We start from the raw sequence: 72,089 nt of genomic DNA, 5'->3' as shown, positions 1-72,089 counted from the left end.
TGATGTTTACTGCAGGTTGTCAGGGGACCCCACAATACGGTTCCAGAAGGAGTTACAGCTTATAGTCAATGAGGCCTTGATCAATGGCCTGATTGACTCTAAGCTGTCGGAATATTTGATCACCAAGTGTCCGGTTAGGCCCTTGATATATGTTTTGCCTAAAATTCACAAAGATTATTTTAACCCCCCGGGCCGGCCGATTGTTTCAGGCCGTGACTCCATTTTCAATAAAGTTTCAATTTTTTTGGATAAGGTGTTGTCCAGGTTTGCCTCAGGTGCAAAATCGTATATTCGTGACACTGATGATTTTTTTAATAAACTTGAGAGTGTAAATGTTACAACTGATACACTGTTGGTGTCCTTTGATGTGGTGTCATTATACACCTCCATAGAGCATGACAGGGGTCTAGCAGCCGTTGATGTGGCGCTGTCAGGCTCGGACGTGGGGCCGGACCGTGCACGTCTGGTTCTTCAGCTGCTGGGGTTCATTCTCAGAAGGAATTATTTCCTTTTTGGGGATGATTACTACCAGCAGCTGAGGGGCACCGCCATGGGGTCCAATGTGGCCCCCACTTATGCTAACATCTACATGGCGGTGCTCGAGGACCAGTACGTGTACGTTTCACGGTTTTGGCCCCGGGTCCGGGCCTGGTGGCGCTACATTGACGATGTGTTTGTGGTATGGGAGGGGCACCTCAGTGAACTCCTGGATTTTCACCATGAGTTAAACAAAATTTTTCCTGAACTCAGTTTTACGATCACACACTCTCAAGAACAGGTGCAGTTCCTAGACACATTGGTGTATAAGGTCGGGTCTTCTCTAAAAAACGATCTATATGTAAAAAGCACTGATAGGAACAGCCTACTACGGTTCAATAGCCATCATCCAAGAAATATGCTTGAGTCATTACCATGGAGCCAGATGCTTAGAGTTAGGAGGATAGTGGCGGATGATTCACGTCTTGACTCTAGATTGGACGAAATGTGCCTTAAATTTCTGAGTAGGGGTTATCCTGTGAATGGAGTTAGACAGCATATGGAACGGGCCAAGGGGACATCTAGAGAGGCCATAAGGGAGAAAAAGTCTAGGGTTAGAGAGAAGCGGATCCCCTTTGTGTCCACTTTTAATACTGCAAGTGGGTTGATTAAAAATGTGATTTTGAAACATTGGCGCGTTTTGCATCAAGGTCTGCCTGACATTGAAGAATTTGCCCTACCACCGATTTTATCCTACAAAAGAGGACGCAATCTTAAGGACAAATTGGTCAAATCCGATGTTGGTCCTACAGTGACCAAGGTGCAGAGGACATTGGGTCCCCCTAAATTTGGTAATTTTCCCTGTCTGGGATGCGCATGTTGTGGGAATATAATCAAGGGGGATTTTTTTAATCATCCTCGCACAGGAGAGAGATATTCCATCAGGGAGAGGTACACGTGTACCTCAAGTTTTGCTATTTACCTTATTGTTTGCCCTTGTGGACTTGCGTATGTGGGTGAGACCACAATGGAAATCAAGGCACACATTAGTAAACATAAGAGTACTATTAGGACCAAAATGTTGGAATTACCAATACCTAAACATTTCATTGAGAGTGGACACTCGATCAGTCAGTTACGATTTAGGGTGATAGATGGCGTGCCTCCTTTACGTAGGGGTGGAGACAGGGTCAAACTATTAAAAAAGAAAGAACTTAGATGGATATCAAAGTTGGGTTCTTTACAACCTGGGGGGTTAAATGTTGACTACAATCTCTCAGTATGTGTTTCTTGATTTATCTATATATGGTCCGTGTGGCTCACATCCGATTGGATTGTTTTTAACATGGTGATGGTTATATTACTTATTGCATTTTTCTTGGAATGTGAATTTACATTTGGTTAATGGGCTGATTTTTCTACTGTCGATTGAACATGATGTTTTGCCTTCTTGATTGATATATAGCCATGGATATGGCGTTATATTAGTCAAAATGATTTAGGTTTATGTCTCCCCATATTATTGTCTGCCGGGCACTGGCGGGTCTGAGCTAGGTTTAGCTACTTATGGCCCCATTGAGGGGTGATTACGAGGACCACCTTCAATAATCTTGAGTTGGGGAGCTTAATATCTGTACATTTCCTTCCTTTGTATTTTCACATATCTAATGGCATTAGCCCTGTAGTGAGAGTTAGGGCACTGATAGATCATTAGCACACTAGCGTGGCTATGAGGTCCGGGGGGCGTGTTTGTCGGCTTTCTATAGCGGAGCTATGTTTACATGCGCCGCTGGCAAGCCGGCAGTCATGCGTACTCGTTCCTGGGCTTACATGGATATGGTGAGGTGACGCGCTGGTCGGTCATGTGACCTGATTGGGGGCGGAGGCTGATACAGAGCCTGCAGTGATTCTAGTACATGGGGCGTGCACCGGTCTGGATGGGCGTGCCTGTCGGCGGCTTTCGGCGATGCCACATGTGTTTACATGTCTGGCGCTGCCGGCCGGCAGGTTTGCGCAAGTCAATCAGATATACCCGGTGGTGAGTAATTTGAGTCTGTAACACTAATACCTATGTCACGATGTAAGATTATTTATGATTATGTAGCAATACAGTGGTCAGCCTGGTGGGTGTTTCTTTGTAAGCTTTTATGGAGCTTGGATTGGCTCCAACGCTTGGGCTCGATATATGTTAGTGCCCTGGATTGGATGTCCACCATAGGCATGGATTGGCTAATCAAATATTAATGTGATACGGATATAGTGATAGGCAGCTCACGCTCACAATAGCCCCCATGTGTCCTCTGATAGGCCGTCGAGTGACATGCGAGTTTTATTTATCTACTGTTTACCATTGACATGTGCATATTAATATGTGCTTGAACAATATTGCCAACAATGTGACCATGTGATATGAATGCAATGAGATTTTAATTATGTATGTTTCACTGTATGTATGTTTTTTATTGTTAATACGATCACCAGTTATTATGTATGTAAATTTTGTAGGCGGACCTTTCAGGTGGTGATGATTCACTTCCTTTATAAGGCCGTCATTTTGTATATTAAATTAATGTCACGCACCGAATCAAGGTGGATTTTTATACTGGACAGCCTGGCCCCTAAGGGTTTGAACCATGAATTGGAACTTTATGCTTTTAAATAGTTATTTATTTATTGATTTATGTATAACACTTTATAAGTGCTCTCTTCTTTTCTTTTTTTCCTTCTTTTCCCCCTCCCCCTTTCCAATAAATTATAAAAACTTCCCCTCATTTTGACTTTTACAACAATGTATTTTTTTTAATGTATTTATTAAAAACAATTTTTAAGATTATTATTATGCCCATACTGTTTTATAGTAGTACCGATAACTATTTTCCCAAGGCACTTCATTAGGTTTATGGTTTTATAAGTTTATAGCTCCTCTCTGTCGCTAAGCGACACTGTCATGCACACATACATATGTAGTTTCTTTTTTGAATAGTGGGTGGTGCTTTTTCTTTTCTTTCCTATATAGAGCAGCAGACAGCCAGGGACCTCTAGCCCTGACGAAGAAGGTCCGGTGACCTTCGAAACGCGTAGGCAATAGAGGCCCTGTTCGGCATCCGTCTCCTGGTCATTCCTTCGTAGCTCCGGGTGACGTCACCCAGACCACGCCCCCCTATTCCCTGCTGCAGTGTAGCGGCGCCCCTGGCCAGGACGCCGCTTGTTTACTTTTCCGGCGCGCGTGGCAGCTAGGCGCCAACAGGGAGGACGCTCCCCTCAGGCCTGCAGCTTCACGCCGCCGTCCGGACCCCTCATCTCGGACTCACGGAGGAGCGGCTGTTTTCACCTCTTCAGCGCTCCACTAAGTCTCCACAGATACAGTATCGGCACTTCAGTTACGAAGTAAGTGCTCATTCTATTCTTTCTGTGGGTACCTTTCAGCTCATTTTTATCCACTACTTAGGAGTAACGTAGCGCGGTGACCTAATTTCCATTTTTAATTTTTTTATTTTCCCAAAGGTAACAGGAGAAATTGGACTGCAAAAGTTGTCCAATTTGTCCTGAGTACTCTGATACCCCATATGTGGGGGGAATCCACTGTTTGGGCGCATGGCAGGGCTGAGAAGGGAAGGAGCGCCATTTGACTTTTTCAAGCTAAAATTAGCTGGAATTGAGATTCCATGTCGCGTTTGGTGAGCCCCTGATTTGCCTAAACAGTGGAAACCCCCCACAATTGACCCCATTTTGGAAACTAGACCCCCTAAGGAACTTATCTAGATGTGTGGTGAGCACTTTTATCCCCCAAGTGCTTCACAGAAGTTTATACCGCCTGTGCGTGAAAAAAAAATCCTATTTTTTCCACAAACATGATCGTTTAGTCCCCAATTTTTTATTTTCACAATGGTAACTGAAAAAGTTGGACCACAAAAGTTGTAGTCCAATTTGTCCTGAGTACACCAATACCCCATATGTGGGGGGGAACCACTGTTTAGGCGCATGACAGGGCTCAGAAGGGAAGGAGCATCATAAGACTTTTTCAAGCTAAAATTAGCTGGAATTGAGATCGGACACCATGTCGTGTTTGGTGAGCCCCTGATGTGCCTAAACAGTTGAAACCCCCCACAAGTGACCCCATTTTGGAAACTAGACCCCCTAAGGAACTTATCTAGATGTGTGGTGAGCACTTTTATCCCCCAAGTGCTTCACAAAAGTTTATACCGCCCGGGCGTGAAAATAAAAAAATCCTATTTTTGCCCACAAAAATGATCTTTTAGTCCCCAATTTTTTTAATTTCCCAAGGGTAACAGGAGAAATTGGACCACAAAAGTTGTTGTCCAATTTGTCCTGAGTAGGCTGGTACCCCATATGTGGGAGAAAACTACTGTTTGGGCACACGTCAGGGCTCGGAAGGGAAGTAGTGACGTCTTGGAATGCAGGCTTTGATGGAATCGTCTGTGGCCGCCACGTTCCGTTTGACGAGCCCCTGATGTGCCTAAACAGTGGAAACCCCCCACAAGTGACCCCAATTTGGAAGCTAGACCCACAAAGGAACTTGTCTATATGTGTGGTGAGAACTTTGAACCCCCAAGTGTTTCACTAAAATTTATAACACCCGGGCGTGAAAATAAAAAATCCTATTTTTTGCCCACAAAAATGATCTTTTAGTCCCCATTTTTTTAATTTCCCAAGGGTAACACGAGAAATTGGACCACAAATGTTGTTGTCCAATTTGCCCTGAGTAGGCTGGTACCCCATATGTGTGAGAAAACTACTGTTTGGGCACACGTCAGGGCTCGGAAGGGAAGTAGTGACGTTTTGGAATGCAGGCTTTGATGGAATCGTCTGCAGGCGTCATGTTCCGTTTGCAGAGCCCCTGATGTGCCTAAACAGAATAAAACCCACAAGTGACAACATTTTGGAAATTAGACCCCCAGAGAACTTACGTAGATGTGCCAACTTTGGAATTATTCTATTTCCTGGAAAGTAAATTAGTAGTGCATGGAGGTGTGGTACAATTTAAAGCAATCCTTCATACACAGGCCAGGTTTGTCGGGGCAGGTGTCGCATTGATAGATGGTGTCCCTTCAAATTCCTCTTTTGTAGCACACTCGGCACCTTTTTTGCGGCTTACCTTTTTTTCAGTTGGCGGGACCACTACAGGAAAATGCTGGTCTGGTACGATACGTGCACCTTCAGTTCCAGAAGTACTGGGGCCCGCTCCTTCCCTCGTGCCAAACATCAGGGTCTTAACCACTACCTCCTGGAAATGAAGGTACAACGTATCGGTGTTGCATGCACATCGTGACAGCAGGAAAGCGTTGAGCATTGCCATTTGTACGATGTGCACGGACAGCTTTTTGTACCACACCCTGGCCTTTCTCAAAGCACTGTACAGTTGGAGAAGAGATCAACGCCCCCCATGTTTTTGTTGTAACCAAGTACACAGTCCGATTTGAAGACCTGTGCAGAGGTACCCTGTACAGTGCTGAGGGCGCTGCCATCACCGTGTATGGTGGTCAACAGAAGGACATCCCTTTTGTCTTTGTACTTGACAACCAGCAGGTGGTCGCTACATTGGGCTTTGTTCTCACCTTTTCTGAGAATCTGCCCAAGTAGCGTCTTCGGGAGGCCTCTCTGATTTTTGCGGACAGTACCACAGGCTGCAGTACCTCGCGCAAAGAGAGATTTGTAGAGTGGGATGCTGGAATAAAAGTTATCGGTATAGAGGTGATAACCTTTATTTAGCAGTGGGTGCACCAAATCCCACACAATTTTCCCACTCACTCCCAGGATAGAAGGACACTCAGGTGGTTCAATCCTGTTGTCCTTCCCTTCGTAGACTCTAAAGCTGTGGGTGTACCCTGAGGTACTCTCACACAGCTTGTAGAGTTTGATACTCTTGCTGGGCAGGTATTGACGGAATCCGAGCCGCCCTTTAAAATGAATTTAGGAATCATCCATGCAGATGTCCCTTTGAGGCACTTACACTTCTGCAAACTTTTTGTTGAAGTGTTCGATGACGGGCCGAACTTTGAACAGACGGTCAAAGTTGGGGTTATCTCATGCGGGACACCGTGCATTATCGTTGTAATGCAGGAACTGGTGGATGGCCTCAAAACGCGTCCGGGTCATGACCATTCTGAATACTGGAGTGTTATATAAAATATCCACACTCCAATATTGCCGAAGTTCAGGCTTCTTCAGGATCCCCATGTGGAGGACCAGGCCCCAAAACTGCATCAATTCAACTGCGTCTACAGGAGACCAGTTAGAATATGATGAACCCGAGTTTTGGTCCAAAAATTGCCGAGGATACAGATTAGTTTGCTCCACCATGAGGTTGACGAAAGCCTCAGAGAAAAAGCCTTTGAAAAAAGTCTAGTTCTGTGAGGCCGGTGGTGTCAAACTTAATTCCTGATTCTGCCACAAAATCAGGAATCAGTGGCTCATAATTTTCGGGTGACGAGGTCCATATGGGGTCCGCAGTGGGGTGTGCTGGTTCGTCTTCAGCAATGGTGGGCACTTCATCTTCATCTTCATCAACGATGGGCCTAGCCTCATCTTCTGTCCTGCGGCGTCTGCGTGGCGGTTCCGCAGGGCAGGAGGAGGAAGATGAGGAGTGGGAAGAGGATGAGGAAGAATCAGAAAAATAAAGAAAAGTGGGATCCTCTCCCTCACTATCAGTGTCGGAGGCAAGGAAAGCATATGCCTCCTCCGCTGAATAGCGCTGTTGGGACGAACGGGACAAGCGGGACATTTTTTTTGTAAGTGTGGTGCTTGGGTATACTTTATTGGTAACTATGTGTAAGTGTGGGGGGATAGTGCTTGGTGCAAACTACTCTGAAAAGAAAAAGCTAAAGGAAAAAAAAATACCTGTGAAAGAAAAGTATAAAACAGCAGGCCCTAGCTCTGATAAGTGAACCACGTCACTTATCAAAGTTTGGCGGCTGCTGGGTGTGTGAACAGGGATGTGAAAAAAAAAACGCAGGCACGAGAGCTCTGATAAATGAACCGCGTCACTTACCAAAGTTCAGTTGCTGCTGGGTGTGTGAACTGGGATGTGAAAAAAAAAAAACGCAGGCACGAAAGCTCTGATAAATGAACTGCATCACTTACCAAAGTTCAGTTGCTGCTGGGTGTATGAACGGGGATGTGAAAAAAAAAATAAGACCGGGTAGGGGCTGTTAGCACTTACCTTTTGTAGTCTCTCTTCTTTCTTTGGTTTTCTTTCTTCTTTCTTTCGCTTTTTTTGTATCGCAGGGGATTGTGGTGTTACAGGCTTCTGTAGCACCACAAGGCCCAGCAAGACAGGATATGGCTGTGTGACTGCTCAGCAGGAGTCCCTCAGCTAGAGTGAGGACCCCTGCAGAGCGGTCACACAGGTCACCTGCAGGTGACAGACAGGTCACAGAGCGGTCACACCGCTGCTGTGAGCTGTCATTGGTGGGATTGAATGATCGATCCCACCAATCCCTGCAGGGCTTGGTGACCATGGCAACTGCCTAGGATCCCTCCAATCCTAGGCAGGTCACTGCCAGGTCACCAGCAGGGCACACAGCAGTCACAACGTGACCGCCGCTGTGCCCTGTGATTGGCGCGATCGTCGATCGCATCAATCGCGCCAATCAGCTCCTGCAGGCCCTGCTGGGCCTGCACTAGTCACTGGCCTGTGATCGGTGCCATTGCAGCACCGATTTAGGCCGCTACAGCAGGGGACAGCAGGGGGCAGGGAGTATGGTACAGCCGGGCACAGCGCGGTAATACCGCCGCTGTGCCCTGTGATTGGCGCGATCGTCGTTCGCATCGATCGTGCCAATCAGCTCCTGCAGGCCCTACTGGGCCTGCACTAGGCTCTGGCCTATGATCGGTGCTATTGCAGCACCGATCCAGGCCAGTACAGCAGGGCACAGCGGTGGTAATACCGCCGCTGTGCCCTGCGATTGGCGCAATAGATACGATCGGCGATCGCACCAATCCGGGGGGGTTTTGCCGGTGCCTGGCATTGCCAGGCACCGGCCCTAGGATTGAGTACAGCCGCAACATTGCAATAAAATGCAATAACAAATTACCAAAACATTTTATTTGCCCAAATTTGGTATCAATACAAATGTCAGCTCAGCATGCAAAAAGAAGCCCTCACTCAGTCCCAGATCTCAAAATGGAGATGCTATGGGACTCAGAAGTGCACCATTTTTTTTTTTTTTTCAAATTTTGGATTTTTTTTTCACCACTTAAATAAAAAAGAATCTCATAAAGTTCAACAGAGCAGAGGACCACCGCTGGCTGTCAGAAATAAATAAACAATGCTGAAAACAATACCGCTTGGGTTCAATTACCCAAATCTTCGGGTGCTCACCATAGAAGATACAATGATGCAGTATCCAAAAAAGTGAAAAAGGTGGCGCTCATCAGATAAAATCCATGCTTTATTAGGCAAACTTGTAAAATTACATCTTCAGCTGGAGGGAGGGCAATGGAGTGCGAGGACGATGGGCCGTTTTGCGCTGAATAGCACTTCTACGGGTCAGTCATCCTCGCACTCCACTGCTCTCCCTCCAGCTGAAGATGTAATTTTACAAGTTTGTCTAATAAAGCATGGATTTTATCTCGTGAGTGCCACTTTTTTCACTATTTTGGGTATTAAATAAAAAAGAACCTATACATGTTTGCTATCTGCAAACTCGTAATGACCAGGAGAATCATAATGGGAGTCATTTTTAGCATTTAGTGAATATAGTAAAAGAAACAAACCCAAAACTACAGTGTGGAATTGCACTTTTTTATTTTTTTTCCAGTTTCCCAGTACACCCAAGAAGAGGTGCGAAACCGGCTAGATAAGATTAAAATAGATAAATCTCCGGGTCCGGATGGCATACACCCACGAGTACTAAGAGAACTAAGTAATGTAATAGATAAACCAATATTTCTTATTTTTATGGACTCTATAGCGACGGGGTCTGTTCCGCAGGACTGGCGCATAGCAAATGTGGTGCCAATATTCAAAAAAGGCTCTAAAAGTGAACCTGGAAATTATAGGCCAGTAAGTCTAACCTCTATTGTTGGTAAAATATTTGAAGGGTTTCTGAGGGATGTTATTCTGGATTATCTCAATGAGAATAACTGTTTAACTCCATATCTGCATGGGTTTATGAGAAATCGCTCCTGTCAAACCAATCTAATCAGTTTTTATGAAGAGGTAAGCTATAGGCTGGACCACGGTGAGTCATTGGACGTGGTATATCTCGATTTTTCTAAAGCGTTTGATACCGTGCCGCACAAGAGGTTGGTGCACAAAATGAGAATGCTTGGTCTGAGGGAAAATGTGTGTAAATGGGTTAGTAACTGGCTTAGTGATAGAAAGCAGAGGGTGGTTATAAATAGTATAGTCTCTAACTGGGTCGCTGTGTCCAGTGGGGTACCGCAGGGGTCGGTATTGGGACCTGTTCTCTTCAACATATTCATTAATGGTCTGGTAGAAGGTTTACACAGTAAAATATCGATATTTGCAGATGATACAAAACTATGTAAAGCAGTTAATACAAGAGAAGATAGTATTCTGCTACAGATGGATCTGGATAAGTTGGAAACTTGGGCTGAAAGGTGGCAGATGAGGTTTAACAATGATAAATGTAAGGTTATACACATGGGAAGAAGGAATCAATATCACCATTACACACTGAACGGGAAACCACTGGGTAAATCTGACAGGGAGAAGGACTTGGGGATCCTAGTTAATGATAAACTTACCTGGAGCAGCCAGTGCCAGGCAACAGCTGTCAAGGCAAACAGGATCATGGGGTGCATCAAAAGAGGTCTGGATACACATGATGAGAGCATTATACTGCCTCTATACAAATCCCTAGTTAGACCGCACATGGAGTACTGTGTCCAGTTTTGGGCACCGGTGCTCAGGAAGGATATAATGGAACTAGAGAGAGTACAAAGGAGGGCAACAAAATTAATAATGGGGATGGGAGAACTACAATACCCAGATAGATTAGCGAAATTAGGATTATTTAGTCTAGAAAAAAGACGACTGAGGGGCGATCTAATAACCATGTATAAGTATATAAGGGGACAATACAAATATCTCGCTGAGGATCTGTTTATACCAAGGAAGGTGACGGGCACAAGGGGGCATTCTTTGCGTCTGGAGGAGAGAAGGTTTTTCCACCAACATAGAAAAGGATTCTTTACTGTTAGGGCAGTGAGAATCTGGAATTGCTTGCCTGAGGAGGTGGTGATGGCAAACTCAGTCGAGGGGTTCAAGAGAGGCCTGGATGTCTTCCTGGAGCAGAACAATATTGTATCATACAATTATTAGGTTCTGTAGAAGGACGTAGATCTGGGGATTTATTATGATGGAATATAGGCTGAACTGGATGGACAAATGTCTTTTTTCGGCCTTACTAACTATGTTACTATGTATAACCAATGGTATTGTTCAAAAGTACAACTCGTTCCTCAAAAAACAGACCTCAAATGGTCATATTAACAGAAAAATAAAAAAGTCATGGCCCTAGCAAAAAGGAAAATTCCAAGGTGGTGAAGGGGTTAATTTCAATTGGCTATTCATAAAATAGAAGGGGTTTAGAGAGTAACACAATTTCATAATTTAAATTAATAAAGAATCATAATCTACAAATTAGTTTTGACCCATTACTAAAGACAGGCAAATTTAATTGAGTGCTATTGAATTCTACTTGAATTTTGCAAGAATCTGTAATCTTCAAAATTTGGGTTTTTGTGTAATTCACTCTACACAAATTTCGCAATATGACAGCAAGCTGCAGCCAACATTTGGATGAACTACAGAGGGCCGGTAAAAGTGTAAAAAATTAATAAAAAATAACAATTCTCACTGCTCACCTGAGAAAGGGATCATTCATTCCACTGAGAAAAATGTTGTTGCAAAATCAAATTTCTAGTACAATACACACAATTCGGATACTTTGAATTTTGTCAGATCTGCTCAGTCTTACCAATGACGTATTCTAGTTTTTGCTCATTTAGTGAAATACTAAAATTATAAAAGTACATTCACTCTTTAGTTTCATACTTCAGGTCATCCTACAATGGATAACTGACAAATGAAAACAATGATATATACAAATTATCATATATTTCAGTGCATAGTAGTTCCATGTTTCTAATACTCAAACCGCCAAACGCCAATAGAAAACCAACTTATTTTGTAACCATGAAAAGAAACAGTAAAAAATGTAGTATGCATACAAAATAAACAAAAGAAAATAATTTTAGAATTGTCGATCATTCCTGTGAAATATCTCCTGAATTTACCTAAATTGTTAAAAAAAAAGTTGCCAGGAATGTACATGTGCAACGGGGAATTAAGAAAAATAAACCTCCTTCACAGCATAAGCACTCCCCTCTTGAAACATAATTCAGTATGTATGGATATTTCCAAGATAGTTTGTCAGGGCACAATTACCATAAGAGATGTCTTTGGAAGACCCATAGTATTCTCGCTTGTTTAATACAGAGCTCTGTTGTAGAGAATCAACTACTCATTCCAATGTATAGCCCAAATCCCCAGGAAACCAGACTTCATTAATTCTGCACGCAACTCCTTATAATATTTACTCAGCTGCAAATGGCTAGTCTGTTATATAAAGCTGTACATTGATCACTCCCAATATGCAATTTCCTGAAAACAAGACAGATAAAGTTGTGAATCTATAATATTTCTGGAAAGGTGCCAGTCTTGTAAGGGAATAAAAAGCAACTGATTCCTACCAATTATTTTTGTGGCATATGATACTGTCTTGCATTAAGTGTAATTACTGAATATTTGGGGTACTAGTTGCTTGGCTTTGGTCTTCAAATAGATTCTAGATATTAACTTGAAAACTGAGAGACACAGCATGCACACTAGATGACTGACAGCAAGTTAACAAAATATTCTAGCAGATAAGTAGACCTAGTATGTCAGAGGTGGTGTGTTCATGAGGCATATACGTTACTCTAGTATAGGAAAACTAAGATGTAAAGTGTGAGCTGATGCTGTAGATAAAAGAAAATCTGATATTGGTTGATTCAATTAATTCACTATATATATATATGTGTATGTATATATATATATATATATATATATATATATATATATATACATATATAGTGAAAAAGATGGAACAGCATCAAAATACTACCTTAGAAAAAGTGCAAAGCTTCCCAAGCTACTGTTCATGGCGGCTCAAAATATAAAAAGAAAAAAAGTTAAACAGCACTACAAAAATGAAAAAAACGTGGACTTTATTGACCGAATGGCGTGGCAACGTTTCGGATATAGTATCCTCTCTCAAGCAGTGGTTACATAAAAGTGTCAGGTTCTTATACAAAACACATGCATAGCTCATTAACAATATCATTAAATTACATATCAAATATTCTTCATAAATGTGAAAGTGACAGGTGGGAAAGAATTCCATGATGCTTCCATGATGGTTCCAGTATGCTTGAGTATTTATATGTGTATATGAAAAATCCAAAAGGATTTTCGAATAACGCACTGATGCACTTTTTTTTTCCCACCTGTCACTTTCACATTTATGAAGAATATTTAATATGTAATTTAATGATATTGTTAATGAGCTATGCATGTGTTTTGTATAAGAACCTGACACTTTTATGTAACCACTGCTTGAGAAAGGATACTATATCGTTGCCACGCCATTCGGGCAATAAAGTCCACGTTTTTTTCATTTTTGCAGTGCTGTTTTCCTTTTTTTCTTTTTCTTTTTATATATATATATATATATATATATATATATATATATATATATATACACACACCAAATATAAGCAAAAAGGTGAGAAGGAAGTAAAAGAGCAAATGTTTATGAACTTGTAGTAGAAAAGTCATCCCTTTATTGGGATCTGCAAAAAGTTTGTTATTCGCAAACTGTATAAAGAATTGCAATGACCTTTTATCAACCTGTCCAAAAATTATCTTTTTATTTTGGAAGCCTTAGCAGGTTAGCTGTTTCAAAGGGAAGAATAAATGACTTGTCAAACAAAACATGAAAAAATTACCTATTCTGTGAGTCGTTCTATTTATGTGTACCCTGAAGAGTCATCAGCAGCACCTACCGCACAGTGTAGAATATGGTAGGGCAGACTAGGTGGCAGGCAGTTTAAGGCTAGCTCTGGTAGTCTAGAAGCAGCAGTACTGAATAGCACTATGAGACATAGTGGATAGGATGGAGATGTGTGGCTGATATGGCTGTTTTGCAGCAATAGTGAGAAGCAGCTCAATATAGAAATATTAAGGAGCAGGCAAAGAGATGACTGGCAATATATGGCTGGCAATGGTCTATGCATCAGTAGAGTATCGATTACATGATGGATAGGGAGTAGATGCCTAACTAAGTTATCGAGGCGGCATGACAGTTTAGAGGACAAGAAACAGGCAGATGGCATCAGCCATAGGTGAATGGCAAATGGCACTGATCAATGTCTGATTCGTTTTGAAAATATAAGGTTTGCCACTTTTGCAAAGGAAAATTATCTCCACTATTTTGTGACAAAGTCACCAGCTGTGCTGAATCCCCTCCCTGACAGTACATTGGAGGCTGAATATAACAGTGCACCTATAGCAAACTATGAGCCAGATATTACCACTGGTCCAATCTAATAGTCCAGAGTTTCATGTGTTTAAGGGTCAGTCTATCTTGCTGAAATCTGTTAGGCTGATAAAATATCTGTACTATATTGCTGCTGCAATTGTTTTAATTGCCTACCCTCTAAAGAAAATATATATCTGGTGGAGTAGGCGAACATTAAGAGAGACATGTATTGCAGGGACATACACAGTAATTATGCCCCTTTTGAAGCCCCTCAGTGTTCTCACATACAAATGTCCATTATAGAGTTTGATGCTCTAAAAAAAAGCCCGTACCCACACACACAAAGTATAGTACCCTCACATCTTTAAGTATGATGACCCACCTCAGCAAGGTGCCCCAAAGCCCTCCACTCAGTATGATATCCCCCTGCACCCCACTCCCACTCACTATGATGTCACCCACAGCCCACCCCCTCTCACTATGTGTCCCCCACAGCCTAACTCCACTTAGTTTTATGTCCACCAAACCCCACTCAGTATGATGGCCCCAGAGACCCCACTAAGTAAGATGCCCCTACACTCTCTCAATCTGCACGATATCTCACACAGCCCACCTCCCTCTCAGCATACTGTTTTCCACAACCCATGCCCCATTTAGCATTATATTCTAATCAATGGTCTCTGCATCTTGAGAATGCTGATGCTGCTTAAATTATGATGATGGACATGGGGATAGGCCGGTGTAAAGCAGTGCCAGGCCCTCTGACTTATAAACCCATAACAACCGTGTGATCTGCCATTATGGGCAATACGTCACTGCCTGCCACTGCTATTTGTTGTAGCCTTAACTCTGGTATTGGCAGGGTAGAATTGGCTTTCCAAGGAGTGGAGAAGGGTCTCCTGGTGTTGTGAATTCTGTGGCAGAGTTCACTCCTGTGGTTACAAGTGGTACTGCAGCTTCTGAGTTTCCTCCCTCAGGTGATCTGGTGAGGTCGTTAGCTGCTTCTCTACTTAACTCCACCTGATGCTTTGATCCATGCTTTCTGTCAATGTTCCAGTGTTGGACTTGTGCTTCTCTGGATCATTCCTGTGGCCTGCTGCTCTGCATAGCTAAGTGCTTCTTGCTATTTGTTGCTATTTTTTCTGTCCAGCTTGTCTATTTGTTTTGCTGGAAGCTCTGGGACGCAAAGGGTGTACCTCCGTGCCGTTAGTTCGGTACGGAGGGTCTTTTTGCCCCCTTTGCGTGGTTTTCTTTAGGGTTTTGTGTAGACCGCAAAGTTATCTTTCCTATCCTCGTTCTGTCTAGAATATCGGGCCTCACTTTGCTGAATCTATTTCATCCCTACGTTTGTCTTTTCATCTTACTCACAGTCATTATATGTGGGGGGCTGCCTTTTCCTTTGGGGTATTTCTCTGAGGCAAGGTAGGCTTATTTTTCTATCTTCAGGCTAGTTAGTTTCTCAGGCTGTGCCGAGTTGCATAGGGAGCGTTAGGCGCAATCCACAGCTGCCTCTAGTTGTGTTTGGAGAGGATCAGGAATTGCGGTCTACAGAGTTTCCACGTCTCAGAGCTCGTTCTATTATTTTGGGTTTTGTCAGATCACTGTATGTGCTCTGATCGCTATGTACATTGTGTTACTGAATTGCCTATCATAACAGTACAGGAAGACAAAAGTACTAATGATTCTCAATAGAGGGAAAAAAGAAGTTCTGAGACCATGTTTTTTCCTTTGCACTGTGATTTGTCTTTTTTTTCCCCTAGACATTTGGGTGGTTCAGGACACAGGTGTTACAATGGACATTAAAGGTCTGTCTTCATGTGTAGATCAGCTCACGGCAAGAGTTCAAGATATTCAAAATTTTGTGGTTCAGAATTCTTTGTTAGAACCGAGAATTCCTATTCCAGATTTGTTTTTTGGAGATAGAACTAAATTTCTGAGTTTCAAGAATAATTGTAAACTGTATCTGGCTTTGAGACCTCGCTCCTCTGGTGACCCAGCGCAACAGGTTAGGATCGTCATTTCTTTTTTGCGTGGCGACCCTCAGGACTGGGCATTTTCTCTTGCGTCAGGAGATCCTGCATTGAGTGATATCGATGCGTTTTTCCTGGCGCTTGGATTGCTGTATGATGAGCCTAATTCAGTAGATCAGGCAGAAAAAAATTTGCTGGCTCTTTGTCAGGCTCAGGATGAGATAGAGCTATATTGCCAGAAATTTAGAAAATGGTCCGTGCTCACTCAATGGAATGAATCTGCGCTTGCAGCCATTTTCAGAAAGGGTCTCTCTGAAGCCATTAAGGATGTCATGGTGGGATTTCCTATGCCCGCTGGTTTGAATGAGTCTATGTCTTTGGCCATTCAGATCGGTCGACGCTTGCGTGAGCGTAAATCTGTGTACCATTTGGCGGTATTACCTGAGATTAAACCTGAGCCTATGCAGTGCGACAGGACTATGACCAGAGTTGAACGGCAAGAACACAGACGTCTGAATGGGCTGTGTTTCTACTGTGGTGATTCCACTCATGCTATCTCTGATTGTTCTAAGCGCACTAAGCGGTTCGCTAGGTCTGCCGCCATTGGTACTGTACAGTCAAAATTTCTTCTGTCCGTTACCTTGATATGATCCTTGTCGTCGTATTCTGTCATGGCGTTTGTGGATTCAGGCGCTGCCCTGAATTTGATGGACTTGGATTATGCTAAACGTTGTGGGTTTCTCTTAGAGCCCTTGCAGTGTCCTATTCCATTGAGAGGAATTGATGCTACACCTTTGGCCAAGAATAAGCCTCTATACTGGACCCAGCTGACCATGTGCATGGCTCCTGCACATCAGGAGGTTATTCGCTTTCTGGTGTTGCATAATCTGCATGATGTTGTCGTGTTGGGGTTGCCATGGCTACAAGCCCATAATCCAGTATTGGATTGGAATTCCATGTTGGTGTCCAGCTGGGGTTGTCAGGGGGTACATGGTGATGTTCCATTTCTGTCAATTTCGTCATCCACCCCTTCTGAGGTTCCAGAGTTCTTGTCTGATTACCGGGATGTATTTGATGAGCCCAAGTCCGATGCCCTGCCTCCGCATAGGGATTGTGATTGTGCTATCAATTTGATTCCTGGTAGTAAATTCCCAAAAGGTCAACTGTTTAATTTATCTGTTCCTGAGCACACCGCTATGCGCAGTTATGTGAAGGAATCCCTGGAGAAGGGGCATATTCGCCCGTCATTGTCGCCATTAGGAGCAGGGTTCTTTTTTGTAGCCAAGAAGGATGGTTCGCTGAGACCGTGTATAGATTACCGCCTTCTTAATAAGATCACTGTTAAATTTCAGTACCCCTTGCCATTGTTATCTGATTTGTTTGCTCGGATTAAGGGGGCTAGTTGGTTCACTAAGATAGATCTTCGTGGTGCGTATAATCTGGTGAGAATCAGGCAAGGCGATGAATGGAAAACTGCATTTAATACGCCCGAGGGTCATTTTGAGTATCTAGTGATGCCGTTCGGACTTGCCAATGCTCCATCAGTGTTTCAATCCTTTATGCATGACATCTTCCGTGAGTACCTGGATAAATTCCTGATTGTGTACTTGGATGACATTTTGATCTTCTCGGATGATTGGGAGTCTCATGTGAAGCAAGTCAGAACGGTTTTTCAGGTCCTGCGTGCTAATTCTTTGTTTGTGAAGGGATCAAAGTGTCTCTTTGGTGTGCAGAAGGTTTCATTTTTGGGGTTCATCTTTTCCCCTTCTACTATCGAGATGGATCCGGTTAAGGTCCAAGCCATCCATGATTGGACTCAGCCGACATGTCTGAAAAGTCTGCAAAAGTTCCTGGGCTTTGCTAATTTTTATCGTCGCTTCATCTGCAATTTTTCTAGTGTTGCCAAACCATTGACCGATTTGACCAAGAAGGGTGCTGATTTGGTCAGTTGGTCTTCTGCTGCTGTGGAAGCTTTTCAAGAGTTGAAGCGTCATTTTTCTTCTGCCCCTGTGTTGTGTCAACCAGATGTTTCTCTTCCGTTCCAGGTCGAGGTTGATGCTTCTGAGATTGGAGCAGGGGCTGTTTTGTCACAGAGAGGTTCTGGTTGCTCAGTGATGAAACTATGCGCTTTCTTTTCCAGGAAGTTTTCGCCTGCTGAGCGAAATTATGATGTGGGCAACCGAGAGTTGCTGGCCATGAAGTGGGCATTCGAGGAGTGGCGTCATTGGCTTGAAGGAGCTAAGCATCGCGTGGTGGTATTGACTGATCATAAGAACTTGACTTATCTCGAGTCTGCCAAGCGCTTGAATCCTAGACAAGCTCGTTGGTCGTTGTTTTTTGCCCGTTTTGACTTTGTGATTTCGTACCTTCCGGGCTCTAAAAATGTGAAGGCGGATGCTCTGTCTAGGAGTTTTGTGCCCGACTCTCCGGGTTTATCTGAGCCGGCGGGTATCCTCAAGGAAGGAGTAATTGTGTCTGCCATCTCCCCTGATTTGCGGCGGGTGCTGCAAAAATTTCAGGCTAATAAACCTGATCGTTGCCCAGCGGAGAAACTGTTTGTCCCTGATAGGTGGACGAATAGAGTTATCTCTGAACTTCATTGTTCAGTGTTGGCTGGTCATCCTGGAATCTTTGGTACCAGAGAGTTAGTGGCTAGATCCTTTTGGTGGCCCTCTCTGTCGCGGGATGTGCGTACTTTTGTGCAGTCCTGTGGGATTTGTGCTCGGGCTAAGCCCTGCTGTTCTCGTGCCAGTGGGTTGCTTTTGCCCTTGCCGGTCCCGAAGAGGCCTTGGACACATATCTCTATGGATTTTATTTCTGACCTTCCCGTTTCTCAAAAGATGTCAGTCATTTGGGTGGTCTGTGATCGCTTTTCTAAGATGGTCCATCTGGTACCCTTGTCTAAATTGCCTTCCTCCTCTGATTTGGTGCCTTTGTTCTTCCAGCATGTGGTTCGTTTGCATGGCATTCCAGAGAATATTGTTTCTGACAGAGGTTCCCAGTTTGTTTCGAGGTTTTGGCGAGCCTTTTGTGGTAGGATGGGCATTGACTTGTCTTTTTCCTCGGGTTTCCATCCTCAGACTAATGGCCAGACCGAACGAACCAATCAGACCTTGGAAACATATCTGAGATGCTTTGTTTCTGCTGATCAGGATGACTGGGTGTCCTTTTTGCCTTTGGCTGAGTTCGCTCTTAATAATCGGGCCAGCTCGGCTACCTTGGTTTCGCCGTTTTTCTGCAATTCTGGGTTTCATCCTCGTTTCTCTTCAGGACAGGTTGAGTCTTCGGACTGTCCTGGTGTGGATACTGTGGTAGACAGGTTGCAGCAGATTTGGACTCAGGTAGTGGACAATTTGACCTTGTCCCAGGAGAAGGCTCAACTTTTCGCTAATCGCAGACGCCGTGTGGGTCCCCGACTTCGTGTTGGGGATCTGGTTTGGTTATCTTCTCGTCATATTCCTATGAAGGTTTCCTCTCCTAAGTTTAAACCTCGTTTTATTGGTCCGTATAGGATTTTTGAGGTTCTTAATCCTGTGTCTTTTCGTCTGACCCTTCCAGATTCTTTTTCCATACATAACGTATTCCATAGGTCATTGTTGCGGAGATACGTGGCACCTATGGTCCCATCTGTTGAGCCTCCTGCCCCGGTTTTGGTGGAGGGGGAATTGGAGTATATTGTGGAGAAGATTTTGGATTCTCGTGTTTCAAGACGGAAACTCCAGTATCTGGTTAAATGGAAGGGTTATGCTCAGGAAGATAATTCCTGGGTTTTTGCCTCTGATGTCCATGCTCCCGATCTTGTTCGTGCCTTTCATGTGGCTCATCCTGGTCGGCCTGGGGGCTCTGGTGAGGGTTCGGTGACCCCTCCTCAAGGGGGGGGTACTGTTGTGAATTCTGTGGCAGAGTTCTCTCCTGTGGTCACAAGTGGTGCTGCAGCTTCTGAGTTTCCTCCCTCAGGTGATCTGGTGAGGTCGTTAGCTGCTTCTCTACTTAACTCCACCTGATGCTTTGATCCATGCTTCCTGTCAATGTTCCAGTGTTGGACTTGTGCTTCTCTGGATCATTCCTGTGGCCTGCTGCTCTGCATAGCTAAGTGCTTCTTGCTATTTGTTGCTATTTTTTCTGTCCAGCTTGTCTATTTGTTTTGCTGGAAGCTCTGGGACGCAAAGGGTGTACCTCCGTGCCGTTAGTTCGGTACGGAGGGTCTTTTTGCCCCCTTTGCGTGGTTTTCTTTAGGGTTTTGTGTAGACCGCAAAGTTATCTTTCCTATCCTCATTCTGTCTAGAATATCGGGCCTCACTTTGCTGAATCTATTTCATCCCTACGTTTGTCTTTTCATCTTACTCACAGTCATTATATGTGGGGGGCTGCCTTTTCCTTTGGGGTATTTCTCTGAGGCAAGGTAGGCTTATTTTTCTATCTTCAGGCTAGTTAGTTTCTCAGGCTGTGCCGAGTTGCATAGGGAGCGTTAGGCACAATCCACAGCTGCCTCTAGTTGTGTTTGGAGAGGATCAGGAATTGCGGTCTACAGAGTTTCCACGTCTCAGAGCTCGTTCTATTATTTTGGGTTTTGTCAGATCACTGTATGTGCTCTGATCGCTATGTACATTGTGTTACTGAATTGCCTATCATAACACCTGGTCAGCTGTGCATTTAGCAGGTGTTCATTTGGTGGAAGCTTCACCAAGCAGAGAACACAGCTTATCTTGGTTATATGTAAATTTGAACTCAGTTTCAAAGTCAGAACCCCCCTTATTTTGCATTTATAGTGTGTGTGTGAAATCTCTGCTATTCAATACACATCCCCTTGCTTGATGGTAACGATACATCTTTCATCCCACAAGCATTCCAAGATATAGCTTTCTATACTCATCAGCCTGACTGAAGGCCCAAATGGTTTTCTTTCCAAACCCCACGACAATAGCTGGTCATCATGGTCAGCAAATTCATCATTTTCTCTCTGCCTGTCAGCCTCATCCCCTGCCCATGCCTGAGATAACTCAATGTCCCCGTTTATATTCATCTGCTACTGCCACTCTTTCTCCACTTCCTTCCCCCATCCACATAATGCTGCAAGTACCATAGACCTTTAAGATCCCCTACATCTTCAGGGCTGCAATCAGCATGTAAATGTTGTTGTTCTTCCTGAATTTCCTTTGTCATTCTAGTGAGTGTTTTTTTGCAAGATAAATATGAAGACTGTGCCAGAACCCAGATGACTTTCGTTGAGAGCCGGGACCCAGCCCTCTTTTCCCCAGGCTTAGAAGGCACCCGCCGTCAGTCAAGCATCAAAGATCCAAGAGTAGATATTGACCAGAGGAGGATGCCTGGACATCACGTGTAAGCCTGGCCGTCACTTCCAGCCATAGGGTATAGTACAGGGGTAGGATTAGAACAACAGGTGGGTTGGGGGCCAGTTGGTACACAGGAAGCTCAACTTTCCTTAATAGACTTTGTCAGAAGGACTTGCAGTCTAGCGGGAAAACACGGTGACCCCTGCTAGGGCCATTGTTTCAGGAAGAGCTATTTTAGCAGCTTCCAGGAATGAGTGTACCATTGTAGGAAGGACACAAGCATAATTCTTGAGAGACATACCCGTTAATAACATAGTAACATAGTAACATAGTTAGTAAGGCCGAAAAAAGACATTTGTCCATCCAGTTCAGCCTATATTCCATCATAATAAATCCCCAGATCTACGTCCTTCTACAGAACCTAATAATTGTATGATACAATATTGTTCTGCTCCAGGAAGACATCCAGGCCTCTCATAAAATAATAATAATAATATAATTGTATTCTAAAATTCATTGTATGTTTATTGTCGTATGGTTTACTGCTATTTACACTGCTTCATAATTTTAACTGTTCCCTAACCACTGTGAATTCCCACGATATCGGACTGAAATAAATTGTTCCTTGATTGTTTCTGCCTTGTGGCGCACTCCATTACCGCCGCTATTAACCCTGTGTGTCCCCAACTTTTTACTATTGATGCTGCCTATGCGGCATCAATAGTAAAAAATGTAATGTTAAAAATAATAAAAAAACAAAAAACCTGCTATACTCACCCTCCGTTGTCCGTTCCCGGCGATGCATTGCGAAATTACCCAGAAGACTTAGCGGCTTCGCAAGACTGCTAAGTCATCTGCGTAATTTCGCAATGCATCCTGGGAACGGAAGATGGCGGCAGCCGCGTGCCTATCGCCGGAGCTCCGCTGGACCCCACGAGGTGAGTATATAACTTTTTTTATTTTACTTATTTTTTTAACAGGGATATGGTGCCTACATTGCTGTATACTACGTGGGCTGTGTTACATACCGCGTGGCTCTGTGCTGTATACTACATAGGCAGTGTTATATACTATGTGGGCTGTGTGATATACTCCGTGGGCTGTGCTACATATTACGTGGCCACTGTTATATACTGCGTGGGCAGTGTTATATACTACGTGACTGGACAATATACTACGTGACTGGGGAATATACTTTGTGGCTCTGTGATGTATACTACGTGGCTCTGTGCTGTATACTACATAGCTGGGCAATATACTACGTGACTGGGCAATATACTACGTGACTGGGCAATATGCTTTGCGCTGTATACTATGTGACTGGGCAATATACTACGTGTCTGTGCTGTATACTACGTGACTGGGCAGTATACTATGTGACTGGGCAATGTACTATGTGGCTGGGCAATATACTACGTGGCTCTGTGCTGTATACTATATGGCTCTGCTGTATACTACGTGGCTCTGTGCTGTATACTACGTGGCTCTGTGCTGTATACTACGTGGCTCTGTGCTGTATACTACGTGGCTCTGTGCTGCATACTACGTGGCTCTGTGCTGTATACTACGTCGCTGGGCAATATACTACATGGCTGGGCAATATACTACATGGCTGGGCAATATACTATATGGCTCTGTGCTGTATACTACGTGGCTCTGTGCTGTATACTACGTGGCTCTGTGCTGTATACTACGTTGCCGGGCAATATACTAAGTGACTGGGCAATATACTATGTGGCTGGGCAATATACTACGTGGCTCTGTGCTGTATACTATGTGGCTCTGTGCTGTATACTACGTGGCCCTGTGCTGTATACTATGTCGCTGGGCAATATACTACATGACTGGGCAATATACTACGTGACTGGGCAATATACTACGTGACTGGGCAATATACTACGTGACTGGGCAATATACTACGTGACTGGGCAATATACTACGTGACTGCTGTATACTACGTCGCTGTGCAATATACTACGTCGCTGTGCAATATACTATGTGACTGGGCAATATACTACGTGGCTGTGCAATATACTACGTGGACATGCATATTCTAGAATACCCGATGCGTTAGTATCGGGCCACCATCTAGTAGTTAAATAATACAGTAGGCATGGTTAAAAAATACATACTGTATGTCATTGATGTTCACACTAGAGATTGCTAAGTATAAAGGAAAGGAATATTGGCACATCTATAATAATTATAATAATAATAATTTTTATTGCAGCCAGTCTGGACTAAATAGCAAATTTATTCCTCCTGATCAACTGGATCAACATTCAGAACAAGAACTTTAAACGTGTACTGTACTTAAGTATTTATGGCATTTTATTTTCAAAGCACATCTAAGTAGTGATGTCCCGGTGTTCGGGATCGGGTGGATTCGCCTAAGTTTTTTGTAAAGTTCGAGTTCGGGGCCGGACATGACACAAACTTGTGTCTGAACCCTGAACTCGGACTTTACATATATGGATGGGATGGGGGCTGTAAAAAAGCAGAACATTAATAATAAACATTAGAATTATACTAACGTGTCCAGCGACACGTCCACCCATCCCTCTGTCTCCAGGTCGCATCTGCTTCCGGGGCCTCTTATTAACTGCTGGCAGTATTCACTGCACTCGAGTGCAGTCTTCGGCTTTTTCAGGCAGTGTTTGTGTGGTGACGTCACCGCATGAACACTGCCGTAAAAAGCCTGAGATTGCTGAGTGAAGTGAATACCTGCAGAAGGGAATGAGCGGCCACAGAAGAAGATGAGTCCGGGATATAGTGTAATTCTAATATTTATTATTAATTTTCAATTTTTTTTTTACAGCCCAAACTGTACATGAACTGTAACACTGGTGTTAGGTGTCGAGATCCCGCCTCTGCACAGGGGGAATCTCGAACCATCTCCGCTGCGGTCACCCATTCTTCTCCAGCCGCAGGGGAGTCTGCTCAGTGGAGCATCGGTCCCAGCGTCTAGCTCAGGATGATACTGGATGACTGGTTACTGCTGCCTTTCCAGCTTCTGCCATTGTAGCCAATACTGGACTGCGGCGAGCAGACGTGTTTGGGACCAAGTCCTGCTCTCCCCTTTCTGAGCATGCCCAGGGCAAGATCTCTCATTGGAGATCAAGGGTCACGTGCTTAGATACTGCAGCAAATCCCATTGGTCCTTTAGGAACGTCCTGAAGGTGTTCTTCTTCTGTGTCTGACTCCCATTGGTCCTTCTTGTAAGGTCCTGTTCTTGCTGCAGCTATAAAAGGTTCACATGGCGCACGGCCATGAGCTAGTGTACATTTGGAATCGAGTGTGTGTTGATGAGTGCAAGTCGTTCTTTAAAATCCCCTCCGTTGTGTATGACTGTTTGCAAAAGGTGGATGCTTGCTGTCTGGCGCCTGACTAAGCTGTCAACATAAAGACACATGATACAGCATCTATTGCTGTAACCGCCAGTGTGGCGCCATGCGCTTATAGAGCGCTTTCCTATCCCAAGTCTGGGTGGTTAATGGTGTCCGCCAAAGCGACACAGCACGCACTCTTGTGCTTTAAGTTATATTTTTGTTTACTTAGACAACCCAGTTGCGGTGTCGAGCGCAAGTGGTCTGAACGTACTCTAACCCTGTGTCTTGGGATAGAGTCCTGAGACTCCTTGCTTGCGCTCTTGGTGCGGTACCGCGGCCCTGTGACGCAACAGGGTTTGCTTCCTTCACACAGGGTGAAGTTAACCCGTGTGTGTATCCACATTGTACCGCCATATAGTCCGTCATTACTCAGCAGCAGGTTCCATCTCTGCACGGTGGACCCCGGGCTGCGAACACACCTTATACCATCTCGCTTAGAATTTAGTGCGTTCCGCTAGCCATAACAACTAGTTTCCCATAGAAACCCGTGTTTGGGACCGTGTGACCGAAAACAGTATTCGGTATGGTCCTGAACTTTACACTCCAGGTTCGTCCATCCCTACATCTATGCCATTTTAACTAACCATCAAAATTTCACGCTGTGATTAGCTTATGAGATAGGCTGTTCCACAGATTAGTAGTTCTCATTGTAAAGAATGGAGATTGAACTTGTTTATATCCAGACAGAGGGATGGAGTACTCATTTTGGGGGGGATTTTACATTAAATGTGGGTCATTTATGTACTTGTACAAGTTATTCATTTCCCTCCCCCTTATTCATCTCTTCTCATGATTAAGTACGTTTAATTATTTCAATATTTTCTCATAATTAATATGTATAATGGTTCTTTTTCCTTTTTCTAAATCCAGAGCATCTTTTCTATGAGCTAGTGCCCTCAATTGAACTGCATACTCCATCTCACTAAACCTTTGCAAAGTGTTAGTATTACATCCTTTAGAAGCCGCTGATTGACATTGCATGTTGTTATTTAGTCAATGAATTGCAAGTACACCCAGATCTTCCTTTTCAAGTGACACACCTAGTTTTACACTCCATAAAATATATGATTGTAAGTGACTGATGCATAACGTTCCATTTTACATTGTTGAACCTCATTTACATGTGGATGCCTAAACACTTTGTCTAAGTCAGATTGTAACTTATGAATATCTTCCATAGACTAAATCATACTAGATAGTTTGGTTTCATCTGCAAAAATAGAATGATGCTATTAATAATATCTTCAATATCATTAATAAATAAGTTGAGCAATATTTGGTGTATTTAAGAAAGAAATTAAATTTAGGATGCGTGCCAAGCAAGGGTAGTTGAATTTAGATACTGGTGGTGGGGGAGGGAGCACAATAAAGCACAATAGGAGTTTATCCTGCAACACAATAGATAAAAAAAGTGGTTTTGCTTGGGGCCATATTTAGAGTTTCTGCTGCCCTAGGCACTTTTAGTGCTGCTTCCCCATTGGTGAGTGTGACACTATCGGCAGTGACTTTGGCAAAAATCGCTGATGTGAAAGTAGCCTTTTCAGCAGATCCGGCAATTTTTCCGCATCTGCCGTGTAACGGATCACTTACGGCAACACTGCGTTTGGCCTCATTCATTCCCTATGGGGTTTGCGGACATTTGTGGCACTTGCTGTGATCCGGCAAATGTGGTACCATACCTCCAAACTTGTGAAGAAGGGAAAGAGGGACAAAGTTTGCGGCACGGCAAATTTTAGGCCACACCTCAACCACACCTATTTAGCACTGCTGATCACACTGTTGCATAAACAATAATTATAAACAAAAAAATATGGCCACACAGTGCTCTATACTGTATAATGGCCCCACATGATGCTCAATACTGTATAATGGCAACACATGATGCTCCATACTGTATAATGGCCCCATGTGATGCTCAATACTGTATAATGGCCACACATGATGCTCCATACTGTATAATGGCCACATGATGCTCAATACTGTATAATGGCTACATATGATGCTCCATACTGTATAATGGCCACACATGATGCTCAATACTGTATAATGGCCACAGATGATGCTCCATACTGTATAATGGCCACACATGATAATAATAATAATAATAATAATAATTTTTATTTATATAGCGCCAACATATTCCGCAGCGCATTACAAATTATAGAGGAGACTTGTACAGACAATAGACATTACAGCATAACAGAAATACAGTTCAAAACAGATACCAGGAGGAATGAGGGCCCTGCTCGCAAGCTTACAAACTATGAGGAAAAGGGAGACACGAGAGGTGGATGGTAACAATTGCTTTAGTTATTTGGACCGGCCATAGTGTAAGGCTCGGGTGTTCATGTAAAGCTGCATGAACCAGTTAACTGCCTAAGTATGTGGCAGTACAGACACAGAGGGCTATTAACTGCATAAAGTGAATGAGAACATGATGCGAGGAACCTGATTGTTTTTTTTTTTTTTTATAAATAGGCCACACAGGGATCGTTAGGTTAATGCATTGAGGTGGTAGGCCAGTCTGAACAAATGAGTTTTTAAGGTACGCTTAAAACTGTGGGGATTGGGGATTAATCGTATTAACCTAGGTAGTGCATTCCAAAGAATCGGCGCAGCACATGATGCTCCATACTGTATAATGCTCCCTCCCATCTTGTACGCATGGCTCATCACCCCCCTCCCATCTTGTAAACATGGCTTATCTCCCCCCTCCCATCCTGTATGCATAACTCATCTCCCCCCTCCTTTTTGCATGGCTCATCTCCCTCTCTACTGTATGCATGGCTCATCTCCCCCTCCCTGTATGCATAGCTCATCTCCCCCTCCTTTATGCATGGCTCATCCCCCCTCCTGTATGCATGGCTCATCTCCCCCCTCCCTGTATGCATGGCTCATCTCCTCCCTCTTGTATGCATGGCTCATTTCCCCCCTCCTGTATGCATGGCTCATCTCCTCCCTCTTGTATGCATGGCTCATCTCCCCCTCCTGTATGCATGGCTCATCTCCCCCTCCTGTATGCATGGCTCATCTCCCCCTTCCTGTATGCATTGCTCATCTTCCCCCCTCCTGTATCCATGGCTCATCTCCCCCCTCCTGTATGCATGACTCATCTCCCCCCTCCTGTGTGCATGGCTCATCTCCCCTCTCCTGTATGCATGGCTCATCTCCCCCCTTGTATCCATGGCTTATCTCCTCCTTCCCTGTATGCAAGGATCATCTCCCCCCTCCTGTATGCATGGCTCATCTCCCCCCTCCTGTATGTATGGCTCATCTCCCCACTCTTGTATGCATGGCTCATCACCCCCCTCCCTGTATGCATAGCTAATCTCCCCCTCCTCTTGTATGCATGGATCATCTCCCCCTCTCTCTATGCATGGCTCATCTCCCCCTCTCTGTATGCATGGCTCATCTCCCCCTCCTCCCCGTATGCATGGCTCATCCCCCTCCTTGTATGCATGGCTCATCTCCCCCTCCTGTATGCATGACTCATCTCCCTCCTCCTGTGTGCATGGCTCATCTCCCCCCTCCTGTATGCATTGCTCATCTCCCCCCTTGTATTCATGGCTTATCTCCCCTTTCCCTGTATGCATGGCTCATCTCCCCCCTTATGTATGTATGGCTCATCTCCCCCTGTATGCTTGGCTCATCTCCCCCCTCCCTGTATGCATAGCTCATTCCCCCCTCCTCCCTCCCATCCTGTATGCATGGCTCATCTTTCCCCCTCCTCCGTCCCATCCTGTATGCATGGCTCATCTCCCCCCTCCTTTTTGCATGGCTCATCTCCCCCCTCCTGTATGCATGGCTCATCCCCCTCCTGTATGCATGGCTCATCTCCCCCCTCCCTGCATGCATGGCTCATCTCCTCCCTCTTGTATGCATTGCTCATCTCCCCCCTCCTGTATGCATGGCTCATCTCCTCCCTCTTGTATGCATGGCTCATCTCCCCCCTCCTGTATGCATGGCTCATCTCCCCCTCCTGTATGCATTGCTAATCTTCCCCCCTCCTGTATGCATGGCTCATCTCCCCCCTCCTGTATGCATGGCTCATTTCTCCCCTCCCTGTATGCATGGCTCATCCCCCCTCTTCCCTCCCATCCTGTATGCATGGCTCGTCCCCCCTCCTGTATGCATGGCTCATCTTCCAACCCCTCCTGTATGCATGGCTCATCTCCCCCCTCCCTGTTTGCATGGCTCACCCCCTCTACCTCCCATCCTGTATGCATGGCTCATCTCCCCCTCCTGTATGCATGGCTGACCCCCCTCTTCCATCCCATCCTGTATGCATGGCTCATCTCCCCCCTCCCTGTATGCATGGCTCATCCCCCCTCCCTGTATACATGGCTCACCCCCCTCCTCCCTCCCATCCTGTATGCATGGCTCATCTTCCCCCCTCCTCCGTCCCATCCTGTATGCATGGCTCATCTCCCCCCTCCTGTATGCATGGCTCATCTCCCCCCTCCTGTATGCATGGCTCATCCCCCTCCTGTATGCATGGCTCATCTCCCCCCTCCCTGTATGCATGGCTCATCTCCTCCCTCCTGTATGCATGGCTCATCTCCCCCTCCTGTATGCATGGCTCATCTCCCCCTTCCTGTATGCATTGCTAATCTTCCCCCCTCCTGTATGCATGGCTCATCTCCCCCCTCCTGTATGCATGGCTCATTTCTCCCCTCGCTGTATGCATGGCTCATCCCCCCTCTTCCCTCCCATCCTGTATGCATGGCTCGTCCCCCCTCCTGTATGCATGGCTCATCTTCCAACCCCTCCTGTATGCATGGCTCATCTCCCCCCTCCCTGTTTGCATGGCTCACCCCCTCTACCTCCTATCCTGTATGCATGGCTCATCTCCCCCTCCTGTATGCATGGCTGACCCCCCTCTTCCATCCCATCCTGTATGCATGGCTCATCTCCCCCCTCCCTGTATGCATGGCTCATCCCCCCTCCCTGTATACATGGCTCACCCCCTCCTCCCTCCCATCCTGTATGCATGGCTCATCTCCCCCCTCCCTGTATGTATAGCTCATCTCCCCTCCTCCCTCCCATCCTGTATGCATGGCTCATCTCCCCCTCCCTGTATGCATGGCTCATCTTCCCCTCCCTGTATGCATGGCTCATCTCCTCCCTGTATGCATGGCTCATCTCACCCCTCCTCCCATCCTGTATGCATGGCTGATCCCCCCTCCCCCCTCCCATCTTGTATGCATGGTTCATCGACTCCCATCTCCCATCTTGCATGGCTCGATCCTCCCTGGTTGTCATACTCACCTTTCCAACACCGCGACGAACATCCCTCCATCTCTGTCCTGGCGCAGCACCTTCTTCCTGTGTGAACGGTCACGTGGTACCGCTCATTAGTGTCATTAATATGCATCCATATTTATCACCTTAATGAGCGGTACCACATGACCGTTCACACAGGATGAGCTGCCGGCACTGAGACCAGGCATCGCTGGAGTAGGGTAAGTATGACGTCTTCATGCATGGCTCATCTCTCCCCTCCCTGTACGCATGGCTCATCCCCCCTCTTCCCTCCCATCCTGTATGCATGGCTCTCCCCCCCTCCTGTATGCATGGCTCATCTTCCAACCCCTCCTGTATGCATGGCTCATCTCCCCCCTCCCTGTTTGCATGGCTCACCCCCTCTACCTCCCATCCTGTATGCATGGCTCATCTCCCCTCTCCTGTATGCATGGCTGACCCCCCTCCTCCATCCCATCCTGTATGCATGGCTCATCCCCCCTCACTGTATGCATGGCTCACCCCCCTCCTCCCTCCCATCCTGTATGCATGGCTCATCTCCCCCCTCCCTGTATGCATGGGTCATCCCCCTCCTTCCTCCCATCCTGTATGCATGGCTCATCTTCCCCCTCCCTGTATGCATGGCTCATCTCCCCCCTCCCTGTATGCATGGCTCATCTCCTCCCCTGTATGCATCGCTCATCTCACCCCTCCTCCCATCCTGTATGCCTGGCTTAGCCTCCCTTCCATCCTGTATGCATAGCTCATCGGCTCCCATCTCCCATCTTGCATGGCTCTCCATCCTCCTTCATCCCCCCGTCCTCCCTGGCTGTCATACTCACCTTTCCCACACCGCGCCGAACATCCCTCCATCTCTGTCCCGGCACAGCACCTTCTTCCTCTGTGAACGGTCACATGGTAACGCTCATTAAGGTCATCAATATGCGTCCATATTCATCACCTTAATGAGCGGTACAACGTTACCGCTCACACAGGATGAGCTGCCGGCGCTGAGACCAGGCATCGCTGGAGTAGGGTAAGTATGACGTCTTCAAGGGGTCGGGCGGCCAGGGGAGAGGGACGGAGGCGGGTGGTCAGGAGGTGCCGGTCAGGTTGGATAGTCCAGCGTAGTACTATATGCAAGAGAAAGTGTGGGTAATTGGCACTACTGGTATCATTCACAATAACGCGCAGGATGCACTAGAGAACTATAACAATTTGTGGCTCTCCTGGAAGTGTGTCAATTTCAAACCACATAATTATCCTCAAGTGTATCCTGCACGTTATTGTGAATGATACCAACAGTGCTGATTTACATACATTCTATTACATATGCAGGAAGCGAGTTACTTTGTCCAAACACAAGGCAGCAAAAATATTCTGGGCATTATCAATCACAACAATGCTTTTTTGCAGCTGACAAGTGGAAAATTTGCTGCTTGATGCTTTTAAGCTGTAAAACTACATGGCATCGCTTTACATTGCATGAATGAAAGATGATAAAAGATGATAGCAGCATGTGGAATCAACGCTGAACCCTATGGTTATTAGGGTTGAAATCATGTCTATTGAAGACAATGAGGAGGAGGTGTAAGCAGAGACAGATAACTGCTGCCTTGTGGTAGAAACAGAAGTATTTCCCATTATTGGAGGCTTGAGCACCTGTTCTGGTTCCGGTGGTGCATCACTTCCACTTAAAGTGTTTACTCAATGTGACATGAACTCAAATATTCTCCCTATCCATAGTTGTTCCTCCGGGTGTCTATTGCGAAGTGCACGTTGGTCCTCAAAGACAAGTTGACACAGTGGCTACTGTTCTTTTGTACATGAGAGTAGAAAGTAGGTATTGCTTTTTATGAGAAATAGTTGAGACCATATCTGTAACGATAGGACTGGCGAGTGAACTGGGACCTAGCTTGCCCTGTTCCCTGGGATACCTCAGATGGCAAAGATACTGGGGCCTTCACCCTTGCGCTGTCTTCTAGCTGCAGGCCTGCATCTGTCCCCTTCCCTCACCCTGGGAAGAGAGGCGCTACTGTGTACCGCAGTACACCAACCTGACAGACAGGGGACCAAAGACAAGAGTAAAAGAAAAATCCACGCACACAAAATATACTCTCACAAATAACAGAAGTATTCACCAGGGAGTGAAGGATGGAGGAAGAAAATATGGCAGGTAAGGAAAAAAATTTCCAAACATACAAACTAAGCAACAGACACACAATAAACTCCTCCTGCTCTCCAAACACCAGTTCCTCACTCTCCAGATCTATGTAGCAAGTGCTAACTCAGACAAGGACCTGGCCAGAAGGCCTAGTTTTTATAGGACAGAGGAGTGGCTAACCGTGCACAGCTGAATGCAGGGATTTCCCCATGGCCAATTAACCCCTCTCCTGCTGAAAGAAAACAAACACATTTAAAACACTGGAGAAGTGCTTCTTCTCAGCGGTGAAGCAGGAGCCATCAGACTCTGCAGTCTTCTGGCACTGCTCTGTCGTGGTAACTTTGTGACAGTATCTTTCAGTAATTCTAAGAATATGACATTATTCCCCAAAATGCAGCTGACTCCACTAGATGGTATGGTAGTGACTGAACTACCAACAACTTGACCTGCTGACAGCTTAGTTGGCATATAAATGAATGTCTTGGAGCATATGCCTGTTTCCTCTGACACACAATCATGGATGGATATCTGGTGGTGCGATTGTGAAGGAGGAGGAGGAGTACACGAAATTTGACAAGCAGGAGATGACAATGATGGTGATGCCAAAAGTAAACAGTCTATTTAAGATATGGCCTATCTGACAGAAAGAATTGCTAGGCAATGAAAATCATTCAGCTGCGACAATAAAAACTAAATTTGCGAGCACTAAAAAATACTTGGAGGACACCCGAGAGTGCTCGGGAAATCTCGAGTAACGAGTATATTCGCTCATCACTACAGGCCACTCATATTGTTGGTTTGGCCTATACTTTTCTCCATTTTGCCAACTTAAATGTATGTTCCAAAACAGACCTGCACAAAAAATTATCTCTATTTAGTGTAGTAATTTATTTTTAGATTTTTTTTAAGCAAATGTATTCCCTGTGCTCAGATAGGATGCTGTAATAACAAAATGCCAGCTTACAAATGAAGCGAAAGCCCAAGGTATGGTTGGAGGATGTACAGTTGTCAAATTAGACTATTAAAATATGTTTACAAAACTCAAAACATATATATATATTGTTTTTATTTATATATTGATCTTATAGACCTTAGATCCCACAAATCGAAATTCCAAAGAAACGCCACACAGATAAATTTAAATATTGCCTGTTCTTCTTATTTCTAATATTGGACTAATAAAGCAAGAAAAAGATGTGCAAAAAAATATAAAACTTTTTTAACACACACACACACTCTGTGGAGGTGGAGTTAGACAGCTGCATTTAAAGTTCTGGAACATTGGAAATATTCATTTGTCTTTGCAAAAAAACTCTTCATAAGCAAGGAAGCATACTTTCTGAGACAAACTAACGTTTGTTTCACTAATACACTTCAGAAGAAAAAATAAAACTGAGGGGTCTACTACCATACTTGTTTCTAGAGCATTAGGAATGAAGCAAAATGGTGTAATAAAATCCACAAGCAGCAATAAATGATGACATAATGGAGTATATTACTGATCAATCTATTCCAATTCACAGCCAGAGAGACTCTGCAGCTCCATCACCTCCCTAAGACTTGACTCTACAGTGGGGAAAATAAGTATTTGATCCCTTGCTGATTTTGTAAGTTTGCCCACTGGCAAAGACATTGAGAGAAAGAATACCATAAATAAAATCCAGAAAATCACATTGTATAAATTATATAAATGTATTTCCATTTTGCAGTGAGAAATAAGTGTTTGATCCCCTACCAACCATTTAGAGTTCTGGCTCCTACAGACCAGTTAGACCCTCGTAATCAACCTGTTACCTTCAATAAAGACAGCTGTCTTACATAGTCACCTTTATAAAAGACTGCTGTCCACAGACTCAGACTCTAACCTCTACAATATGGACAAGACCAAATAGCTTTATAAGGATGTCAGGGACAAGATCATAGACCTGCACAAAGCTGGAATGGGCTACAAAACCATACATAAGACGCTGGGTGAGAAGGATACAACTGTTGGTGCAATAGTAAGAAAATGGAATAAATACAAAATGACTGTCAATTGGCATCGATCTGGGGCACCATGCAAAATCTCACCTTGATCATGAGGAAGGTGAGAGATCAGCTTGTTAATAATCTCAAGGCAGCTGGGACCACAGTCACTAAGAAAACCGTAGGTAACACATTTCGCCATAAAGGTTTAAAATTCTTCAGTGCGTGCAATGTCCCCCTGCTCAAGAAGGCACATTTGTTGGCCTGTCTGAAGTTTGCCAGTGAACAACTGGATGATTCTGTGAGTGACGGGGAGAAGGTGCTGTGGTCAGATAAGACAAAAACTGAGCTCTTTGGCCTTAACTCAACTAACCGTGTTTAGAGGAAGAGAAATGCCTATGCCCCAAAGAACACCATCCCACTGTCAAGCATGGGGGTGAAAACATTATGTTTTGGGGGTGATTGTCTGCTAAGGACACAGGACTACTTCATTGCATCAATGAGAGAGTGGATGGAGCCATGCACCGTAAAATCCTGAGTAATAACATCCTTCCCTTTGCCAGTACGTTAAAAATGGGTCATTGCTGGGTCTCCCAGCAAGACAATGACCCAAAACATACAGCCAAGGCAACAAAGGAGTGGCTCAAAAAGAAGCACATTAAGGTCATGTAGTGGCCTAGCCAATCTTCAGACCTTAATCCAATAGAAAACTTACAGAAGAATTTGAAGCTCCGAATTGCCAGGAGACAGCCTCAAAATCTTTAGAGATTTAGACATGATCTGCAAAGGAGTGGACCAAATTCCTCCTGATGTGTGCGCAAACCTCATCATCAACTACAAAACAGTCTGACTGCTGTGCTTGCCAACAAGGGTTTTGCCACCAAGTATTAAGTCTTGTTTGCCAGAGGGATCAAATACTTATTTCTCACTGCAAAATGCAAATAAATTGATATGATTTATAAACTGTGATTTTCTTGGTTTTATTTTTGATATTCTATCTCTCAATGTTAAAATTAACCTACCCTTAAAATTATAGACTGTTCATGTCTTTATCAGTGGGCAAACTTACAAAATCAGCAAGGGATCAAATACTTATTTCCCCCACTGTATATATTATTACTCACTGTCTACCACTCCCATTTTCTATGATGTACAGTCCTGTAATAGAACATTATACTCTAATGTAGTCTTTTATCTCTCTATGTCTACTTATGAGCTATGTGTTTTGACCGCCTATCCCTTAAGTGTAAACCTCTAAAGTGGCTGCTGCCTGCACTGCTTCATCTTTTATGGTGGCTCTGATTGTCAGCAATATATCATGTTATGTTATCATTGCAAGGCACGATGGATGGATAACCCCACATGGTCGTACCTGATGCCATGTTATTTCATTCTCTGGCTAATGCAGTCTTCGACTGTGTGAAATGTCCCCGTGTATTTTTTTGCCGATTAGTGCAAATCGAATTGCTAAATTTTTGAATTCACCCGGACCCAGTCAAATTTCAGGGAATTTGCGAAAGTCATTTTGCAGTGGATCGATTCCATCTCATCTATTTTTATGTCCACTGTCAATGAAACCTACACTAGACACATTTTTGATTTTATGGTTTCCCTTAAAATAATAGAAGTTTCACTTACATTTACCTAAATAAACATGCATAGTAATAGGTGAGACAGTTGTGCCTATGATAAAACACCCTCCAAAACTTTATATTTTTTTATAAGTTAATAAGTCTGAAATTTACTGTTTTACTGTATTTTGTATGAAAGTTTAATAGAAACATTTTGGAAATGTTATCAATTCTGGTGCTTATTTCTCCACCCTTTACTTGTTTGTAGTTTCAATACATCCTATGTACCTTTTGAACTATTTTAAATACATTTTAACCCAATGTCAACTTTTATTATTTTCTTTTAATTCTAAGGCTTTGTCATCTTTAGTAGAAACGTATTTAAACACATCATGCTCTGGAATGCACAGTGCTACCACATACAAAAACATTTCATGGGAAAGCAATATTCATTTTGGACTATAGTGGAAGTGGCTTTGGGAAACCCAGGGGAACATGTTTTTGGACTGCAATATAAATAAGGCTTCCAATATATCAGTGAATAAATACCAGATGCTTTGAGTTAGCATTTCCTTACCACTCCAAACCTTTATTACAAATATCTGTTCCAAAGAAGTGTGAAGTTAGAAATAATTGTATATTTCTGGTAATTTAATATGGCTGCCATACAGTATGTAAAGAAAACTCAGCAATATAGGCAGTTTGTAATGTGAAAGGTCAATTTTAAGCCAAAGAGTTTTTTTTTTTATTTAGAAGTGACTGGGAGAAAATCCAACAAAAATTGTCAGCGCAGAGCCGTAAAAATTCTGAAAAAAAAAAATAGAAAATACCACTCCACTTTGAAAAGTCGATGTAAGGAAGAAATGAGATACTTAATGCTTTTAGTCACCAAGGCAAACAAACTTACTGGAAACCCTTGCTCCAATAAATACCCCAATAAAGAAATGTCTAACTGCGCTGAAGTTTTCTTTAGTTCCTATAACGCTACTGAAATGTAAAACGGAAATCCAAAGGGAAGTATAGCTTGATTCTCAATGGCATCAGTGTTTACAAAAGGCAACAGCAAGGAGTAGAGTCATGATAATACAATGGCGGGCATTCATACCCTGTGCCAGGGAGAACAGCTATGGACTTTCCCTGCCATTTCAAAGGAAAGCAATAGAAATTCACTGGCCAGGGCGTGACGTCTTCAGGTATTTTGTTTTGATGTTGAACTGACGCTAAGGGGACGTATTTTGGAGTCAATTGTGTAAACAATTAGAAAACTGTCAAATACTGTCATAGTAGATTAACATTTCGCTTCAGTTCCATGACTCTTAATGTCATTCTTGGGGTAATTTTACTCTCACTTGTCTTGTAGTTTGTCATGTATGCTTAGAACTTGTCACCATTAATGGCACAAATTACATAATTGCATCTACATGGCTGTGAATGTCTTTTTTTAATTTAAGAAATAATGTTAAGGTTTGTTTGTTTTTTTTTTGCTAAAGTTATTCGCACATTTTTGCTGTTATAAAAATAAGGGACGTAAATACATAAATAACCACCCAAAAGGATAAATACAAAAGCACTTTTATGAAATATTTTAATATAAGAACAAATAATTTTTTTTAATGTGAGGAGCAACATACAAAAGAAAGTTTATGAAAGAGGCATCAAGTGCGGATATAATACCAATGATCAGTGAACTCTAGGATAGATAAATTGACTGTGCACTTAGACATGTAGCATACTATAAACTAGTAATAGCGTATGTGTACATATATATGTAGCACTTCCACTACTCATTGATGAGCTGTCTGATTGTAAGCTCAGTTGCCCAGTCCAGTGCAGTAGCGTGCTGAGCTGTCTGTGCAGTGATTGACAGCTCAGATGCAGCTCAGTTGTAGGAGTGTACTGAGCTGTCTGTGTTTTTATTAACAGCTCGGCCATCCAATCTGAGACAAGGAGGTGCTGAGCTCTTGTCACATGCTATTTAACTGAGTTGGCAGTCCCAGATAGCAGTAACCTTAGCTTCAGCTAAGTTTGGTCGGTTTACTCTGTACCTTGTATTTTGCTTGTTGATGTATCGACCTTGCTTGACCTTGGACCTTGATTTGACCATCCATCTGTTTAACCCCTTTGCTCTGATCTAGAGTTGAGCAACTTTTAATTTTTTAGGATCGAGTCGGGTTTCGCGAAACCGACTTTGTCAAAAGTTGGGTCGGGTGAAATCGGCCGATTATTGCGAAAAGTCGGGAGCTGACAGAAATACGAAACCCAATGCAAGTCAATGGGGAATCAAAGTCGTCAGTGAGTGGAAGACAGGAAAACACCTACAGTACCCATTTTAATGCCCAAAACATCAATTCTTATTACTTAAGCTTGTCAATCTTAATTTACTTTATAATAATAGTTAGGCAATGAACTATGAAAACTGGGGGTCATTTGGCTAAAATTGTGGGGGGTAGAGCTGGCTCAAGATTTTTGTGGGCCCAGGAAACGCGGAATACATCACGGTGGTGGAGCAGGGAGAGGTAAGTATTTCAACTTTGCAAGTGCTGTGATCCTGAGCAAGTGGGGAGGGCCCATTGTTGTCACTGGCACAAGGCCCCTCATAGTATGGCAGTGTGTTTGACGGCGGGTGGTGCCTCCCACTGGCAGAGACACTTTTGCATACTATGAGGGGCCCAGTGCCAGTGACTTTGCCAATGAGTATGCCTCCCCCCATACCTGATGAAGGAACCTGCACTTTCATCTGCACCTTCCTCTTTGTCCCCGTTTAAGGTGATATAGTATGCGGGAAGGGGAACCTAACTTTCAGCAGGGTCAGATTCTGGCTGCGTAGAGTGCCAGGGGAATGTAGTGGTCTGGGTCAATATACCAGCAGACTCATCTAGCAGTGGCTGGGCAATGGGCAGGATGAAGAGGAGACACAGATATAGGCCCAAATAATAAAATAGGCTAAATGCAGTTCAAAATTGGTAACAGGACTAAACAGGCAGCATTGCTTTGTTCAGTGGAGGAAAACTGTAATGAGTGGCAAACACAGTTAGTAGGCCCAAATAATAAAGTAGGCTAAATGCAGTTCAAAATTGGTAACAGGACTAAACAGGCGGCATTGCTTTGTTCAGTGGAGGAAAACTGTAATGAGTGGCAGACACAGTTAGTAGGCCCAAATGATAAAGTAGGCTAAATGCAGTTCAAAATTGGTAACAGGACTAAACAGGCGTCATTGCTTTGTTCAGTGGAGGAAAACTGTAATGAGTGGCAGACAGAGTTAGTAGGCCCAAATAATAAAGTAGCATAGAAGAAAAAGCAGAGTTGATGTCCATAAAAATTAACAAATGTTATTGGTTACACAATTAACAAGCATAACAATATATATACACAATTCATATTTCAATGACAATTAATTACAAGCAAAAAAAAGAGGATGGAGGTAGCAAAGATGGAAAAAAGCACGGCGTGGATAATCCTAATGCCATTTATATCTTATAAAGTGCATAGTGCAATTAATGAATGGGCCTAGTACCAGACTCTATAATATTTCCATAAATCATAGCCAATCAATGTAATCAGGCACACTGAGCCCTGCACACAGGCTCAATAACCAGAGGTCAGACCGGTAATCAGAAGAGAGGGGGGGAAGTGAACCCACACTAGTCCTTACCCAGATGGTGGCAGACAGGAGAATCCACGCCGTGGCCCTTCAGGCTCGAAGGATCGGCGCCTCTCATTCTTTATTTGAGAGGCAGGCTGTGGACCTTTGGGAGCGTTTCCATCAACGTGGGTATAGTAGATGGACTATAAAGAGGGGATATTTAAGGGCTAAACAAACATGCAGGAATGATCTATTGGTTGAGACAGGGAAGGCCATACAAAAAACTTGGGAAAATCAACCTAGATTTATATCTACTTTCAACCATAGGTGGGAAGAGATGAGACGTGTTCTCAATAAACACTGGCTCGTCCTAACAACAGATCCTTTGCTCTGGAATTGTCTATCTGAACGACCTCTTATGACAGCATGCAGAAGCAATAACATCAAAGACATACTTGTACACAGTCACTAAGTGGCAAGGACACATGACCCATTTAGAGCAGGGAAACAAAAAATGTTTTTTTTTTCATGTGGTGACTGCTTGGCCTGCAGAAATCTGGTCCGATCCTCCATTTTTGTCTCATCAGATGGAAAACGTGAGTTTAGGATTAAAGAACACATTACATGTAGTACGACTTATGTCGTTTATTACGCGATTTGTACATGTAAACTCATACATTGGATTAACATCTAGGGAGCTGCGAGTTGGTGTACGCGAACACATATGAGACATCAAGGCAGCCAGTGAGGTGGAAGATGTAGAGAATTTAAAACCTATCCTGAAACATTTTCGGAGACACCATAACTGTAATCCTAAGGATCTTAAGGTGTGGGGGATTGACAAGATTCGAACTGGTATAAGAGGTGGTGATGCTAAACAGAAATTGGCCCAACGAGAATGCCGCCGGATCACAGTGTTAAATATATTGTGAACCACCAACGTCAGAAACACTTCATTGTACAATGAGGGACCCTGTGCCAATGCCGTCGCCCAAGAGTCGCCCAACAGTGGGCCCACCCACCTGTCCAGGCAAATGGCATTTGCATGGGTGCTTGCGTCAGGTGGTGACCACGTGTTAGGGCTAGCGGAACGCACCAAATGATAAGACAGATAGAGTATGGTGCGTTCGCAGCCCGGGGTCCACCGTGCAGAGATGGAACCTGCTGCCAAGTAATGACGGACTATATGGCGGTGCTCATAAGTATACACACGTGGGTTAAACTTCACCCAGCGTGAAGGACCGCGGTACCGCACATAGAGCGCGAGCAAGTAGTCAGCGAACTCAACCCCAACTAGGATTGAAGTCCGATTAGACCCTTGCTGGCACAACACCGCAACTGGGTGTGTAAGGAAACCAAATAACAATATTAAGGCACAAGAGTGCATGCGGTGCCGCACTGATGAACGCCACTAACCACCCAGGCTTGGGTAAGGAAAGCACAGAGGAAGTGCACGGCGCCGTACTGGCGGTCACAGCAACTGGACGCTGTAATGTGTGATTCGTGCTGTAGGATAAGTCGGGCGCTAGATAGCAACCATACACCTTCCGCGAACAGACTTTCAATAGGGTAGGGGTATCCAAGGATGACTTGCACTCACAACATACACACATTAACAATTGTACACTAGCGCATGGCCGTGCGGTCATGCGCAGTTTATATAGTTGCAGCACAGGAAGTGGCCACAGAAACTTTGCCCTTCCAAGACCTGCCAAGAGGACCAATGGAATGTGCTGCAGAGCCTGAGCACATGACCCTCGATCTCCAACGGGAGATCTTGCCCTGGGCATGCTCAGTGTGTGCAGACAAGGACTTAGTCCCAGAGAAGTCCGCTCGCTGCTGACCAGCACTGGCTTTAATGGCAGAAGCTGAAGAAGCAGCAGTAACTCTCTGTACAGAGTGAGACTGAGCAAGACGCTGGGACCGACGTCCCTGCTGAGCAGACTCCACTGCGGCTGGATAAGAATGGGAGACCGCAGCGGAGATGGCTCGAGATTCCCCCTGTACAGAAGTGGGAACTCGAGACCTAACATTACCCCCCCTGCTAGGGCCCCCCCCTCCTTGGGCCTCGCTACTCTCGAAGGCAGCAATGAGCTGTGGGGCCCGAATGTTTTCAGCAGGCTCCCATGACCTGTCCTCTGGGCCATAACCCTTCCAATCCACCAGATAGAACTTTTTACCGCGTACCACCTTGCACCCCAAAATAGCGTTCACCTCGTAATCGTCCGTAGACGAACCCGATGTCCCGGCAGATGACTCGGAAAACCGGGACATGTATACGGGTTTCAAGAGGGACACATGAAAGGTGTCGGTGATACCCAAGCGTGGAGGAAGAGCCAAACGGTAGACCACAGGATTAACCCGTTCGAGAACCTTGAAGGGACCCAAGTAGCGAGGAGCAAACTTAGTGGACTCAACTCGCAGCCTGATGTTACGGGCGGAGAGCCACACCAAGTCGCCAGGAGCAAAGGTCGGAGCGGGGCGCTGATGAACATCGGCGGAGGACCTCATTCTCTCCTTGGAAGCCCGAATGGCATCCTGCGTGTGGTCCCAAATGTCCCGTGCCTCCACAGCCCAGTCTGCCACCCTGGAGTCAGCAGAAGACACAGGCATGGGCACAGGAACACGCGGATGCTGGCCGTAATTTAGGAAGAATGGAGTCTGACCGATGGAGTCGGCTACGGCATTGTTAAGTGCAAACTCTGCCCACGGTAGCAAGGATGCCCAGTCATCCTGCCTGGCAGAAACAAAATGTCGTAAATATGTGACCAAGGTCTGGTTGGCCCTCTCTACCAACCCATTCATCTCAGGATGATATGCCGAAGAGAGATTCAACTCAATACTGAGTAGACGACAAAGCTCTCTCCAGAATCGAGACGCAAACTGGGGACCCAGGTCACTAACAATTTTGTCTGGCATACCGTGTAGGCGAAAGATATGTTTGACGAACAAGACAGCCAACACCCGTGCAGAAGGTAGCCGTGGAAGAGGCACCAAGTGCACCATTTTGGAAAAATGGTCGGTGATCACCCAGATAATGGTGCAGTTACGAGACTTGGGTAAGCCCACCACAAAGTCCATCCCGACCATCTCCCAGGGCCTGTCCGCCACCGGCAGAGGATAAAGCAAACCAGCTGGCCGTTGCCGAGGAGTCTTGTTCTTGGCGCAAGAGACACACGCCCGAACATACTCTGCGACATCACGAGCCATATGCGGCCACCAATATGTCCTCGCCAGTAACTCAGATGTCCTTTTGGTACCAAAATGTCCACCCACCCTGGACGAGTGTGCCCAAGAGAGAACCTCTGGTCGCAAACTGGATGGAACAAAAGTCTTTCCCGGGGGCACAGACTCTAGCGAAACCGGAGCCACAGTTCTCAAGCTCTCGGTGGGGACAATAAGCCGAGGCTCCTCCTCCTCCTCCGCAGATGACACAACGGAGCGAGAGAGAGCGTCGGCCCGAATGTTCTTCTCCCCAGAAAGAAAATGGAGGGTGAAATGAAACCGGGAGAAGAATAAGGACCATCTGGCCTGGCGAGAATTCAACCGCTGGGCTGTCTGCAGGTACACCAAATTTTTATGGTCTGTGAAGACTTGGAAAGGAAAACGTGCTCCCTCCAAGAGATGTCTCCACTCCGAGAAAGCCAATTTCATGGCTAGCAACTCCCTGTCCCCGATGGAATAATTCCTCTCTGCTGGTGAGAAGGTCTTGGAGAAAAAGAAGCAAGGATGCTTCCGACCTTGAGCATCCTTTTGGAAGAGGACTGCTCCAGCACCAACAGATGAGGCATCCACCTCCATGATAAATGGCTTATCAACATCGGGGCGATGTAGGATGGGAGCGCTAGCGAAGTGTGACTTTATAGAGTTAAAGGCCTTGGAGACCTCCTCAGACCACAATTTGGGATTCGCCCCCTTCTTGGTGAGGGCAACCAAGGGAGCTACCAAAGTTGAGAAGTGCGGAATGAACTGGCGATAATAATTAATGAACCCCATAAAGCGCTGCACCGCTTTAAGAGAATGGGGTTCCTGCCAGTCCATCACAGCCTGTAGTTTGGAAGGATCCATAGCCAATCTCTGGGCAGAGATGATGTAGCCCAGGAAAGGTAAGGACTCCTGCTCAAACATACACTTCTCCAACTTGGCATAGAGGGAGTTTGCCCGTAGGAGGTTGAAGACTTTGCAAACATCTCTCTGGTGGGAGTCAATATCTGGAGAGTAGATGAAAATATCAGCCAGATAGACTACGACCGAGGTGGAAAGCATATCCCGGAAGATATCGTTCACAAAGTCTTGGAAAACGGCTGGGGCATTACAGAGCCCGAAGGGCATCACCAGATATTCATAGTGCCCATCCCTGGTGTTAAAAGCCGTCTTCCATTCGTCCCCCTCACGGATGCGAATCAGGTTGTAAGCACCCCGCAGATCTAGTTTAGTAAATACCCTTGCTCCCCGAAGCCTATCGAAGAGCTCAGATATCAAGGGCAAAGGATACTTATTTTTAACGGTGATGGCATTAAGACCCCTGTAGTCTATGCATGGACGCAATTCCCCATTCTTCTTCTGCACGAAGAAGCACCCTGCCCCAGCAGGTGACACTGACTTCCTAATGAATCCTCTTGCCAGATTTTCCTGGATGTACTGTGACATTGCCTCCGTCTCCGGGAGAGATAGCGGATAGACTCGACCCCGGGGAGGCTCAGCACCAGGCAAGAGATCAATAGGACAGTCATAGGGGCGATGGGGCGGAAGGATCTCCGCCGCCTTTTTGGAGAACACGTCTGCATAAGACCAATACTGCTTGGGGAGAGAGGAAGGATCTGCGGGTACCTCTGTAGTAGCAACCTGAACGCACTCCCTCTGACACCTACCCCCACAAGATTCGCCCCATCCCAGGATTCTGCCAGAGGACCACTCGATATGAGGAGAGTGGTACCGTAGCCAAGGTATTCCCAACAGGACCTCATCAATTCCCTCAGGAATGACGAGCAGAGATATAATCTCCTGATGAGATGGCGACATGGACAGAGTAAAAGGGATGGTCTGGTGTGTTATCTGTGAGGGCAGTGTCGACCCATTCACCACTCATACCGTTACTGGTTGAGCTAGTATAACCAGGGGTATTGCGTGACGTTGGGCGAAGGCAGAAGACATAAAATTGCCCTCCGCCCCAGAATCCATGCAGAGCTCAACCGAGTGGGAGAATGAGCCTATAGTAATTGTCCCCTTAAAGGTACCGTCACACTAGACGATATCGCTAGCGATCCGTGACGTTGCAGCGTCCTCGCTAGCGATATCGTCCAGTGTGACAGGCAGCAGCGATCAGGCCCCTGCTGTGCTGTCGCTGGTCGGGGAAGAAAGTCCAGAACTTTATTTGGTCGCTGGACTCCCCGCAGACATCGCTGAATTGGCGTGTGTGACACTGATTCAGCGATGTCTTCACTGGTAACCAGGGTAAACATCGGGTAACTAAGCGCAGGGCCGCGCATAGTAACCCGATGTTTACCCTGGTTACCATCCTAAAAGTAAAAAAAACAAACAGTACATACTTACCTACAGCTGTCTGTCCTCCAGCGCTGTGCTCTGCTCTCCTCCTGCACTGACTGTGAGCGTCGGTCAGCCGGAAAGCAGAGCGGTGACGTCACCGCTCTGCTTTCCGGCCGCTGCGCTCACACAGACAGTACAGGAGGAGTGCAGGGCACAGCGCTGGAGGACAGACGGCTGTAGGTAAGTATGTACTGTTTGTTTTTTTTACTTTTAGGATGGTAACCAGGGTAAACATCGGGTTACTAAGCGCGGCCCTGCGCTTAGTTACCCGATGTTTACCCTGGTTACCGGCATCGTTGGTCGCTGGAGAGCGGTCTGTGTGACAGCTCTCCAGCGACCAAACAGCAACGCTGCAGCGATCCAGATCGTTGTCGGTATCGCTGCAGCGTCGCTTAGTGTGACGGTACCTTAACACTAGAAGTCCCAGAGAGGGGTCATTTGACATTTCTACCTTAGAAACCCAGAGAAGGGTCAAATGACCTAAAGGATTTTATCTATAGCTTATCTTATCTCTATTCACTGTCTTTTGTTCTGTAATTAAGGCCATTACTGTTGCACCACAGGAGGTTGTTTGCTGTTTTCCATCCAGTTTACCCATGTAGTTTCAAGTTTCAAGTTTGTTCTGTTCAGTTTATTGTATTTGATAATATAAAGACTATACATATTGTATTTAGTTTAGTATTATTTGTGCAAAAAAGCGCTGAAACAATTAATCATTTTGTATATATTTTAAATAGAGAATTAGAAATTTTAGAGCAAGGTACAGCTGTGAGTAATGACCAGAAGCATTTGTGTCTAAAGGTGCCTTCACACTGAGCAATATTGCAACGAGAACGACAACGATCTATGACGTTGCAGCGTCCTGGATAACGATATCGTTGTGTTTGACACGCAGCAGCGATCCGGATCCCGCTGTGACATCGCTAGTCGTTGCCGAAAGTTCAGAACTTTATTTGGTCGTTAGATCAGCCTGAATCGTTGTGTTTGACATGAAAAGCAACGACGTCAGCAACGATGAAAGGGGCCGTCGCAGCGTCTTGTTGTGGCCAGGTAGGCGTTATGCATTACAAAAGGAGACGCCTTTAAATTTAGCAATGTCGCTCGTAGATAGATACGCAATTATTTCGAAGATCCCAATATATTACAAATTACAAAAGGAGACGCCATCTGTCATAATGGCCTGGGAGATGGTGTGAACATTATTATAGTAATGTAATTATCACCATACTCCCAAATGCATTCCAAAGACAAAAGGTGATGCCTACATCACATTATTACATTGAAAAAGGCACCCCTTTACATTACATTACAAAAGGTGACGCCAACTGTCACAACAGCCTAGGAGGTAGGTGTGAACTTTACGTAAGGGCGTATTTACAATGCATCACTATTACAAAAGAAGACCCCTTTAAATCACATTATTACATTACAAAAGGTGACGCCATAACGTTATATATTTCAAATGGCTTTGTTGTTACGTCTCACTGAGAACGCTGATAGGTCACATCGGGGTCATGTGTACCTGCGTTCCGAAATATAAACCGCGACTTTACAACTTTTCAATCACTTGTGCGTACTCTGCCATCCACGAGCATCTCGTGTGCGTCTTGGTTCGAAATCCATCGTGTTCCTTCTCCATCAACTCGTGGGCGTCTTGGCTGTAACTTTTGAGCGACCTGTTTGTAGATCTTCAACTCTGCAGCGTTCTCAATTAGTACATCTACGGTGAGTATATCCTTGTGCTGTATTCATTTGCCATGCAGCAATACTAATTTATGTGTATAGAAATAGATGTATACTACATCTCAGCAGTGATTTTTTTAGAGCTTTCACGTTTATAACCAAAGACGCTTTAGCGTCGTAGTATTTCCCTTTTAAGTGGTAATGCAAACGATTTTGTAGTATGGTGTGTTTCACCAACATGAAATTGGCCATTGACAAAATAGCAACCAATAGAATTTACAAATTTTTCAACTCTCAAAATGGATAAAAATAGCCCTCATCCCATCCCCAAATGGTGGCTATGAGGAAACACACAAACGGCCCCCATCCCATCCCCTAAATGGTGGAAATAGTCCCACGGACCATCCCATACAAAAAATGACTGATAACAATAGGAACGGCATACGGCTCATCAAACTTTTATTTTTTGCTGTTTCTTAACTTTTATTTTTTTATTTTTTAAAGATGTCTACAAATGAGCAGGACTGTGTTCGGGCACTCATAGAGATGTACCGCTCCCTGCCCTGTTTGTGGAAGATAAAATCTAAGGATTATAGCAACCGTTACATGAAGAGAGAAGCGTATGAGAAGCTGGTGGCCGTCTACAGGGAGTATCATCCCACAGAGACCGTGGATGAAAACATTGTGAGGAAAAAGATCCAGGCTCTCCGCACAGTTTTCAAAAAAGAGGTCAACAAAGTGGAAAATTCTAAGAAGTCTGGGGCCGGAACTGAGGAAGTCTATGTGCCCAGGCTGTGGTATTACGACCTGATGGCATTCACTAGAGACCAAGAAATCCCTCGCCCGTGCCAGACTGTGACTAGCCTTTGTGAGCCATCGCCCGAAGATATCCTGCCTGAGTCTCCTGACGACCATGTAAGTAGCCCCAAGCTTCCCTTCTTGTAGCATGCCGTGTGTCTTGTATGTTTATGAGACTGCATGGCTTCCAGTAATAGTGAGTCACGTTGTTCATGTTTAATCCCCCTGATGATAACAGCTGCCACTTCCTGTGTCCGTAATTAACATATTGTGTCTTCCGCACATTCGTACAGTATTGCCGGCCAATGTAGTTCTGCACAGCTCTTTAACCCCTTTGTTTTTTAACCCAGGTAACTGTTCCTCATAGGTTCCAATGGGCATAGAGGTGTTTGGGGAGGTGTGGGCTCTCTAGGGCTGTGTGGCAGAGTCGTTTGTATGTTATTTATTTTAAATTTTTCTTTTTCATGTAATTGCAGGTGCCTCTGCAACAGCGGGAAACAACGGAAGCGAACAATGTCCAGTCCCCTCAGTCCTCCAGTAGCCCGTCTGTCGAGGAGCAGACATGTCCACTGCGCCCATCTAGAAAAAGAAAATCAACAGCAGCCACACCTGTGGATCTCCTGGCAGTGGCCAACAGCATCTTGTCCAAGCACGTCACAACCAAACTCTCCCCATTCGCATCCTTGGTTGAGGAACGTTTAAACAGACTGGATGATACCCAAAGATCTCACGCGGAGAGAATAATGTTTGACGTTATGAACGCGGCAGCCGCAGGAAAACTATGCGACACATCAACATTGAGCATTGACGTCCGTCAGCCCAGTGCCCATTTTTATTGGGGACACCAACAGGAGCCCATGCACAGCACTCCTGTCCGCAGACCTGGGCCACATAATTCTCAGTTCCGGACACCACCTGCACCCCCTTCTTTTGGTGACTTATCACAAGGACCTCCTATAGCCACGCACCACTACAGTGAGATGGACACTTACTACCAAAATTTGTAGTGTTGTAGTTTAAATAAATGAGACTTGTGTTTTAGATGCTCCACAAGTAATCCCCTATGCCTTCTCCCCTGCAGGCATCCTCCTGGCACCCGGTCATTAATCCCCTATGCCTCATCAACATTAAAAAAGTATTGTAATAACAAATAATAAAATTTTTAATACAAATAATAAAATTTTTGGTTTCTTAAATTTGTGTATGTACTACGTGTCTCTTTGGCTTGGCAATAAATGACGCCGCTGGTCAATATACTACGTTGCTGGGCAATATGCGACGGGGACATGCGAATGCTAGAATACCCAATACATTACCGTCACACATAACTATATTGTTAACGATATCGTTGCTTTTTGTGACGTAGCAACGATATCGTTAACTAAATTGTTGTGTGACGGTAATGTATGCTGGGAGATCATTGGTCGCTGGGGAAAGTACAGCACTTTTTGTGGTTGCTGAATCTCCCGCTGACATCGCTGAAACGGCGTTACACACAGCATGTGTAACGCCGATTCAGCGATGTCGTCACAAGAAACAAGGGAAACATTGGGTTAATAAGTGCAGGGCCACTCTTAGTAACGTGATGTTTACCATGGTTACCGTTGTCAATGTTTAAAAAACAAACAGTACATACATTCCCGCTGTATGGTCAAGTCCCTCGCCTTCGGCTTCCCGCACTGACTGGTGAGCGCCGTCCGGTAGTAAAGCACAGCGTTGACATCACCGTTGTACTTTACGCCCGGCGCTGAGTCAGTGCTGGAAGCTGAAGGCGAGGGACATGACTATACAGCGTGAATGTAAGTATGTATTGTAATTTTTTTTTAACATTTACAACGGTAACCAGGGTAAACATCGGGTTAATAATCGCGGCCCTGCACTTAGTAACCCGATGTTTACCCTGGTTACCCGTGGACTTCTGGATCGGTGCTCGCTGGAGAGCTGTCTGTGTGACAGCTCTCCAGCGACCAAACAGCGATCGACATCATTGTCGGTATCGCTGCAGAGTCGATGAGTGTGAAGGTACCTTTAGAATATGGTGAACATCTACTAATATATATATACACACACACATCAGGAAATCACTAGTGCATAGGATGCTGAAGACTCACAGGTTTCATATGATTGATACAGAAGTAGAGTATGTTCATAGATATATATGTTTATTGGTATGTATTGGTATGTATGTAAAATAATAAGAAATAACAAATAGATATATCGTTATGTTCACATTTATTACAGAAAAAGGAGTATCATGGGTCATCCAAAAATTGTTAAAAATGAGCACTTTTACACAAGAGCACTTGAACCCCCCAACAATATCATCCATAATACATGGTATAAGTTATGCCAACAGTTACGTTACAGCTGTTGATACTGCCATGGGACAGCCCCTGGCCCATTGAAAAAGTCAGAGTATTTGTCCCTGCTATTAGTTGCATCATCACAGTACCTTCCAGAACCCAGACTTTCCAAACCACAAACCCTGTGCGCGTCTAGACGCCATTCGCCCTGGGTTACATCTCCGTTACCCTGGTCCACAGAGTCTACATACTGTGTAGGGCTGTATGCAGTGGCATCACGGCGACGTAGAAAGTTGTGGAGGACACAACAAGCAAGCACCACAGAGTCAATAGACGTTAGTTTCATGTTTAGTGCTGTGTGGAAAACCCGAAATCGGTTTGCCATAATTCCGAATGCATTTTCAACAACGCGTCTAGCTCTTGAAAGTCTGTAATTAAAGATTCGTCGTTCCGGTGTCAGAGTCTTCTGGGAGAAGGGCTTCAAAAGGTTCGGATGCAGTGGGAAAGCCTCATCTCCGACAAAGACAAAGTTCATGTTTTCTGTTGTGTCACTGTTGGGCGGCAAGGCAAGTTTATTATTTTTCAAGCGTTCCCCAAAATCTGTGTGCTCCAAAACTCCTCCATCGGATACTCTCCCGTTAATCCCAACAGACACACTTATGAAATCATAGTTAGCATTTACGAGGGCCATGAGAATTATGCTGAAATATCCCTTATAGTTATAATAAAAGGAGCCAGAGTGTGGTGGTTGGGTGATGCGTACATGTTTGCCATCCAAGGCCCCACCGCAATTCGGGAACTGCCATTGCTCCTCAAATCCCCTAGAAATCTCTTTCCAGTCATCCGGGGTCTGTGGGAAAGGCATGTAACTGCGGTGTAAAACTGAGACAATAGCTTTGCATGTCTCTGGGATGATGACGCTGAGTAGGGATCGGGATATAGCTGCGCTGTAATGCAAGTCTTGCATAGACCTGCCAGTCGCCAGGAAACGCAGCGTGACAGCCAGCCTCTCATCCACAGGGACAGCTGCTCTCATCTGTGTATTTTGCCGCCTGATATAAGGTTCTACAGCTGCAAGTAGGACATTAAATGAGTCCTCCGACATTCTCAGGTAGTTACGAAAATCATGCGGGTTGTTATCCTGCAGTTCCCTTATAAGGCCCATATGGGACAATTGATTCCTCTTCTGCAGCCACTGTTTGGTCCACATGCGGCGCTGACGCTTTACACGATTGTTTCGCGCTTGAACCTCCAGCTGGTTGTGAGCTTCTACCAATAACGCGGCCGCAACAATCACAGGTACATCCGAATGAGACATGGCAACCTGAGAAAGGAAAAAAGAAAAAAAAAAATTACTACATATAATTTTCAAAACTTACACAAGACATCCAATACTGTAATGCATTCTCCGTTGCGTCACCGATGCTGCACCATTTGACAAAAATGTTAACATAGGATGTAAGGTACTATATATATATATATATAAATATATATATATATAGATATATATATATATATATATATATATATATATATATACACATACATACACACACATACATATATACATACACAGAGATATACATGGCTAATTGTAAGCAACGTTAACACAACAGCCATACCCCATAGATACCCTCCATTAAATGTACCATCCACTGAAACAAACAGGACGATGAGCGCTGCTGATTTATAACGGGAACGCCAAATAGTGACTTCTGGAGCCGACGTCACACCCGCGACGGTGTGCATAAATGGAGACGCTATAGCGTTGCGAATTGCGCGCCAGAACGGTAGAATCAAGGACCTCCTCTGGGCGTGGCTGGGTGGTGCCATACAGCGTCTCTCTTGCTAAAATGGCGGCGAGACAGCGATGTCCTCCTTTGGGGCAGACAGAGGTCCGCTTTTTTGTAAAAAAAATGGATGCCATGGACTATGAGGGCCGGGAGAGTCGCCCAGCACACCCAAATCTACATAAGAATGAGGTGTTGCGCCACATTGCCCAGAAGATGGAGCGGTGGTTCGGCATCCGGCGCAGTGCGCTGCAGCTACGCAAAAAGTGGGCCGACCTCCGGTACAAACAGCCACTTTATCTGGCAACGTTGCGGGCAGAGACCAGGCAAGGCAAGTAACAGTATAGTGTAATTGGGAGACACACAGTATCGGGAGGGGGGAATAGGGACACTCGCACTGCCGTGTGGCGCTTCCCACCTTCTATATATGTACCTCGATTTGGGGAGTTAAATTTAAATTTTATTCCTTTATGCCACTGGCCTAGGTTTGTTATTTGTGGGGGTGTCGGAAGCTCTGTACTTTGGTGTGTAAACATTGTGTTTCTTTATTTTTTGTGTATAGAGAGACAACGCCAGCAGAGGACTACAGCGGCCAGCAGCGTACGCCCACAGCCAGGGCCGTCACGTAAGTTACCCCTCATGTCTGGCAATTGCGATGGCGCCTACTTAATTTTTTATTTAAGTCGACAGCTCTGTACTTCTGGTGTCTAAACCTTGCGTGTCTTTTTTTGGGGTGTAGAGAGACGCCGCCGGCAGAGGACAGCACCCACTGCAGCCAGCAGTACAGCGGCTAGCAGCGGAAGCCCACAGCCAGTGTCGTCACGTAAGTTAACCACCCTTTTTTAGAATTTAATGACGACATACGGGCCATTAGTAGGGAGGTTAAATATTGTGTACATTACAGGTGCAGTAACCCCACCGCAGGCCACAACCCCGCCCTTTCAACACCCATCTTCCTCCCCCGGGTCGGCGTCATTCTCTCCAGCGACAAGCATTCGTAAGTGACAAAACCAGCGAGCGCTTCACCACAGTGAGTTCAATTGTTAACCAGATATGTATTTGCTTCCTTTCAGCAGCAGGAGCTGTGGCCCGAGCCAGGGGATGGGTGGTCAGCAGCTCTGCGGATGAGCAACAGGCGTCCCTTTTCCGTAAGTATTGAGAAAGTGGGAGGGGGTTATCGGTGGGATGTCACATTTGACAACGACTAAACGGACCCTAAAACATTGAACCTAAAAAAAGCCCTCTGGGGCAGTAGAAAATTGAGTGTGTAGTTACAAGTACCATTTTACAATAAACGAATTACTAACGATCATTACCAGCTATACGACCTGGTCGTGATCGTTGGTAAGTCACTGTGTGGTCGCTGGGTCGCTGTCACACAGAACGATTGCGTTAACAATATCGTTGCAACTTCACAGAAATCAAAGATATCGTTACAAAAATCGTTATTTTTGACGGTACGGTAAAATTGCTGGTTATGTAAACACATGCCACCGTTGCAGCTTTATCACTGTCCATTCTCCAACCTCTTCTATCACAGAACCGGACACCGTGAGAGAGCTGCTGGCCAAGCAAGACCGCCTGGAGCGGACAGCAGCGCTCATGCTGCAACAAGTACAGCAACATGGCCGCACGCTGCGACACCTCTTGAGGCGTGGGAGGTTCTGATTTTTTTTTTTTTCTTTCATTGTTTGGGATATTGTTCTGTTCCTTGTTATTTTTCAGTTAACAACATAAAAAAAGTTTGATTTGACACAATTATGTTTGGTTTATTGTGTCTATAGCCACCGGCAACACACCGTGCGCCAAGAAACGTCGCCACACACACTTTTTGGCCCACATAATATCTCCAGTAGTTAAAAATGAAAAGACTGCAGCTTGGTGTGTCTGTAGTATACAGATATGAGGTGGGCCAAAAATATTACATGCATCTCCATAATCACACAAATTGAGGGGACAATGGTTGTCACACGGTACATATCTATGCTCACCTGCCAGGTGTCAGAAATAGTGAATTCAGGAGCCTGTATATGTTTATCATGAATTCATTTTTCTGACACCGTACTTGATGAATATAGATAGCGTGACAGTGATTGTCTCTTGATCAAAAAAAAATAAGGTCAGTTTGTGAAAAAAAAAAATTTAGTTTACCAGTTGTGAGCTGTTTTTATTTACTTGCGGAGCAGGCCAGGGACAGCTAAGCCAAGGTAGACACAAAAGAGTTGGTTGGCCTTACCATATAGTTTGCGCAAAAAATGCTACACAGCGCCAAATAGTTTGCAAACTGCATCCGAAAGTGCCTCCATCTTGTGTGTCCGCTTACCAGATGCACAAGATAGCTGCCAGATATGTTTTATACATTACTATACCATATACTTTAGATAAGCATTGCGTCTAGCATTACTACACAGCCATTACTATACAAAAAAAAAAAATTGAACATACCGTTTATGAGCAATAAAAGAACCGATGAAGACGCCGGCAGTGGAGTACGGCGTTCCGAACAGAACGTTCACGGTAGAAGAGGATCGTAGCTGGAGAAGGATCGTTCCGGACAGGACGCTAGAAATGCAGGGAAAAACAGGCATACGCAGCTCTCGAACAATGTGAATCAATCGCTGTAGAGTCGCGGTTTATATTCTGAGACGCCGGGACGTCACATCCTGGGTGACACCTATCTGGGTGTCACCCACCTGGGTGACACCTATCTGACTACGCTGCCAATTCATCGGATCGTTAACCACTGCTGTTTGACGTGAAGCAAGCAACCAGCGACAACGATCCGTGAGTCGCTGTTACGTCACTGTATCGCTCCGGCATCGTTCGAACGTTGGTGTGTTTGACGTCTCTACAGCGATCTAAACAGCGACGCTCCAGCGATCGCCTTTTGGTCGTATCGTTGTCTATATCGCTGCAGCGTCGCTCAGTGTGAAGGTACCTTAAGGCTATGTGCACACTTTGCGGATTCCACTGCGGATTTTTCCGCAGCGGAATTCCAAAATCCGCAGTGAAAACCCGTTGCGGTTTTACTGCGGATTTATCGCATTTTTTACTGCGGTTTCTTCTGCGGATTTTCATCTGCAGTTTCCTATTGGAGCAGGTGAAAATCCGCAGGAAAGAAGTGACATGCTGCGGAATGTAATCCGCAGCGTTTCCGCGTGGATTTTTCCACAGCATGTGCACAGCGTTTTTTGTTTCCCATAAGTTTACATTGTACTGTAAACTCAGGGGAAACTGCTGCGAATCCACAGCGGTCAAAGGTACCGTTACATGTTACGATCTCGTTGACGATATAGTTAGAAATGTCACGTGATCACATCGTTCGTGCAATCAGTTTCACATCGTCCAAGAGGCGTCACATGCAACTATCTTGTTAACGATGTAAATTTTGGCTCCGCGTTAGCCTCATTGCAAATGTTTGCAGAACGATTTTTCACAATGGCAGGAATAGGAGAATTTACACCAAAATCGTTCATCTCAGCGTTACATTGAACGATGCTGCACATCTTCTGACACATAATTGGACGAGGATCGTAAGATTTGAGATCCTGACCTCAAATCTGCGATCAGCGATCCAACGATGTGTTCGTCCGATATCTTCACGTTACACGCAACGATGTGAAAACGACATTTCATGAACGACGTGATCATGTGACGTTTTCAAACGATATCATCAACGAGATTGTAACGTGTAACTGTACCTTTAGGCCTCAATCACACTAACGAAAAAAAATCGCAGCATGTTCATTCTTGTGCAAATTTGGCGCGAAAAAAATTCCCACAAGAGGACTGAAATTTTAGTGTGAAAAATATACAAAAGAACAACTGTTATTTGTTTTGATGCTTTTAATTTTTTTTTTAAAAACCAATAAGATTTTTTTTTCACTAAAGGGTTATTTCACACCAACATCAAACAAATAGTCACATTTTCAAGATGAGCAGTGTATAAGCAGCATGGCCAAACAAATGCGATAAAACAATGAACAAGAAAACAATATAATCAAATTATACAACAGGGAGGGATATTGGTGGAGGAGTGGGAAGAGGGGAGGGGGGAAAGGGTAAGGACAAATACATGGGGGTAGGGGAGTAAAGGAGCACGCATCAAAGGATGCTTTTTATTTTTGTTATAAAAATGTTAAAAAAATACAAGGAATAAAACAATTCCACACATATTTTCCATAGGCTGCAGTGGGGGGCTGTGTGTGTGTGAGTGGCATGTCATTGTGTGACTAGCATTTCAGCACTCACTCAGCAGTCTGTCTGAACATGTCGGAACATACCTGGCACTGCCTGGGTATGTCCCTGGTACATTTGCCACACTTGTATTTGTAGCAGTCAACACATCTCTCAGTTGCACAATTGTTCGTGCATCGATGGTTTACCTGACACTTCACCCTTTTGCCAGGGCTGGGTGTGGAAGGAAGTTGCCAAAGGAGTTTCTCCTTGCGTGCCTTCTTTTCAGTCACATGACGGCCACCTAACTCTTTTGCAAGCTCAACCAGGAAGTCCACCCATCTCTCCCGCACCCCAGTGCATGCCTGATAAAGTACATGAGCATAGAGTGCTGCCATGTCAATCATGTTGTAGAACACGGCGACTGGCCATCTCTGTGTTCCTGCACGCATGCTGTACTCCTGCACCATTTGGTCCATTACATCCACACCGCACTTTGTGTGGTTGTATTGTGTGACCGTGTTTGGCTTCCTTTTGTTGATATCCTCAGTCTCAACCACGCTGTGCATGCTGCTGAGAATGTAGACGGCCTTCTTTCGTTTGGGTGCATACACTGTCAGTGTGGCACCAGTGGTTGAAAACACCTGAGTGGTGAATTCAGTGCGGTCCATCTGTCTAGCGGATTGAGGAATTTCCTGGCGACTCTTGTTGACTGTGCCGAGGATAGTGGATTCCCAGCTAAGCAGTCGTTGTGCAAGTGACAATGATGTAAAGAAATTGTCCGTGGTTACAGTTCTGCGGTTTCGGGTCATAGTGGCAATGATCCTTGGGTTTCCCAGGTTTGCTGACCAGCTGTCACGTAGTGATGGAATCTTGGTCACCCCCCGCAAGATAATGACTGAAATAAATGCCATTAGTTCCGGGAGACCCATGAACCAATCCACCTGCTCCGTGTGACGTGCATGTTGAGTAGTCCATTCTTCAATGCTACGAAGCATGTCAAGACTGATAAAACAGAGGAAGCTCGGAAGGCGACTCTGGACACTTCGTCTGGCCTTAGCACTTGGCTCTCCATCTGTAGGGTACGGTTCTATTGGGGTCAAATGGAGATGTTTCCCCACTTGTACTTCATGCCACACTGTGCCATCTTTTGCGGTCTCTGTCGGCTCACTCGCCAACCGAGCTCTCTTTTTGGGTAGAGGAGGAGTCTCCTCATCTGCAAGATAAATAATTTCAAATAAGCATTTTGTTTTGGTTCAAAATAAAAAAGATAGTCAGGAAATAAAATAGGTAACTCACACTGCCTTTTTTGGCATCCTGTACCGTCCGTTTTTGAAACAAGCAGAACAGGATCCCTTTTGGCCCCCGTGCACCGTGGGTGATGTCCGTGTGCTATCCGTGAATCCACAGATAGCGCTGTCTGCTGTCACCACATACTCACCTCCCTCCAGCGCCTCTTCTCCTCTCACTTCCGGTTCACTCTTGGGCTCAGTGAAGTGAATATTCATAGCCTAATGAGCAGCACCGGAAGTGAGAGGAACTGTCAGCGCTGGACTGAGGTGAATATGAAATTCTTTATTTTTAGGCTTTTCACTTTCCTCCGTTGTCCGTGCACACGGAAGTCACACGGATGACATCTGTGTGCATGGATGTTTTCGGCAAAAAGCGGTCCGTGCTTCCGCAAAACAACGGACAAGTCTCTGTGTGGAGCAGACGGACACGCATGTGCTCCACACAGAGACACAGTTCGTGCGGAATGGGGCCATAGGGGAACATGTGTCCCGTATGTCCGTGCCTACGGCATGTGTCGGCACAGACCCCACATGTGCCGGTTGAAGGACTATGTCTTCTCCGTCTGAGTCTGAAGGGTTTGTGTTGCTCAGAATCAGTTCCAATGTCTCTTCAATGGTGTACCTTCTCTCCATTTTCTTTCCTGTGAACAAAATAGGTTTCTCCCCCACACTCAGGGAGAAACCAAAATAGGTTTTTCTTGTGAGCAGCAACCCCCACACTCAGGAATAGCTTGCATTATTCTGTTTACACACTCTTATCTTAGATAATCCCCCCTGCAGATTCCTCAGGCAAGAGCACATTTACAAATGAAAGGATGCTAATTATGGTGTCACTATGGACTGAGGGTCATTTGACCCTCTCTCAGGACTTCAGGGGGGATCTTGAAATTCCCAGGACTTCTAGTGTTAAAGGACAATTTAGAGGCGTGTCTAGTGTACCTCCACCTACTACCACTAGACGCTGACGTTTCCTCGACCGCTGAGAACATCTGGTGGCTAGATGTCCTGACTGCTGGCAAACATGACAGACCTTGAGTGCAGAAGCGGTCCGGGACTTAGATCCTGCTTGTGACACTTCCCTGGCCTCATGTGACTCAGGAACCAGGACCGGAGATTCCAGAGGTTTGGCGAAGGTAGGAGCCAGCCGAAACCTCTGCCTACACTGGGCTCGCTCTAACCTCCGCTCGTTAAAACGGAGGTCAATTCGAGTGGAGACAGTTGATAACTCCTCCAGTGTGGCAGGAACCTCCCTAGTGGCCAGAGCGTCCTTAACGTGGTCAGCCAGGCCCCTCCAAAATATGGGGATAAGAGCTTTATCTGACCAATCCAGCTCAGAAGCTAAAGTGCGGAATTGGACGGCAAAATGACTGACCAAGGACTGACCCTGAGTTAATGCCAGCAGTTGGAGCGCAGTATCATGGGTGACTTGAGGTCCTAAAAAGACCTGTTTCCGAGTGCTCAGAAACAGCGGAGCACTCTGCACCACATGATCGCCACGCTCCCACAGCGGCGTAGCCCATTCCAACGCCCTGTCCGACAAGAGAGACACTATAAATCCCACCTTAGCCCGCTCTGTGGGAAAACGTGCAGCCAGGAGCTCGAGGTGAATAGAGCACTGACTCACAAATCCCCTACAAAATTTGCTATCACCAGAAAATTTTTCTGGCAGCGGGAGGCGAGAAAATGTCGGAGCAGGGGTGGCAATGGACAGGGTTGCTGCAGCCACGCTAGCAGCCTGTACAGCAACTGCGGTAACATCCACAGCTGAGGTTGCGCTCTCAAGAGCCGCCAACCTACCCTCCAGCTGCTGGATATACCGCAAGGATTGCTGTTTGTCCGTCATTACTAGCCAGACCCTGGCGCTAGTGTAATGTTAGGGCTAGCGGAACGCACCAAATGATAAGACAGATAGAGTATGGTGAGTTCGCAGCCCGGGGTCCACCGTGCAGAGATGGAACCTGCTGCCAAGTAATGACGGACTATATGGCGGTACTCATAAGTATACACATGTGGGTTAAACTTCATCCAGCGTGAAGGAAGCGATCCTGTTGCGTCACAGGACTGCGGTACCGCACATAGAGCGCGAGCAAGTAGTCAGCGAACTCAACCCCAACTAGGATTGAAGTCCGATTAGACCCTTGCTGGCACAACACCGCAACTGGGTGTGTAAGGAAACCAAATAACAATATTAAGGCACAAGAGTGCATGCGGTGCCGCACTGACGAACGCCACTAACCACCCAGGCTTGGGTAAGGAAAGCACAGAGGAAGTGCACGGCGCCATACTGGCGGTCACAGCAACTGGACGCTGTAATGTGTGATTCGTGCTGTAGGATAAGTCGGGCGCTAGATAGCAACCATACACCTTCCGCGAACAGACATTCAATAGGGTAGTGGTATCCAAGGACGACTTGCACTCACAACATACACACATTAACAATTGTACACTAGCGCATGGCCGTGCGGTCATGCGCAGTTTATATAGTTGCAGCACAGGAAGTGGCCACAGAAACTTTGCCCTTCCAAGACCTGCCAAGAAGACCAATGGAATGTGCTGCAGAGCCTGAGCACATGACCCTCGATCTCCAACGGGAGATCTTGCCCTGGGCATGCTCAGTGTGTGCAGACAAGGACTTAGTCCCAGAGAAGTCCGCTCGCTGCTGACCAGCACTGGCTTTAATGGCAGAAGCTGAAGAAGCAGCAGTAACTCTCTGTACAGAGTGAGACTGAGCAAGACGCTGGGACCGACGTCCCTGCTGAGCAGACTCCCCTGCGGCTGGATAAGAATGGGAGACCGCAGCGGAGATGGCTCGAGATTCCCCCTATGCAGAAGCGGGAACTCGAGACCTAACACCATGGCCCTGTGGGAAGAGTCAGCCCATTTAGGGACGTATAAAAATGGCCTATGGTGGACATTCAGCAGCTGCAAATGGAGAAATTGGTTTGGGTGAAGGACACAAGGAAACGTCTTGTTCCTGACCAGGAGCATCCACTGACGACTCTCTGCTATATTTATATTTGGAACTTTCTGAAGAGGAGGCAAAAGAGCTAGAGGCTGAGTCAGCAGGGAAAGCCAAAACTTTTTCCTGCTGCTCCGGCTTTAAAAGCTGTTTTCCTACTCCCAGATAAGGGAGCCTTCGAGGCCTTGTGTAGCCAGATGATGATGCTGGCTCAACACCTCCAGCCTTAGGTGCTATTGTGCTTTTGCCACTACCACCAGATGCACCACCACCACCACCATCAGTACCAGCTGGCAACCACCGCCCATGGGCTCTTCCACCAGACTTCCTCATTTTTTGGAAAATCTAACCAAAATAACAACCGTTATATGGTACTGTAAAACAAGGTAGTGGGAGACTGAACCAAAACTCAGGCCCTGTGCATAAAACAGTACAATGTAAGTGGCAGAAAGTGGCTGGCTGATATACGACAAACTAACAGGACTGAAGTATATCTACTTTGTGGGAATTTGAATCTCCCTTTTTTGGGGGGTGACTGAACCAAAACTCAGGCCCAGTGTATATAACAACGCAATCTAAGTGGCAGAAAGTGTCTGGCTGACATACGACAAACTAACAGGACTGAAGTACAGTATATCCACTTTGTGAGAATTTGAATCTCACTTTTTATGGGGGGAGACTGAACCAAAACTCAGGCCCAGTGCATAAAACAACACAATGTAAGTGGCAGAAAGTGGCTGGAAGATACATGAAAAAATACAAGGACTGTAGTACAATTTCAATCTCCCTACAATGATCTTAGGACTAGTATGGCAGCAATAAAAAGGACTGCTGCACACAAAAGTGTGGACAAATAAACAAGGTAACTGTGCAGAAAGGAGCAACAAGATTTTTGCTTTTAAAATAGCAGTTGGTTTGCACAGCAGTGTGCAAAGAGCAATGCAGCTATCAGGGAGCCTTATAAGGCAGCCTAGTAAGCTACAGAGCTGATGCACAAAAATATAGCCTCCACTGTCCGTGCAAACAAATGGTGGTGTTGGACAGTGGAAATCGCTACAGCACAAGCAGTTTGGGGGTTAATCTTACATCCCTAACTATATCCCTTCTTCTGATGAAGCTGCAGCAACCTCTCCCTATGCTAAGATCGGCAGAAATAAGATGCCTTTCCCTTTATAACCCCTGTGACGCCGCAGACAGCAAGCCAATCACTGTCATACCCTTCTCTAAGATGGTGGGGACCAAGACCTATGTCATCACGCTGCCCACACTCTGCGTCCTCCTTCATTGGCTGAAAAATGGCGCTGAAAGCGTCATATGAAACACGACTTTTGCTCACAGATCGGCGACCTCATGGCCGATCCCACACTAGAATCGGGTCGGGTTTCATGAAATCCGACTTTGCCGAAAGTCGATCCGTTTCGCTCAACCCTAATAATTACTACTACTGAACCTGCCGCTGTGGCAAATGCTAAAGCTGACATCCATACTCAGGCAGCTAATGACTTAACCACACCTGAGAGACAAACCACTAACGTTGATACAGCATCAGATGAGGACTCGGATACAAACCTTCCCAGGCCAGGAAGTGTTCGTCATGGACTGCAACTTGCTATAAGAGAATCATACAAATCTGAAAATGATTGTACATAGTTAACTGTTCACTCTTTTGCTGCTTTAAACCCATCTAGGGTTATGTCTTAGAGGGGTCCTCAGTTCAAGGAGGATTCCAAGTTTTGAACCCGACCAGGTTTATTTCTAAAAGGGGTCCTCTGTTAAAGGGATCCTTAGTTTGCACAAGTTTCCTTGCTTTCCATTTAAAGAACACTTGAATCATGGACGGTGAATGATTCACAAACTGTCTCGTAAATAGTTTTCACCTTCTTAAAGGTGCTTCCTTCTGGTTTTACAACGGAGGCTTTTACAGAGACTGCCTCCAACAGAGACTGTTGCTAATCTTGTTGTGAGGACTGCTTTGTTTTGCAGAGACCTGAAGAAAAACCCTTTGGTGTGGCAGAATTCCGGGTCAGGATAGCCCGCCCAAGACCAACATTGGGGGTTCATCACGGGTCCCTCGCACATGTCACTTATGTTGCTAAACTAAAGGCCCCTTCACATTAAGCGACGCTGCAGCGATACCGACAACGATCCGGATCGCTGCAGCGTCGCTGTTTGGTCGCTGGAGAGCTGTCACACAGACCGCTCTCCAGCGACCAACGATGCCGGTAACCAGGGTAAACATCGGGTAACTAAGCGCAGGGCCGCGCTTAGTAACCCGATGTTTACCCTGGTTACCATGCTAAAAGTAAAAAAAAACAAACACTAGATACTTACCTACAGCCGTCTGTCCTCCAGCGCTGCGCTCTGCTTCTCTGCACTCCTCCTGTACTGGCTGTGAGCCGGAAAGCAGAGCGGTGACGTCACCGCTCTGCTTTCCGGCTCACAGCCAGTACAGGAGGAGTGCAGAGCACAGCGCTGGAGGACAGACGGCTGTAGGTAAGTATGTAGTGTTTGTTTTTTTTTACTTTTAGCATGGTAACCAGGGTAAACATCGGGTTACTAAGCGCAGCCCTGCGCTTAGTTACCCGATGTTTACCCTGGTTACCAGTGAAGACATCGCTGGATCGGTGTCACACACGCCAATCCAGCGATGTCAGCAGGAGTCCAGCGACGAAATAAAGTTCTGGACTTTATTCAGCGACCAACGATCTCCCAGCAGGGGCCTGATCGTTGGTCGCTGTCACACATAACGATTTCATTAACGATATCGTTGCAACGTCACAAATAGCAACGATATCGTTAACAATATCGTTATGTGTGAAGGTACCTTAACTTGAATCTTGATGTGATTGATTGTTTGCACTACCTCATTGAAAGATTTGAATGTTATTTGAACCCTTAAAGGGAATGTTGAATCGTTGCACTTTGTTGAATTTGTTCTTAGAGTTGGTTTATCATGCTACTTAGTCGGTATATTTGAAAGTTAATATATTGATGGGAGCTTGTCGTGGAATATCAGCTGAGGTGGAGCTGGAACGATAGGAGAATAGCTGAGCAGACGTGGGAGTCTGTAGCTCCTAGCAGAAAGAGGAAACTGAGAAGGAAAGAGTACCATTCAGTTAGTTAGAAAATGGTAAATATGATAAAGCACTTTGAATAAAATGGAGATTGAGTTAGATGATAGAAAATATTTAATGAAGCACTTTTGAATAAAATGAAGAGAAGGAAATGCAGTGAGCCCGTGGGGGTTGGTAGACAGTCCTGCATATGAAGAAGAGTAATAATAAAGAGAAATGTTGATTTGCACTTTGAAGTTTTGAGATAGTATACCTGTACGGGTAATTGCGTTTCATAAAATACTGCTTTGCTAAATTGTTCCATTTCACAATGTAAATATGTTTATTATGCAACGTTCAAGTGTTCTCACCTCCCATAAAGGGAAGCACAGTTATATTAACTTGTTTTACAGCATTTCAAAAATTTGTATGTCTTTTACTAATCTATTGTTGTTTTCTTTTCCCAGTCCGGGAGTACTGGATTTAATGGGGGTGGAGTGCAGCACCCCAGAGTTCTGGTCATTGCAGTAATGTCATTTCCCTCTAGGGGGAGTGATGCTACGTTTGGAGGCAAAGAAGGACAACTGAAATCCAGGTATCACAAACATGCAACACATTCCGCACTCCAGGCCACCAGGGGGGGCTATGCTCCTATTTATTAGGACACTCTTCACACTTAGGCAAAACTGGTGACCTGGAGAGGAAGTTAGGCAGTTGCTGGCTGAGCTTTGCTCAGGTAGTTGGTCCCTGATAAGGGTGGGAGCCTGTCAGAGGTTGAGACAGAAGGACACAGAGCTGTGCCTGCACTAAGTGCGGCAGTTCCTAAGAAAGGACACGAAAAAAGAACTGTATTGTAGAGAGGGTGAAGAAGTCATAGCAAAGGAGTGGATACCAGAAGGAGTTCTGCCCTACACAGGCTGCCTCCTTCTGAGGCACAGGATCCCGATAGCTGGAACACCAAGGGAGCAACAGTCCTTTATGCCTTGCTCCAGAGACAGGCAGGACAGCCCTGGGGACATACTTCACCTGTGGGAAGGTATACCTTCTTGCTGCCATAACATCACCCCACGGACCCCTTAAAGCAGGTGGCGTCACAAACGCAAACTACTCATATATCCCTTTAAAGACCTTTCCCCGTTTTACATGGACGTCCCAGGGCCATGGACTAGGTCAGCCACCGTGACATCCCCCTGAGAACCGGAGGACCTGGTACCGAGTACCTCACAACCCACGGGGCGCTCCAAGTGTATTTACTGAACATACATTTCAGATTCTTAAAATAATTTTTCAAGCTGGTGTTATAAAGTATTCTAATTTACTGAGATAATGACTTTTGGGTTTTCATTGGTTGTAAGCCATACCGATCAACATTAACAGAAATAAACACTTGAAATAGATCACTCTGTAATGACTCTATATAATATATGAATTTCACTTTTTGTATTGAAGAACTGAAATAAATTCACTTTTTGATGTTATTCTAATTTTGTGAAAAGCACCTGTATATTATCAGATAGCAATTTTAATGGGTTTATCTGGCATTAAACCTTAGATATTTTTTCCTAAACTATGTTTACTATATTGGATAGCGTACATTTTTACTAGGCTCTTCGGCGTTCCCAGTCAGGGACGCATCTTTTAGCTATTTTATGGATTTTAATATTATTATTACCTAATGAATATTATATTTTTTATTATCTGTTGTGTCACTTCCTCTGACCAGGGTATTACTTGTACTCAGGCATTGTTGAATTATCTGCTTTTTGAAGTGTTGCCCCACTTGGTTTATTTGTATTTATAGGATGGTGATATTTTGATTAAGCTTATGTGTTGGAATGTAAAGTTTGTAAGTGAATATTTTGTGAAAGGCCCTCTTTAACTATAAAAACCACCAGTAAGGTGTCTATATTTTTAGAGCTTCTGCAGGCACAAGTTATTTTGTCTATTATTTTCATGCTTCTCAATATTTTACTTTGTTTTGCAAGTCAAATCGGCACATTATGTTTACAAGTTATAGAGAATGAAAAGGATAAATTAGGAAGGAATTCTGTACTGGTTCTTCTAGTGGAATAAATATCTGTTTAGCTGCACTAAATTTTAGTTTTTACTACAGCTCAATCTTTGACTGTATAACATTTCCTGCTTCACATATTTTAAGTAGCTTAGAAAACGTGACAATGAATATATCTCATAATTACTGAAGGGGGAAAAATAAGTGAAAGAGAAAACTACATAGCTCGCAGTTCCTTACCAACAGTATCAGTGTTCTAGACATACTGAAATTAGTCATGTAATTGTGAAGAATGATACAGTTACAAAAAGGACATACAGTTATATGAAAAAGTTTGGGCACCCCTATTAATCTTAAGCTTAATGTTTTATAAAAATTGACATCAAGGAGGAACAGTGTACCATTGGCATTATTGGAACAGGAGCTGTCAGCTGCTCACAGGAGTTGTGATTCATCCCTTAGTAAGATACTATAAGGAGCTGCAGGTCTGCATTGAATGGCCAGGCATTGTGGAGGGGGGGGTGAGAGAATCATGTAATGTGGGTGAGAGAGACTGATGGGAGAGAGAGAGAGCGACAATAACTGTCAGTGATAGCAGATCACTGGGCAGTCACCCACAAAATGGCACTGCCCTGTCATGCTACTCTACATTTTGCCCCAGCAATACTAGAACACCCAAAAGGGGAGGCAACTGGTGAGGTCAGCAGTCACTGCCTCAATTTTGCTGCTAGCAGTAAAGCTGGTAAGTCTTACTATAGCTGCACGAGATCTAAAACGAAAATGCTCCCCCTAGTATTAAATATATATATATATATATATATATATATATTTGTAAGAAACTATATAATATTTTTCATATAGAAATGTTTGCAAACAGTGCAAAAATAGCATTAATACTTTTTAAATACTGTTTTAAGCTTAATTTCACAAAAAAACTAACTACAATGAAAACTGGGGGCACCTTTCCTTTAAGAAGGAGTGATAGAAGCTTTGGGAAAGTGAATGCAGGGCCATCTTACTGTGATGTCCAGTTTGAGGCTCCCTTTGCACAAAACATCACAAAAAGTACAGAAAAAAATTCACACGTAGTGAATAGCCGGAAAGGGAGTATGATAGGTTATTTCATAATAAAGCAAATTACAAAAATAATTAGTGCTTAAATAAAGATATTTATAAAGGGCATTTTAGAAGCAAAAAAAGGAAAACAGCACACAAAAAAATAAAGAAAAGTGGGCTTTTAATGCTAGAGCGGCGTGGCAACGTTTCGGATATGGTATCCTTTTTCAAGCAGTGAACATACAAATGAAGTGAGTTTATATAACAAATACACATGTTCTTCATAAATTATTATCATTATTAGCGTTTTCTTTGACTATTAGTGCATAGATGATCCACAATCCAATAAAGTGCATAAGTGCCTTCCTAATAAACATACAAAAATACATTATTAATCTATGAATTGTATAAAGTGCAGTGCGGATACATTCAAAATATATTAAATGATCAATTAAAACATATCAGGTGTCCCAATCTGATGAAAATAAAACACACTTACAAACATAATCCAGCATGTATTGAATCGTTTGCGTCTTCCTGGAACTACTGCGCATGTCCGTGACATCTATGTCAAGACCCATAGCATTATGGTCCGCATCTGCGCACAACTACTCTGAAGATGCCATATTGGTAAATGTATATCCCTCCCAAACGAAAGGATTCCCACAGAATGCTTCGGAAATAAAATGATATAAAACCAGTGTTTGTATTTTATTTGATGTAAGCCCCCAGCTTTCTTCTAATGTTATTGCGCATAGATTAAAGTGTATTTTGATGACCCTTATTACGGTCAATATCTGCGCATGGCTATTCGAATACCATATTATTTAATGGAAATGCACTCGTATTCATTTATACATATAAAAGAGAAATAAATCCCAGTATCTGCAATGTCATGTTGGCACTATGGTCAGGACATAAGTCCAATATAAGGTAATAAATGGTCCAAGATACCCTCCCCAATCAAGTGGGGCATCACGAACAAAAACAAGGACATAGAGATCCTAGGGGGTGGATAATCCCCCATGTCTCTCCAGTCACCTGTAAAATACCAAAAAGACCATAGAATTATTTAGCCGTAATGTTGACGGGTCCAAGGAAATGTAAGAACAATGAGTGCTATCCCAATATTTCTTTACTAAAGTATACACAAAAAATTATTTCCGAAACATTAACAAAAGCATAATTAACAAGTTATATGCAAGTTGTGCCGCCCCTTCACAGATTGGGACATCTGAAAAAATAAAAAATGAAAAAAATTAAGAGCAATATTCCATATACAGTGGAGAAAGTCATCATATTTTACATAATTTGATTAATTTTAAAATCTACATTTAAGCCATGCGGTTTTAATGTATTGAGCCTCATTATCCATTCTAATTCCCTCTTTTTGAGTAGCCGCACTCGATCTCCCCCTTTTCTCTGGATAGGTATTGTGTCAATGATGCGAAACCGTAATTGCTTTTCAGTGTGCAATTTCTCTGCAAAATGCTTTGATACAGGCAAATCCATACGTTTTTTCCTTACGGTATGTCGGTGTTGGTTAATCCGTGTTTTAAAATCACATGCCGCTTCACCAACATACCATAAGGAACAAGGACACTGCAACAAATAAATAACAAACTCTGAGTCACAAGTCAGAAAATGCTGTATTTTGAACTCTTCCTGAGTAATAGGATGACAGAAACTGGATCCCTTAAGCATTAAGTAAAATTAATGCACGACAGACATGGAAATCATCCTTTTCTATTCTGGCCAGAGAGTGTGATTTGGCCAGATTTCTTAAAGGATCCAATGTCCGATTTTTATCAAAGTAGACCCAAAGGGCATTTTAGATGTCAGACAACCCTTTTAAGCCTTTGCAACTGATCATCTGAATGTTATTACATTTATGATTGCTTTAAAGGGTAACTGTTAGTGAGGAGTGAATTTGAGTGTAATTTGATTTAATTCGAAAAGATGAAAAAAAAATCTGCATTTTTTGAAATACGGATTTTTGTAAATATTCTTCATCTGGCCAGGTGGCAGACATTTTGCTGAACCATAGATGGCTAGAAAAAGAAACAAAAAAATTATAGTCACTTCACCACTTACCTATCTTGCCCCTCTGCTGCTTGCTGGACAAGTGGGCTGTGAAGTGAGTATAAGCTTTTTGTTTGTGTTTTACATCTTACGTTTATTATGCTCTGGATAATGAAGAGACCCAGATCATAATAAGAGACAATCAATTTTCAAGAAGAATAATTTTGCTGCAAATTTAATTTAATGGAAAAATGTATGCAATTTGACAATTTCAAAGTAACTTTCTAGGATAAACCATCCAGTGGATTTACATGAAGAATAACACACTTTCTTGCCATTGTATGATTTGTATCTTGCGTTTTCACCAGATTTTCACTCTACATATCTCATAATTTGCAAAGCACTCTGAGCTGGTGGGAGGAGACTAGCTTCTGTGATCTCTTGTCTGAGACAAGCGGTGGATGCCGTGTCGGAGAGCACTGCAGCTCCAGGAATCTTCCTATTTGCTCATAGCAGGTTTGCCTACAACAACCACGCTGAACTAATTTTGATATATGATCGTGCAGCAATTATAATTCCCGTTACCGGCTTTTATTTAATAACCTCCTGTAACTGATGAAGGTCACAATTGACCGAAACGTTTTCCTGTATTTGCTACAATAAATTTTTCCTGCTGCGTCTTACCTAAAGTTAAGTGCTAGGTCTCTTACTATTAATCTATATGGTTTGGGAACCTGTCCTTAGCACCCCTTCTCTAGTAGTGCTCACGGTTAAATTTTCCATACTGTATATAGAAGCTATGATTGTTTTCCTATGAAATTTGCTTAATATATGATTGAGAATTGAGTTTGCGCTAATGAGGTATGATAATTTCTGCACAGTGCTTCTGACTATGTTAGCAATAAGAAATAAAAAATAAACATCTTTTGTATTTTATGTTTTTTTATATGTTGTGTGTTGATTAGTGTTGAGCATTCCGATACCGCAAGTATCGGGTATCGGCCTATACTTGTGGTATCGGAATTCCGATACCGAGATCCGATACTTTTGTGGTATCGGGTATCGGTATCGGATCAATAGGGATGTGTAAAATAAAGAATTAAAATAAAAAATATTGATATGCTCACCTCTCCGGCGGCCCCTGGACATCACACTGGTAACCGGCCGGCTTCTTTGTTTAAAATGAGCGCCTTCAGGACCTGCGAATGACGTCGCGGCTTCTGATTGGTCGTGTGCCGCCCATGTGACCGGCACGCGACCAATCAGAAGCCGCGACGTCATTCTCATTCACAAAACTCCTAATTCTAGGAATTAAGGACCTGCGAATGACGTCGCGGCTTCTGATTGGTCGTGTGCCGGTCACATGGGCGGCACGCGACCAATCAGAAGCCATGACGTCATTCGCAGGTCCTGAAGGCGCTCATTTTAAACAAAGAAGCCAGCCGGTTACCAGCGTGAAGTCCAGGGGCCGCCGGAGAGGTGAGCATATCAATATTTTTTATTTTAATTCTTTATTTTACACATCCCTATGGATCCCAGGGCCTGAAGGAGAGTTTCCTCTCCTTCAGACCCTGGGAACCATGAGAATACCTTCCGATAATTGATGTCCCATTGACTTGTATTGGTATCAGATATCGGTATCGGCGAAATCCGATATTTTTCGGGTATCGGCCGATACTATCCGATACCGATACTTTCAAGTATCGGACGGTATCGCTCAACACTAGTGTTGATAGCTCTAACAAACTATTAAGATGTCCACAAGCGTGAGATACCTGACAGACGAATATGTTAACTAATATGTATCTCTCCTGACTTCCCCGTACATATGAACACTCAACCCCACAGAGCATTCAAATGTTTTCTAAAAGGGTGAGAAGAAAACTGCTGCCAGCTTTTTTACTCTCTCCTCCAAAATCACCTGTCGGGAGAGTCAGCTGTGTGTCAAACACATGAAGGGTCAGGCAGACACCACAAAATCAGATGATTATGATCTAATTTACTGTATATGGTGGATTTCAATTACCATGCTTCCAGATAAGCTACAACTAAAGGCCCCTTCACATTAAGCGACGCTGCAGCGATACCGACAACGATCCGGATCGCTGCAGCGTCGCTGTTTGGTCGCTGGAGAGCTGTCACACAGACAGCTCTCCAGCGACCAACGATGCCGGTAACCAGGGTAAACATCGGGTAACTAAGCGCAGGGCCGCGCTTAGTAACCCGATGTTTACCCTGGATACCATGCTAAAAGTAAAAAAAAACAAACACTAGATACTTACCTACCACTGTCTGTCCTCCAGCGCTGCGCTCTGCTTCTCTGCTCTCCTCCTGTACTGTCTGTGAGCCGGAAAGCAGAGCGGTGACGTCACCGCTCTGCTTTCCGGCTCACAGCCAGTACAGGAGGAGTGCAGAGCGCAGCGCTGGAGGACAGACAGCGTTAGGTAAGTATCTAGTGTTTGTTTTTTTTTTACTTTTAGCATGGTAACCAGGGTAAACATCGGGTTACTAAGCGCGGCCCTGCGCTTAGTTACCCGATGTTTACCCTGGTTACCAGTGAAGACATCGCTGGATCGGTGTCACACACGCCGATCCAGCGATGTCTCCAGGGAGTCAAGCGACGAAATAAAGTTCTGGACTTTATTCAGCGACCAACGATCTCCCAGCAGGGGCCTGATCGTTGGTCGCTGTCACACAGAACGATTTCATTAACGATATCGTTGCTACGTCACAAATAGCAACGATATCGTTAACAATATCGTTATGTGTGAAGGTACCTTAACTAGATTAGAGATTCCCTTTTCATTTGCCCTATTATGAAATCCAGAATTAATGGATGTACCCTTTTCCTTTATTGTCAGTGATTGCTGAATCCACCACAGGGTTCGGTTCTGGAGGCTCTCAGATGTTTACTAAAATCATTGGACACCTAATAATTGCTGGTCGAGTCTTCATTCTCCCTGAAGCACCATGAGTATTTATTTTGTGGTTTTCCTTGTATCCAAGGATCTGAACTTTAGAAGGCATAAAGCAACATTGAAGAGTGAACAAAATTATAATCCATGAACTAAGCATTGCAATCAGTTTCAGTACTATAAGGGTAAAGATGAAGGGTAGAACTACTTATAAACTCGCTGTAATAATATTTTAGTGATATAACGTTACTATTTTATGGATCATTCCTTTATACGTCAGTGAGCAGTAAGAGATCTATTGATTGACCTAGGGATAGGTTGACGTGTCTTAGATGATAACTATCTACCATTTATATTAGTCTGCAGGAAGCATCATTTTGACATCATTACAAGCAAATGTAGAGTGAATCAATGTTTCCTTATCCCTACTATGCAATTTTCTCTGAAAGAAATACATGGTCTAAATTCTAGACTATTCAGGCTGATAAATAAGAATCAAGGGGTTTGAAAAAGTTAGCTAAGTCAACCTCTGTATAGAGCAGCTTTATCGGAATGGTCTCCTCATTCCTAATTTCTTATTTCTCTGTAATTAGTTGCCTAGCTGATGAAGCAGAGCAGGACTTGTTGAAAAGGTAAAATTAATTTTTCTAATTTGTGCTGTTCATAGATCACTATTCCGAATACTTGTGTTATTGTCCCAGCTGGTGTAAAATGATTATTCAGGCTTATGACTGGTGGGAGACCCTAATGCCACCAGTCAGATACTCATAAAAGTATAAGTGAAAAGCTTGAGCTTAAACTTTTACATCATATATTCTGCAAAAGCTTTCAAATACAGACCAGATGCTTAACATTTCTCTCACCCCACAAAGGCCTCAATCATACTGTACACAGACCATAGATGAAGTCAGCAACCCTTAACTGAAAAGTGTTCACCTAGTTTTCTGGAGAAAATTATGATATTTAGCCACAGCCAGTTATTCAAGATTTTGTTATAGTCATCACTGATCTGTCTGTTACACTGGTCGGTAAGCAGGGAGCTCAACCTTGTTGGTGTAAACAGGAATAAATACAGTATAATATTTAAAGTGCCATTGTCAGGAAAGGATGGGAACTGTGCCTGTATCCAACCAACAAAGATGTTTTGGGGGAATTTTTGCAAGAAGAGCCTGGTTGCGCTGAGTAAGTATTGCTATTTGTGATGCCACTTGTTGTGTCCAGTTGACTGTACATTATTTACGTCCAACTAATGTTGGAGC

General features: G+C 44.5%; 2 protein-coding genes and 1 long non-coding RNA gene across 3 annotated transcripts; 2 read left to right on the top strand and 1 right to left on the bottom strand.

The window, feature by feature from the left end:
• Positions 1-45,573: 45,573 nt before the first annotated feature.
• LOC138638402 (uncharacterized) lies at positions 45,574-48,449 on the top strand. Its single transcript, XM_069727654.1, has 3 exons — positions 45,574-46,497; positions 46,960-47,370; positions 47,730-48,449. The coding sequence occupies exons 2-3, from the start codon at positions 46,960-46,962 to the stop codon at positions 48,258-48,260; spliced, it is 942 nt and encodes a 313-aa protein (XP_069583755.1). The 5' UTR covers positions 45,574-46,497; the 3' UTR covers positions 48,261-48,449.
• A 1,019-nt stretch (positions 48,450-49,468) lies between these two features.
• Positions 49,469-54,281, bottom strand: LOC138638400 (uncharacterized). Its single transcript, XM_069727653.1, has 2 exons — positions 53,792-54,281; positions 49,469-50,880 (listed from the first exon to the last, which is right to left on the bottom strand). The coding sequence occupies exon 2, from the start codon at positions 50,872-50,874 to the stop codon at positions 49,615-49,617; it is 1,260 nt and encodes a 419-aa protein (XP_069583754.1). The 5' UTR covers positions 50,875-50,880; positions 53,792-54,281; the 3' UTR covers positions 49,469-49,614.
• On the top strand, positions 51,585-53,104 carry LOC138638401 (uncharacterized). The gene is made up of 2 exons (XR_011312496.1): positions 51,585-52,494; positions 52,887-53,104. It is a non-coding gene; the product is annotated as an uncharacterized lncRNA (long non-coding RNA).
• Positions 54,282-72,089: the final 17,808 nt, after the last annotated feature.

Source organism: Ranitomeya imitator, chromosome 5 (assembly GCF_032444005.1).
Source record: "Ranitomeya imitator isolate aRanImi1 chromosome 5, aRanImi1.pri, whole genome shotgun sequence".
Taxonomy (NCBI): Eukaryota; Metazoa; Chordata; class Amphibia; order Anura; family Dendrobatidae; genus Ranitomeya; species Ranitomeya imitator.
This window is presented reverse-complemented; position numbering and strand designations above follow the sequence as displayed.

Excerpts from the sequence above, each read along its gene's own strand:
- LOC138638402 (XM_069727654.1), top strand. The coding sequence starts at position 46,960 with ATGTCTACAAATGAGCAGGACTGTGTTCGGGCACTCATAGAGATGTAC. Across the intron at positions 47,371-47,729 it reads CTGAGTCTCCTGACGACCAT|GTGCCTCTGCAACAGCGGGA; the intron begins GTAAGTAGCCCC and ends ATGTAATTGCAG.
- LOC138638400 (XM_069727653.1), bottom strand. The coding sequence starts at position 50,874 with ATGTCTCATTCGGATGTACCTGTGATTGTTGCGGCCGCGTTATTGGTA.